The sequence below is a fragment of the Musca vetustissima genome, unplaced genomic scaffold (genome assembly GCF_032173495.1).
Source record: "Musca vetustissima isolate MV318-11 ecotype Yass unplaced genomic scaffold, APGP_CSIRO_Mvet_v1 utg8300, whole genome shotgun sequence".
NCBI classification, from domain to species: domain Eukaryota; kingdom Metazoa; phylum Arthropoda; class Insecta; order Diptera; family Muscidae; genus Musca; species Musca vetustissima.
Genome location: NW_026875093.1, coordinates 16,164 through 88,252, shown reverse-complemented (window position 1 = coordinate 88,252; position 72,089 = coordinate 16,164). Strand labels below are relative to the sequence as shown.

General features: G+C 35.0%; 2 protein-coding genes across 2 annotated transcripts; both read left to right on the top strand.

Annotated features, from left to right (window-relative positions):
* The first annotated feature begins 22,043 nt into the window (after nucleotides 1-22,043).
* Nucleotides 22,044-56,709, top strand: LOC133337616 (uncharacterized). The gene is made up of 8 exons (XM_061545828.1): nucleotides 22,044-23,724; nucleotides 28,090-28,307; nucleotides 28,397-28,549; nucleotides 33,320-33,449; nucleotides 49,480-49,677; nucleotides 55,336-55,813; nucleotides 56,015-56,180; nucleotides 56,239-56,709. The coding sequence occupies exons 1-8, from the start codon at nucleotides 22,044-22,046 to the stop codon at nucleotides 56,707-56,709; spliced, it is 3,495 nt and encodes a 1,164-aa protein (XP_061401812.1).
* A 4,640-nt stretch (nucleotides 56,710-61,349) lies between these two features.
* Nucleotides 61,350-65,517, top strand: LOC133337617 (U3 small nucleolar RNA-associated protein 6 homolog). Its single transcript, XM_061545829.1, has 3 exons — nucleotides 61,350-61,745; nucleotides 64,023-65,234; nucleotides 65,295-65,517. The coding sequence occupies exons 1-3, from the start codon at nucleotides 61,350-61,352 to the stop codon at nucleotides 65,511-65,513; spliced, it is 1,827 nt and encodes a 608-aa protein (XP_061401813.1). The 3' UTR covers nucleotides 65,514-65,517.
* Nucleotides 65,518-72,089: the final 6,572 nt, after the last annotated feature.

Below are 72,089 nucleotides of genomic sequence, written 5' to 3'. Positions count from 1 at the left end.
GCTGGACACCACGGTGATCCCAGCCAAGTCTACACAGGGGGGATTGCTGTAGTAGTAACGAAGGAAGCGCAGACCCTGTTGACCGACCGACTTTCAGTCTGGCTAAAACAGGTCCTATGTCGGCACCCGCCGACAAACTTCAGAGGCAATCTGCAACGGAGGCGATGTCCGACGATGGGGAATCTGTTGTGACCCCAGCAACGGACAGCGGCTCAAAGGTTGGGAAGGCCCGAAAAGTAGCTGATGCGAAGCTTTACAAACCTGCTGTTTCGTATCTCCGCAAATTCGTGGGGCGAGACGCGAATTTGATCGCGGAGAGGGAGGTACACCTCATCAAGGGTAAGATGGGATACGTAAGGAAGTTCGAAAGAATCTATCCGCACGCTTTCCATCGTGAACTCGAGATGGACAGGATCTCCTCCCGAATACTACTACTCGCACAAAAGTGATAGAATCGGCGAAGCCCACTGTCTCTGACAAAGGTGCTAAGTTGACCGACGGACTTCCAGTCTGGCTACAACAGGTCCTATGTCGGCACCCGCCGACAAACTTCAGAGGCAATCTGCAACGGAGGCGATGTCCGACGATGGGGAATCTGTTGTGACCCCAGCAACGGTCAGCCGCTCAATGGTTGGGAAGGCCCGAGAAGTAGCTGATGCGAAGCATTACAAACGTGCTGTTTCGTATCTCCGCAAATTCGTGGGATGAGACGCAAATTTGATCTCAGAGAGGGAGATACACCTCATCAAGGGTAAGATGGGATACGTAAGGAAGTTCGAAAGAATCTATCTGTACGCTCTCCATCGTGCACTCGAGATGGACAGGATCTCCCTCCCGAATGCTACTACTCGCGCAAAAGTGGTAGAATCGGCGAAGCCCACTGTCTCTGACAAAGGTGCTAAGCCGACTTCTGACATGAAGCCCAGCTCGAAGCCGAACCCTAGTAAGAATGCACAGGAAAAGACAATTGAGAACAACAACTAAGCAAAATGTCACCCATAAGCGTGATCGACGTGTGGAGGGTTCTGTCTCAAAGCCCGATTCTGCGCATAACGACAAAGATGAAGCTGAAGCTTTGGGTGGATCCACTCGTGGTCGAAATAGGAAGAAGGGAAAGTCAGTCAAAGAACCATCGTTTCCTGGGGGAGTAAATGTCGCCACACAGAGCAAATCTGTGAAGCGCATCCGGTCTTCAGAAGGTCCGTAACCCTAAACCAAGAATACGATGACTTCTCGTCTGACAGATCCTTCTACCTCATATGCGGCTGTCGCTGGACAACAAACAGCGAAGTAGCAGCTAAGTACAGAGAAGGAATCAGCCTCCTCTGGAAAGGCGAACTCCAAAGTTCGTAGCCAAAGACAGCGTAAGCCATATGACAATCATTGACAAATCTGATCCTAATGGCAGGATCATTGATAGTCATTGGTTGCTCTTTGAAGGAGCCCTTCGGTCGGCCATCGTCTGTGGGTCGGACCAAGGGGATCGTCAGTTTGGTAGTGCCTTCAAGCAGAAAGGTGCCAAAGTCATCAACTGTCTGAACAAGAAATCTAAGGATTTCCTTGTGAAAACCGTTGGCACGCTCTGAGAAGGAGCCAACCTTGCTAACCTTACAGCTCTCAAAAATATTTTATAAAAAAAATCACGTTTGTTTATGGTCTATTTTTTTTTAATCCACATTTTTTAATGGACCAGAAAATTTTTTTTTTTAAAAAAATCCACTCTTCTTGATAGTTAATTTTTTAAGGGTTATTGTGTATTGTTTTGTTGTTGTTTTTTGTGATTAAAGAAACGTCTTTTGAAAAAATATTTTTGGAAAATCGCCTATTTTTGATCACAAACTATGTTAAAAAAATAAGGAAGATCTTCACCGATTGGCCTTAACCTAGTTCATACGATAGCGAAACACTTACAGAAAACGTCCCAAAATTTGGAATCGATTGGGTCATTAGATTTTGAGTTATCGTGTCCGCCATTCGCAAAAACATTGTTTGGAAAAAAATCCACGCTTCTTGATAGTATTAAAGTATATTTTTTTTAATTCAAGCGTTTTGAAAGTCTCAAAAAAATTATTTTTTAAATTTACCCTTATTAATAGTCTAAAAAATACATATATTTTTTTAAAAATCCACGCTTATTGATAAGTGTCAAAAAATATTTTTTTTAAAAATCCATTCTTCTTCAAGTTTGCTTCTTAAATCTTTTGTTTTCAACCAATACATGAAATGGAATATTTTTCTTTGAAATATTTAAAATCGATTGAGAATTATAGCGTAGTATAATTCGCGTATGTTTCATAATTCGTTCGTTTTTTTACTTTTCAATTTTTTGGATATGGAGGAACATTCATAGGAATGTAGACGAAAAAAAAATGGTAAGCAAATCTACAGAAGATGGAGCTTGGAGCTAAAGAATGATAGCGACTTGGGAATCTTTGAATTCAGATAAAAGATTTTTTGTGGACATAAGACGACATTTAAAAAGTCTTTATTGGATAGATAATATTTAAAAGATATATTTATATAAATATCATAGAAATATGAAAGCATGTAATACAGAAACTAAAGACTTAAGAAACAAACTTGATTTCTGGAACCAATACATTTTTATACCCTCCACCATAGTATGGAGGGTTTATTAATTTTGTCATTCCGTTTGTAACTCACCGAAATATTCATTTCCGACCCTATAAAGTATATATATTCTTGATCAGGGTAAAATTCTAAGACGATCTAGCCATGTCCGTCCGTCTGTTGTAATCACGCTATCTTCCGAAGGAATTTAGATAGGGTGCTGAAATTTTGCATAGGGTTGTCTTTTGTCTGCAGGCAGGTCAAGTTCGAAAATGGGATATATCGGTCCACGTTTAGGCATAGCTCCCATATAAGGGTACCCCCAAAATTTTCGGAATTTTGGGGTTCTTGAGCGCGTTTTTCAACCGAATCGCTGAAATTTGGTACATTGGGTTCTTATTGGGTACTAAATGTCGCCACAAAAAATTATAAATATAGGTCCACTTTTTCTGGTAGCCCCTATATAACGGTACCTCCTAATTTTCAGTATTTTGGGGGTTTTGGTCGTATTTTCCCACCAAATTGGCTGTAATTTAATACTTTGAGTTCTAAATAGGTTCCAAATCACTCCACAAAAAATTATGAATATAGGTCCATTTTTTCTGGTAGCCCCCATATAAGGGTACCCCCAATTTTCGTAATTTTGGGGTTCTTTTTCAACCGAATTCGCTGAAATTTGGTATATTGGGTTCTTATTGGGTACCAAATATATCCACTAAAAATTATAAATATAAGTCCATTTTTTCTGGTAGCCACCATATAAGGGTACCCACAAATTTCGGTATTTTGGGGTTCTTGAGCGCGTTTTCCAACCGAATTCGCTGAAATTTGGTATATTGGGTTCTTATTAGGTACCAAATATCTCCACTAAAAATTATAAATATAAGTCAATTTTTTTCTGTTAGCCCCCATATAAAGGTACCCCCAAATTTCGGCATTTGGAGGTTCTTGAGCGCGTTTTTCAACCGAAATCACTGAAATTTGGTATTTTGTAGCCGTATATGGAAACAAATCTCCCTACCAAAAATTATTAATAGTCAACCCCTTTTAGGCGTAGTCGCCATATAACCCCATTTTTTATATTAATATAATTATCTGTTTTTTCCGCGTTTTGGATTTGGTTCTAACACTCTGTTGTAATCATTTCACCTGCGAAGGATATCGAGATAAAAAACTAGAACGTACGGTTCGATAATGAACTATATATGAACTATAACCCGTATTTAGACCCAGCCCATGTGTGGGAGGTACCAGAAGGAGTGGACCGATGTTCCCTATCTTCGAACTTGAACTAAGTTTGGAAGATGGCCAAAGTTTGGATGAAATCGAAATTTTCTGAAACAAATTTGATCCAAAGAAACATGGATCTAGAACCATTTTAACCGTGTCAAAGTGTATATGCCCTCATTATTCATAAAGCTGAGAGAATAATTGTCCATTTAAATTTCTGAAATTTGTTTTATAGTTTACATTGTGGTTTATATAACCGGTTTGTGGAAATGTCGATATAGGTCCACTTTTTGGTATTTTCCCTATATTTTTATTTCAAGTACCTGTCAGTATATCTATGGTGGAGGGTATCCAAAGTTCGGCCCGGCCAAACTTGACGCTTTTTCACTTGTTCATTTTATTTTTTATGTTCAAAAGACAAAATTCCACCCTTACTTTCTGTAATTAAAGTAGATTTTAACACAATTTAATCTGTTAATTAAAAATTAAGTTAAGTTTTCGTATGCATACATAACTTGGCGAATAACTACATCAATTACAAAATGAACATAAAATTACTACAATTATTATTGTTTCAACTTGTCAAACAAACTTCAAAATTAAGTAAACCAAAAAAAAATATACTCGTAATTACAATAAACTTTTGCTGTGAATAATGAAAATCTCACGAATAATTTAATGCCTATAAATTCTGAACATTAAATCAAACAACAACTTGACTTGATTCGTTCATTACCGAATCACCCCAAGCTAATTACAATAATCTACTTCTAAAAAGCAAATACACTCAAACTCAAAAAATAGTAAATAAATAAATAAGTTTGTTGATATTAATATTATTTGATTTTCAATGTCAAAAATTTTACAGAGACAGACTCCCAACAAAAAAACAATCTGGAATACTTGATTTTTTTTTAATTTTATTTATTATTGAAATAAAAATAAAATAATATATATTCGTCGTAATTTTCTCAATTAAGCAAATATAACTAAATCGTTAAATTTAATTAGCCCAAAAAAAAAATCTCTGATGCCAATGACCAATCGGGTTGCTTACAATGTTATGGTGAAATCATCTTGAAGTTTTAAATTAAAAAAAAAAACAGTAAGGAAAGTAGTAAAGTGGAACTGGGTCGACTATATGATACCCTCCACCACTTTGGGAATATTCTACATATGTATCAAGAACCCATTGATTATTTGGTTTACAAGCAACATTAATGGGTCGAAATTATACATGGAAGCTATGCTATATCTAAATCTGAACCGATTTCAAGGAAACTTGCCAGAGATTAATTTACGTTTTGCCAATCGGCCTAGCTATGGGTCTTCAGTACACCATTTACTTCAAATCGGACGAAATTATATATAGGAGCTATATGTAAATCTGAATCAATTTCAAGAAAACTTGATACACGAAAGGTTATAGTAACATCAGTACATTGTACAAAATTGTGTGCAGGTCGGTCAATCTTTGGTTCTTTAACCCTTTCAGTGTCAAAAAAATTTTTTGTCGGAATAAAAATCTAAAATTTTGTACTTAAAATTTTATGAAGGCACAGAGTTTAGAAAAAAAGCAATTCGTATTTTAACCCTCAGACAGTTTTGTCTGCCATCAAAGACATCAATTGTAACGGTACATAGGATAACCGAAAATTTGCAAAGGAAGAGAGTAATTTTAAATGTCGAATATATTCGACAGAAACACTGAAAGGGTTAATGCACAATTTACATTAAATCGGACGAAAATATATATTGGATCTATATTTAAATCTGAACCGATTTTCACGAAACTTGGCAGACATCATTCTGGACCCAATTCAGTACCCCATGCCAAATTTTGTGCAAATCGAAAGATATGGAGGGACTTTGGTGCCCCATTTACCTTAAATCGGACGAAAATACATATATGAGAGCTATATATAAATCTGAACCGATTTTTACGAAATTTAGCACACATCATTCTAGACTTAATTCAGTACGCTGTGCCAAATTTCGTGCAAATCGAAAGGTATTTAGGGACTTTGGTGCACCATTTACATTAAATCGGAAGAAAATATATATGGGAGCTATATCAAAATCTGAACCGATTTTCATGAAACTTGCCACACATCATTCTGCACCTAATTCAGTACTCTATGCCAAATTTGATGCAAATCGTATGATATATAGGGACTTTTGTGCACCATTTACATAAAATCGGACAAAACTATATATGGGAGCTATATCTAAATCTGAACCGATTTTTCCCAATTTCAATAGGGTTCGTCCTTAGGCCAAATAAGTGACTTGTGACAAATATCATCCAAATCGGATCATAAATGCGACCTGTACTTTGTTTACAATTTAATATCTATAGACGGACAGACAAGCATAAATCGACTCAGAAAGTGATTCTATGCATATTCTCAAAAGGAACCATGTGTCTATCTCGTTTCCTTTTGCCTGTTACAAACATATGCACAAAGACATAATACCCTGTACCGCAGTGTGGTGAAGGGTATAAAAAATAAATATCAAGACGTAAAAAACAAAAATGAATTCTATTTGGTTGAACGACACCAGATGAACAAATAATTGTTTAAAAAATTATGAATTTGTTTAAGCAGAATAATTATTTGCTTTGCATTTATGGATGAATTACTTGTGAAATTTATGCAAACAGGGTGGTTCATGTGAATAACTTGAACTTTACTTATGTAAAGAAAATTGTATTTAAATCTGAAATTTTTTTCAACTGAATTTAAGAAATATAAAGATTTGCAAATATTTGATCAAATAGGTTCTTTCATTTTTCAATCGACTTCATTTGGATTTTCGACAGTTTCGATTATTTTTCAACATTTTTGACTGACTTTTATAGTTCGATTACAAATCGTCTGAAACATATGTTATCGATGAGACACATTTGTGATCCCATTAACATACATATAAATAACCTCATTAGCCTTAAGGCTTGGTATATAAAAACAATATAAAATAAGTGTAATTTTTCTCATTAAGCAAATATAACTAAATCGTAAAAATAAATTACCCCACAAAAAAATAAATAAATAAAAATTACAAATCTCAGATGCCAATGACCACATTGTTTACAATGTTATAATTTTTTGCTTTAAAACTCGCAAAAATGCAAAAACCGTAAATATTAAGACGTAAACACAAAGTGTAAATTCTATTTGGTTGAACGAACGACACCAGCTGAACAAATAATAATTATTTTAAAAATTAGGAATAATTACGAATTTGCTTTGGTTATTTGGGGTAGCGTTGAATTGTTTGTGAACACAATTGTGGTTCATAATAATAACAACAAACGCAAATATTCCTTAAGGGGACCCCCCCCCCCATTCTCGGGGTCAAAATTTTTTTTGATTTAATTCGATTCTACACTAATTCAAGAATGTCTCTACAAAATTTCAAGTGAAAATCTCAAGAACTCTTGAAGATATAGCCGATTTATTGTGTCAGCATCAAGTGACGGCTAAAGGGCTTCTCAAACTTTAAACGCGTTTTTCTCTTTTGCGAATGGCGGGCACGATAACTCAAAAACTAATAATCCAATCGGTTTCAAATTTTGACACGTTTCTCTGGGAGTGTGTAGCTCTCGTATGAACTAGGATAAAGCCAATCGGTGAAGATCTTCCTTATTTTTTAACTTGGTTTTTTGTAAAAAATCGGCTATTTTCCAAAAATATTTTTTCAAAGGTCCGCCATTTTGTTAATTGTTGTGCGAAGTAAATAATCCTAGTTCATACGAGAGCCAGACATGTCCTCTTTCTAGCACCGTTGGAATTTTCGGATTCCGATGTTCCAGTGAGGAGTTATCATGCCCGCCATCGAAAATATGGACTTTACTTTGAACACAAAAAACAACAACAAAACAACAACAACAAATTTTGGTAAATTATTTTTCTTCCTTTTTAAATCTTCAAATATATATGTGCCAAGTTACAAACCTTAACAACCATTGGTATTCATTTACCAGCCCATTTAAAATCTTAAAAATAAAGAATCGAGAATGGGGGGGGTTCCCTTAAGGAGAAATTTAAATCAGATGTAATACAAATCGAGTTTGTTGCTTAAGTCTTTTGTTTTGACAACAACGCATTAAATTTTTTAATTGTTTGCGAAAATGTATTTGAACAGTGGCTCTGTACGTAAATATTTAGTTTGAAGAAGTTCAGTGTAACGCAAATCAAGTTTGCTTCTTAAGTCTTTTGTTTAATAAGTCAATGCCCAAAATTGTGTATTTTTGGTTTAAATTTGAAACTCCCTTTAAAATATTTAAAATCGATTGAAAGTAGTAACTAGTGTAATATAATTCGCGTTTGTTTCTTAAGTCTATTGTTTTGACTCTTCACATTATTGAAAATGAGAGAAAATCTCTAGGAATATAGAGGATATGCAATTCTACTGCAGATGAAACAATTTTTCCAGCTCTTGTAAAGAATTATGACTTCTGAATATGGGAAAAATTTACTTTTTTGGAAATAAGGCATTCAATATACTTAAGAAAATATTTTATTTTTTGAATCCACCTTGAGAATAAAACCATCAAAAGGAAATATTCTATAGACATACAAGGTCTTAGATTACTTTGTTAAAAAAAGAGACGACAAAATTTTATTTTTAAAATGGATAAAAAATTGATTATTTTTTATTTGTTCATTCATTTTTAAAAACATTTTTATCTCATTCTTACCGAAGAATGACTATTTAACGTCCGCCTTTATAAGATCCTTTTTATACATAACTAGCATATACCCGCTACTTCGTTAGCGAATGTGGGATATATGTAAACACGTATTAACATATTATTTTATTTTCACAGAAAACTGCATATCTCAGAAAAACTAAGCTATCCACACATTAATATCGACCATAACTTAAATTTAAGGTACCATTTAGTACCAAATTTCATGATTCGAGCTCTAAAGGTTTACCCAAATTCAAATTGTACCAAATTTAGTACACAGCAGTACCAATTTCCAAAACTCAATTTCATATCTCAATCGTTCACCTCACCAGTGATCCTAACTCCAAATTTCATGATTCTAGCTCTATTGGTTCACCTAAAATTCAAATTGTACCAAATTTAGGTCCATTTAGTACCCATAAGTATTATTTTCTTAAACTGAATCCTGACCCTAATCCTACATCCCTACAATGATCCTAACTCCAAACTTCATTGTTCGGGCTCTATCGGTTCACCCAAATCCAAATTGTACCAATTATAGTACGATTTAGTACTTTTTGTACACATAAGTAAAAATTTCCAAAACTACGTACATATCCCAAACCTACACCCCGACGGTAATGTTAATTTCAATTTTCAGCATCCCAGCTCGATTTGTACCTCCAAATCAAATTTGTAACAAATATAGTACCATATAGTACTTCTCGTACACATGAGTACACGCTTTCCAAACTCTCCTCATATAGACCCTACTTCTCAACGTTATTTTACATTTCAAATTTCAGTTTTTAGCTCACTCCATTCACATGCTACGAAATTGTACCAAATTTAGTACATTTTCGTACTTTTCGGATAGTTATAGTTCCAATTTTCAAAAACCCTTTAGTACATCTATCCAACAGTCAATCAACGACCACCAACCCAAATTTCAGAGTTCTAGCTCCACCGGTTCGCCAAATACAAATTGTATCACATTTAGTACTTTTAAGTACTTTTCGTACCGTTCTAGTACGAATGTTCAAAAACCCAGAGTTATCTGTCACCTTTGGACCAAGAGTGACCCTCACCCAAAATTTCAAGATTCTAGCTTCAGCCGTTTCGTCTGGGCGTTGATGAATCCTTAAATCAGTAATCGTTACTCTTTTATTAGTAGAGAATTAGTACTTTTTAGTACTTTTCGTACCGTTCTAGTACGAATTTCCAAAAACCCAGCCTTATCTGTCACATTTGGACCAAGAGTGACCCTCACCCAAAATTTCAAGATTCTAGCTTCAGCCGTTTCGTCAGGGCGTTGATGAATCGTTAAATCAGCCAGTCAATCAGTCAGTCAGTCAAACACTTTACTCTTTTATTAGTATAGATAGTCCCCTGAGTGGGCTCAGGACTATAGACTATTTCGTTAAGGTCATTAGATCTTTTGAAGTATTTATTTCCGAGGTCGATCTGTAAAAGACCTTACTTCTAAAAAATTATAAAATATGCCACAGGCGGGCTCCGCGAAACAACATAACGACTTTTTTATTTATTTATAAAAAAAATTCTTCGCCACGCAAAATTTTCTTCTACAGAATAAAAAGAACTTCTGAGGCTCCCATTATTTTTTATATAGAACCAGTAAGGAAAGTAGTAAAGTTGAACTGGGCCAATAAAACACTATATGAATATATATGGGACCTATATCTAAATCTGAACTGACTTTCACATCAATCAGGACCTAATGCAGTGCCCTATAGATAATGTCGTACAAATCAAAAGATGTATAGGGACTTTGGTGCACCATTTACATAAAATCGGCCAAACTATATATGGGAGCTATATCCAAATCTGAACCGATTTTCACGAAACTTAGCACACATCATTCTGGACCTAAATCAGTACGCTACGCCAAATTTCGTGCAAATCGGAAGATATATAGGGACTTTGATGCCTATATCGGACGAAAATATATATGGGAGCTATGTCTTAATCTGAATCGACTTTCATGAAACTTAGCACACATCAATCTGGACCTAATTCAGTACCCTATGCCAAATTTCATGCAAACCGAAAGATTTATGGGGACTTTGGTGGCCCATTTTCCTTAAATCGGACGAAAATATATATGTGAGCTATATCTAAATCTGACCCGATTTTCTCGAAACTTAGCACACATCATTCTAGAACTAACTCATTACGCTGTGCCAAATTTCGTGCTAATCGAAAGATTTAAATGAACTTTGGTGCACTATTTACATTAAATCGGACGAAAATATATATGGGAGCTATATTTAAATCTGAACCAATTTTCAGGAATCTTAACACACATCATTCTAATTCTTTTCGCTATGCCAAATTTCGTGCAAATCAAAAGATATATAGGGACTTTGGTGCACCATTTACCGTAAATCGGACGAAAATATATATGTGAGCTATATCTAAATCTGAACCGATTTTCACGAAACTTAGCACACATCAATCTGGGCCTAATTCAGTACCCTATGCCAAATTTCATGCAAATCGAAAGAATTATGGGGACTTTGGTGCACCATTTACATAAAATGGGACGAAAATATATATGTGAACTATACCTAAATCTGACCCGATTTTCTCGAAACATAGCACACATCATTCTGCACCTAAATCAGTACGCTATGCCAAATTTCGGAAGCTATATAGGGACTTTGGTGCCTATATCGGGCGAAAATATATATGAGAGCTATATCTAAATCTGAACCGATTTTAACCAACTTCAATAGGGCTCGGCCTTGGGCCAAATAAGTGACTTGTGCCAAATTTCATCCAAATCGGATCATAAATGCGACCTTTACTTTGTTTACAATTTAACATCTACAGACGGACGTACAGACAGACGGAGGGACGGACGGACATGCATAAATCGACTCAGAAATTAATTCTATGCATATTGTCAAAAGGAACCATGTGTCAATCTCGTTTCCTTTTGTCTGTTACAAACATATGCACAAAGACATAATACCCTGGTACCACAGTGTGGTGAAGGGTATAAGAACTTCTTAAGCTCCCATTATTTTTTATATAGAAAAATATTCACATTTTTTGTGTATTTTTAATAAAAATATTACAATTTAAAGAAGGTATATATAAAAAATTTAGTATTTATTGCTATGGTTTAAAAATATTCAATAAAATATTTTTTGTTTTACCAAAATAATTCAATATTGAATCAAAAACAAGTTAAACAAAATTGGTATAAAGTCAGTCAGTTAGCGCACATTGTTGTCCAACCAGCCTGTCTCACATCAGTCCGATAATAAGAAAAATTATTATTTACATACAAGTATTTCTGCTGTGATGACCATCTCTATATATCGAAGTGTGTGTGAGTGTTTCAGAAAATATTTTGTCTGCTGAGGAATATTTTTGTTTTAATTGCAAATTAATTTTGAGATTTATGTTTAGTTCTGGCTGCCATGCTGATAGGGGGGATTTCAGGTGATTAATTTTATGGCCAGATTAATTACAATAAAAAATTGAAGAGAGGGAGTGAGTGAGAGACATATATAACCGGAAATAAAAATAAATAAAATTGTAAATTATTCACTTGATTGTGATCATGACTATCATAGAGGGATTAATTTAATTTACGGTATTTAATTGTCATTTTAAGGTCTTCTCGGTTAACTTTCAGATCTATATCTGATAAAGAGATAACTGTCAGGGCTACAAAGGAAGAGTAAATGTTATTTTTTTAAATAAAATAGTGGATATTATTTCCTTTACCCAAGATATATCAACAAATGACAATCTAAGCAAAAGATATCGTTAAAAAAAAAAAAATTAATCACAATTTCGTTGATTAAAGTTGTTGTTGGAAAAAAATGTGTTTATAAACAAATTAAATATAAAATCCACAACAACAAAAATGACACATAAAGATCATTTAATGGAGATACAAAGGCTGTAAACCATTCGGCACTTAAATCCGCAACAACGGCATCAAACATCAGCATCCTCTTCATCGGCAAGCAAACAAACACCACACGATCAAACATCAGTACCAACACCAGCATCACCACCACCACCATCAGTAATAATAGCTGGCAACCTTGACCATTCAATTCTATATGAGCGGTATTTTTTTTAATTTTTTATTATTATTTTGTTTTTTTTTTTTCATATATTTGATACTATGAATTAATTTGAGCCAAGTAGATGGCTGAATAGATACTGATGATGCCGAGGCTGTGACTGCTGCTGGGCGACTGATGAGTCGTCTTCGTTCGTGCCGCCTTTTTTTTTGTTAATTTATGCAATGAAAAAAAATGTTGAATCTAATCAGATAGCTGTTGCCGGTTTTTGTTTGCTATGGCCAAACATCTTCTTCTCATCATCCAAAAAAAAAATAATAATAATAATAAACCACCAACAAACATTTCAAATAAATTTTCGAACAAATTGCAAGTGTTTTGTGCGATTATCTCAAAATTTGAAATAAAGGTCAAAATGTCGTCGTTGAATATCTAAATGAGTCTATGATTAATGTTTGAGAGTTTTCTAAAAAAAAGGCAGCTGCTTAGTTATTTGTAATTCTTTATATGGACAATAATTGCAGATATTTGATGACTCTTGACATAAGAATATCGATTTTTTTTTTCAAATTATTAAAAAAAATATACAAAAAATGTTGACAGTCTCAAAATATTTATAGGTTTCAATGAGGAGATTTTCAGAGAATTATTTTTAAAGACAACTTCAGAGAAGACCTTCCATATTCCGCCGGGAGGTCTATATTTTAAAGGTCCTGTCTAAATATTTTATTTGGAAAACCAGTAAGGAAAGTAGTAAAGTCGGACTGGGATATTGTACATATGTATCCTTACAATTGTGTGGCAATGTTCCCTCATGTCTTTCCGCAACCTATGATAAACTTAATTTCATTCGGCAGATTTAGAATCGTCTACGTACCATGGGACAAATTTTTGGAAAACGATTTATAGCAAAATTTATATACGCAATTCGTTGGTGCCCCATTTACATTAAATCGGACGAAAATATATATGGGAGCTATATCTAAATCTGAACCGATTTTCACAAAACTTAGCACACATCATTCTAGACTCAATTTAGTATGATGTGCCAAATTTCGTACAAATCGAAAGATATATAGGGACTTTGGTGCACCATTTACCTTAAATCGGACGACGATATATATGGGAGCTATATCTAAATCTGAAGCGATTTTCGCGAAACTTAACACACATCATTCTAGACTCAATTCAGTACGCTGTGCCAAATTTCGTGCAAATCGAAAGATATTTAGGGACTTTGGGGCACTATTTACCTTAAATCGGACGAAGATATATATGAGAGCTATATCTAAATCTGAACCGATTTTCGCGAAACTTAACACACATAGTTCTAGGCTTAATTCAGTATGATGTGCCAAATTTCATGCAAATCGAAAGATATTTAGGGACTTTGGTGCACCATTTACCTTAAATCGGACGAAAATATATATGGGAGCTATATCTCAATCTGACCCGATTTTCGTGAAACTTAACACACATCATTCTAGACTCAATTTAGTATGATGTGCCAAATTTCGTACAAATCGAAAGATATATAGGGACTTTGGTGCACCATTTACCTTAAATCGGACGACGATATATATGGGAGCTATATCTAAATCTGAAGCGATTTTCGCGAAACTTAGCATACAGCATTCTAGGCTTAATTCAGTACGCTGTGCCAAATTTCGTGCAAATCGAATGATATTTAGGGACTTTGGTACACCATTTACCTTAAATCGGACGATGATATATATGGGAGCTATATCTAAATCCGAACCGAATTCCACAAAACTTAGCACACATCATTCTAGACTCAATTCAGTACGCTGTGCCAAATTTCGTGCAAATCGAAAGATATTTAGGGACATTGGTGCACCATTTACCTTAAATCGGACGAAGATGTATATGGGAGCTATATCTAAATCTGAACCGATTTTCACAAAACTTAGCACGCATCATTCTAGGCTTTATTCAGTACGCTGTGCCAAATTTCGTGCAAGTCAAAAGATATTTAGGGACTTTGGTGTACCATTTACCTTAAATCGGACGAAAATATATATGGGAGCTATATCTAAATCTGAGCCGATTTTTCCCAATTTCCATAGGGTTCGTCCTTGGGCCAAATGAATGAGCTGTGCCAAATTTCACCCAATTCGAAAAATAAATGCGACCTGTACTTTGTTTACAACTTAACATGGACAGACAGACGAACGGACGGACGGATGGACGGACATGCATAAATCGACATAGGAAGTGAATATATGCATATTCTAAAAAGGAACAATGGGTCTATCTCCTTTCCTTTTGCCTGTTACAAACATATGCACAAAGACATAATACCCTGTACCGCAGTGTGGTGAAGGGTATAAAGATTTGTAGGTGGTTATTCTAGCTTGGCTGGAGCTTAATTTAAGTTTTTTATACCCTTTAGATGGTATTGTGTCTCTGTGTATATGTTTGTACCAGGCAAAAGGAAACGAGATAGACCCAATGTTCCTTTTGAGAATATGCATAGAATCACATTCCGACTGTCCCTATTAAATTGTAAACAAAGTGCAGATCGCATTTTATCCGAATGAGATAAAATTTAGCACAGATCACTTATTTGCCCCAAGAACGAACCCTATTGAAATTGGTGATAATCGGTTTAGATTTAGATATAGCTCTCATATATATATTTTCGTCCGATTTTTAGCAAAAGGGGGAACCAAGGAGTCAAATTTTGTCCGATTGCCACGAAATTTTGCACAACGTATTAAAGTTAGGATATCATAACGTGTGCCAAGTTTTATTTAAATCGGTTCAAACTTAGATATAGCTCCGATCGTCCGATTTTTAGAAAAAGGGGGAACCAAAGAGTCAAATTTTAGCCGATTGGCAAGAAATTTTGCCCAGCGTATTGAAATTAGTATAGCCTAACGTGTGCCAAGTTTTTTTGAAATCGGTTCAGATTATGATATAGCTCCCATATATATTTTCGTCCGATTTTAAATACATAGTGCACCAAATAGTCAAATTTTAGCCGATTGGCAAGAACTTTTGAATAAGGTACTGAATTTAGGATAGCCTAAAGTGTGCCAAGTTTTATTGAAATCTGTTCAGATTTCGATATAGCTCCCATATATATATATATATGTTCGTCCGATTTTGTAGCAAAAGGGGGAACCAAAGATATAAAGTGTGTCCGATTGGCACAACATTATGTGTAACGTACGGAAATGGGTCTACAATAATGTCTGGTAAGATTATATGTAATTGCTTCCGATTTAGATATAATTCACATATATATTTTCGACCGATTTTAGATTAATGGTGCATCAAGAAAAAGTGAACCGATATTTATAATTTTTAGTGCAGACATTTGGCACCCAATAAGAAGCCATTGTACCAAATATCAGCGAATTCACTGGAAAAGCGCGCCCAAGAACCCCAAAATATCGACAATTTGGGGGTACCCTTATATGGGTGCTATGCTTAAACGTAAACCGATATAGCTCATCATCGAACATGGTCTGTCTGCAGACAAAAGTCAACTCTATGCACCTCATAGGCGATCTATTTCAATTCGGTTAGAGGCTAGAGTGATTACAACAGGGAGATGGACATGCTTAAATGTGTCAAAGAATTTTACACTGATCAAGATTATATAAACGTTATAGGGTCGAAATAGATTATTTCGTTGAATTATAAACGGAAAATCAAACTTAATATGCCCTCCATACTATGGTGGAGGGTATCAAAAGGTACAAATATATCCGTTTAAGTCGGTTCAAATATGGACACAGAACACATATTTAATTAATTCCAACTTCATGTCAATGGTCCTTCAAATAATGCCAGGTCTGTTAGGATGCATCTCTTGAATATAGGCAAAGTGGTAAAGGGTATCATACATATAGTCGGCACCGTCCGACTTTACTACCTTCCTTATTGTTTTTTTTTAACCGGCATTTTAATGAGTTTGAGATGAAAATTAATCCGCACTGAGTGAGAGGAATTGTAGATTAGTTCCATTTCTTCTCCCGTCTTAGAATGTGTTGGTTTTAAACAAAAGACTTAAGAAACAAACTCGAAGTTATACTAAGAAGTGATGTTGAAGATAGCCTTTTGTACAGAAAACATTCAAGAGGTCCTCTGTATATATAAGACCTCAAGATAATTTAATGGTCCTTCAAAAAAAGCGAGGTCTGTTAGGATGCATCTCTTGAATATAGTAAAGTGTATCATATAGTCGACCCGTCCGACTTTACTACCTTTCTTATTATTTTTTTTTAATTGGCACGTTAAAGGTTTGGAGACGAAAAATCATCGGCAATGAAAGAGAGGAATGGTAAAGTAGTTCCATTTCATTGCTCCTCTTAGAATGTGTTGGTTTAAAACAAAAGACTTAAGAAACAAACACGAAATTATAATTAGAAGAGATTTGGAAGATAGCCTTTTGTGCAGAAAACATTCAAGAGGTCCTCTGTATATATAAGACCTCAAGATAATTTAATGGTCCTTCAAAAAATGCGAGGTCTGTTAGGATGCATCTCTTGAATATAGCCAAAATGGTAAAGCGTATCATATAGTCGGCCCCGTCTGACTTTACTACCTTCCTTACTGTTTATTTTTAATTGGCCTGTTAAAGGATAGAAGAAGAAAATTAATCGGCACTGAGAAAGAGAGAGAGAGAGCATTTCCATTTCACCTCCTCTCTTAGAATGTGTTGGGTTAAAACAAAAGACATAAGAAACAAACTCGGCACTGAGAAAGAGAGAGAGTAGTTCCATTTCACCCCCTCTCTTAGAATGTGTTGGTTTAAAACAAAAGACTTAAGAAACAAACTCGGCACAGAGAAAGAGAGAGAGAGAGCAGTTCCATTTCACCCCGTCTCTTAGAATGTGTTGGTTTAAAACAAAAGACTTAAGAAACAAACTCGGCACTGAGAAAGAGAGGCAGAGTAGTTCCAAGAGGTCCTCTGTATATATAAGACCCTAAAGACAACTTAAATGTTCTATATACAAAAAAAAATGAGGCTTTCGGGAGGTTTTGAAAAAAAATATGAGCTACAAAAGGTATTTTTACAGGAGATATCTTACATACACAAATCACTTTGATTTGATTTCTATAAAAATATACAAACTTATTTTTAGACATTTAGATATAAAATACAGTGGTTTCAATACCACAAACAAAATAATCGTTTAAAATAAAATCAATCAATACTGTCATCATGGTTTGTTTATCTGCCGGTCTGTCTGTCTGTCAACACCAAAAAAAAACGAACAATTAAATCCACAAAACTCATAAACTCCACAACTATACGATGCCAACAAAACTCAATTGTGATTAATAGTTTTTTTGATTTAAAAATAAAGATTTTTTCAATGGATATTTGTGTTTTGTTCGCACGCCAAAAAAAAAGTTAACCGACCGTCATCATTATCTATATTATCGATAAATCGAATGGCTGTTTACAGCGATCATTAATCAACATGGAATTATAAAGCTGTTGATTTGAAGTGACACAATTTTTGTTGCTGGCAAAAAAAAAGATTAAAGAAAAGAAACAACAAAATAATAATGCTTAAATATGTGACACTGTCCGGGGTGCAAAAAATAAAATATGATGATAATAATAGCAAGAAAAATAAGTATAATGATCATCTATTGATCCAAATTACTAATGAAAATGTTTTGAATCAATTTAACTACTTTAAATAAATTGAAAAATTAAAAAAAAATAAAATAAATAAATAAAAAATAATATATATATATATATATAATTGAAGAGAGCCAACTTGGTTGAAACAAATTAAAGTTTGTTTCTTAAGTCTTTTGATATCCACTTCCAGCAGTCACAGCTTGTAAATGTTACATCCAAGCAATTATGTGAAAACACTTGTTTTTATTTGGTAGAAGTTCCTGATAAGATTGGCTGTGAACGTGGAAATGATTTGTAAACTTGCAAGAGAATTCAGTTTTGTTTCCGTTTCATTTTGTGATTTCCTTTTGAGTTATTTTCCAAATGCATAAAAATGAACAAAAATTAATCCATTTGTAATAATTCGTCTAATTATAGGCGTAGATTTGTTAAAAATATTTTCTTAAGTCTAATTTGATGTATGGAGTCTTCAAAATTTTTTTTTCAAAACATGGAGTTTTAAAATTTCTTTTCCAAGGCGTGGATTTAAAAATATTTTTGAAGACGTGAATATTTTTAAGAATATTTTTTCAGGGCATTTATTTTTTTAAAATATTTATTCAGGGCGTTAATTTTTTTTAAAACAATTTTTTCAGGGCGTTAATTTTTTTAACTATTTTTTCAGGGCGTTTATTTTTATACCCTACACAACTATGTTGTCAGGGTATTATAGCTTTGTGCAGCCCCAAAAGTTTGTAACGCCGCGAAATATTGGTCCTAGACCCAAATTTAAGTATACCGATCGTCATATCTCGACTAGCTGAGTCGATCTAAACATGTGTGTCCGTCCGTCCGTCCGTCTGTCCATTATAATTTGTAAACACGATACAGGCCACAGTTATGGACCAATCTTCACGAAATTTTGCATGTAGAATGGGTTCTGGCCAATGAAGACCCCTATTGTGTTTGGAAAAGATCGGGTAATATTTAGGGGTTGAAATGGACCAAAAACTTTATTTTTGTCCGTTTTTCTGGTCGCTCCAGAGGCCTTAATTATGACCCAAACACCGGGTATTTTTGCATGGAGAAGGGGATTGGGCCAAAGAATAAGCATGCCTGTTTTGATAAAAATCGGTCAATATTTAGCGGGTCAAATGAACCCTGACTTTTGTGTGAAAAATTACCAAATTTGTTATTGTATGGCGTATATATTTACTCCTGAAGTACTTAGACCCGAGAAGTTGATAGTGTATCGAAGAGGAGTGGTTGACCATTAAATTGATACCAATTATATTGTCATATGTATTCGGATGTGGGAGGTACAGGTGCTTACGTGGGAGGTACAGGTGCTTATGTGGAAGGTACAGGTGCTTACGTGTTTATTCCATTACCACACTATAGGGCGGAAATATAGCGCTGATCGCTTTGTAATTTTCCATGAGATTCCCGTTATGGTCAACGACAACGCCTATAATTTTCGGTGATGATCAGATAATAATTTTGGGATAAAGTGGACCGAAAACTTATTTTTTTGTGTTTTTGTTTTCGAGTCGATCTACAATTGAAAATACCACATCACAACATAACCCACGGTAAAGAGAATCTGGACAAGTAAAGTCTACTGAATATTAGAAATATTTATTGACATCTAGTCAGTCAAGAGGCTGCAAATATCGCGAAATATTGCCCAAGCTCAGAATATACATCCACAGAATGTTAGATTTTCGTGGAAGTTGTGTAGGGTATCATATGGCCGGCCCCGCCCGACTATACTGCTCCGCTCACTGGTTTAAAAATATTTTTTTTCAGTTTTATTTTGATATTTTTTTATAACACTTGTTTCCAGGCAACTTTAGGGGGGAATTTTTAAAACCATTTTAACAAGTCTAGCTTTAGATTTTTTAAAAATATTTCGAAGTCAAATTTTTAGGCAAGAATATTTTGAAAATATTATTTTTCATTGAATTTTTTGGCAATAATTTTTAAATATATTTTTTTTTCAAATCTAATATATTTTGTTCATATCATATTTTAGATGCGGATTTAAACAAAAATCGAGTCTAATTTTAGGAATGGGTTTTTTCCAAATTAAGGTCAAATTTGAAGCATGGATTTTTAGAAATAGTTCTTCAAATCTAAATCCAGTCTAATTTTTTGCAAATGATTTTTGAAATATATTTTCTTCAAGTCTAATATTTTGCGTGGTTTTTATAATTATATTCAAGACGAATTTTAAAAATATTTTTTCAAATCTTAATTTTTGTAGCGAAAGTTTTAAAAATATTTTTTCTAGTCGATTTTCAGGCGTGAATTTTTTAATTCGAATTTTTCAAGACTAATTTTAGGCGTGGACTTTAAAAAAAATATTTTTTTAAATATTAGGTGTAGATTTTTTTAAAATATTTTTTAAGTCTAATTGTGGGCGTAGATTTTTTAAAGATAGTTTTTTAAGTCTAATTGTGGGCGTAGATTTTTAAAAAATATTTTTTTAAGTCCAATGGTGGGCGTAGATTTTTTAAAAATATTTTTTTAAGATCCTCCGTCAAGCGTAGATTTTTTAAAAATATTTTTTTAAGTCTAATTGTGGGCGTAGATTTTTTAAAAATATTTTTTCATTTCTCATTTTACGTGTGGATTTAATATTTTTTCAAGTGACATTTTAGACGTGAATTTTTTGAATATATTTTTTTCATGTCTAATTTAAAAAAAAAAATTAATTAAATTTAATTAAGCTTGGATTTACTAAATTTTTTGTTTTGATGTCTAACTTTAGGCGTGAATTGTATAAAAATATTTTTTAAGTAGAATTTTAGGCTTGATTTTTTTTAAATATTTTTTTAAAGACTTATTTAAATTAACAAATATATATTTGCTCAAAACGGATTTCGATTTTCTGTACTCGACATTTTATTTAACACAATCATACAAATATTTGGATCATAAAAACTAATTACCCACTTATTCGGCATAATTTCCAATTAAAAGTGATTTTAAATGTTAAATGGGTTTATATTTACCTGTAAAGAAATCAAAGAACATGAGATTAGTAAGGTTAGGTTTTAGTCCTCGTAATTAGTCTTACGAAGTAATTTAATTAAATGGTTTACACGCAACATAGGTAGTAAAATTAATTTTTATGGCCGCACAAAGTTAAACCCTAATTTTTAGGTCAAGTGATTAGGACTGGTAAAATTTCTGAGAAATAAGTGATTTTTCGCAGAGCGAGAGAGAGAGAGAGAGTGATAGCGAGAGGCACATCAGAGAGTATCTTTATTCTATAGGCGTACACAGGACGTTAAAAAACCATGGGAATGAAATATTGTCTCAGAGAGAAAGAGAGAGTGAGAGAATGTGGCTAGAAATGGAGGGTAGAGGAAATAGAGTGTATATTCACATTTGATTCAGGGCTGGTAAATTCCTCTCACGCTAAATCCTTGCATCTCGTATACATTGATAAGCCATTGAATTGAAAATATTTGTTATAAAATTTTAAAGAAATTAGAGCTAGAGCAGAGAGAGAAAGAGAGATGGATATAAAAGAGAATTGGAAATAAAAGAGAGTTTTAATAACACAAATTCTTTAGATGACATTTATATTCTCTGAGAGAGACTTTATATTAATTCTATGCATCGTTAAACTAGAAACATGAGCAAATCTCAGAGAAAGAGAGAGAGAGAAATACAAACGCGAGAAGAGATAAAAACAATTTTAATCAAAAATTTGTCTTTTCTTTTCTTTACAGTTATTGAACACCAGCCGATCGAAAAACATGTCCAAGGAGTGTTAAAAAATCATTAAAAAAATATCAAAAAGACTATAAACCAAGGAAATCACACAAAAACAACAACAACAGTATTACCAGTATCAAAAAATTCCCTTCCGATCACCATGAAGTTCAAAGTAAAAATATTATTATTAACGATATTAGTGGGTTGCACCATCACCGCCGTATATGGCGATAATGAAGATCCCACCTTGGAGACAAGTGCAGACAATATTAGTGCCGCCTCCAATGACCCAACCACATCCAATGAAGAAATCTATGAACCCGAACTGATACAACAACAGGTTGAAGAGGCTCAACGTATACTCCACGATTTAGATATGGAAATGGAAACAGAGACAGAAATCTCGATGAAGACGGTGCGTAATATTTCCGATAATCAATTGAATTCGGGTTATGCATCTTCTTCGTCATCGTCGTCCTCCACCTCCTCTGAGGATATTCCCATATCCAAACAAAAGGATGACGATTATGTGAATGATTCACAATTGTCTAAAGAAGATAAGCAGGATGAAGATCAGGATCTACTACATGTAAATAAATCTCGTATGGGTCGTCTACTACCCAATCCAACATCTGGGACCAACTCACCAGCACCTCCCACCCACATTCCAGACTATATACGCCAAATGAAACCCAGTGATGAAGATGAAGACAATAATTCTCAAGAAGCTGCAAATCTCTCCCTTGCCGATTATACCGATGACACCATCAGTAACAACAACAGCGAACCTCAACATCTAAGAAGTTCGGGCCAACAACCCAGCATCGATTATGATGAGCCAACGCCACAGGCCAAAGAAAATGAGGACATTGTCCCCCTGGCGATGCGTTACTATGACGGAGAAACCAATCAAGAGGTGACAGCAGCTGCTTTGCATGACAACAACAATAATAACAATACCAACAATGACAGCAACGATGACGATGATGACTATCACGAAAGTGCTGGTGAAACCAATCGCCTAAACAATGAACCCATACCCATGCCCCAGGTCCAACCACAACAACAATGGCCAGTGCCACAACAAAGATCATTTGCATTACCCACAAATAATGAGGCCTCAGTACCACCACCACCACCACCATCCTCTGCACAGAATAGTTCGGAAGAATATTATGATGAGGAAGTGTCATCCCGTGAAGATGAATTGATGGTAACCACAACGGCTGCCGGAGCAGCAGCCATAACGCCCACCAGTCAAACAAATAGCGAACCTCGTCCAACAATGGTAATACTTGCTGCCGGTTTCCCCCTGGCCTATCAACCGACCACAAGTGCTCCAGTACCACAACGCTCCAATAACCAAACACCACCACCAGCACTAATGACACCCGCATCACCAACTTTTGGGCCAACAACACCACCATATCCACTAATTGCCTCTGCCATGGCGGCTGCAGCAGCTGCTGCCTTACCCACCACCGGTGACAAAAAAGGCAAACAAATACCCATTGTAGCCACGACAACAACAAAAACAACGGCGACTACAACGACGTCGACAACAACATCAAAAACCCTTCCCCCACCGCCTCCTCCCCCCATTGTACCCGCCATACCGACCACCATTAAGACCATTAATGCGGTAGCCGGCACCAGTCGACGTCACTTGTTGCCACACGAACAATTGCGTAACTACATCGAAGATGCCTACATTCGGATGCCACTTGCGGTTATTGTCGATCCATCGTCGGAATCATTGGAAAAGACGAAGGCCTTGTGGAATGAGGCATTGCGTGCAAATTTAAATATCAAAATTATTTTGGTTACATTGAATGAATCGGGTAAGTTTTTTTGGAAGGAAACGAAAAAAACAACAACAACAACAAAATGTGGATATATTAACGATGATAAATGTTAGTTGGGGATATTAGGGTGGTCCGAGATCAACAGGAAAAAATTAAAAGTTATTTTTTTTTTTTAACAAAAATCATTAAAAACTGGATTGACAAGAAGTAAAGGCAACTTGAAGTTGGATCAGATCGAACTTATTATAACCTCAACCATGAGGTGGACACACAAAAATCGGAAAAAAATCGATCGGAACGGGACTTTCATATGGGGGCTATCCAATGTTAAACTTTTGCTGGGTTAAGATTTGAGGTCGGTTATATGATTTTCACCTAGAAATTTTGGGACAATTCTAAAAAAATACCGAAATTCGGAAGGTACCAATATTAACAATTTTTGGTAGATAGATTTGCTATAATGAGATGAGTATCCATAGTACAAAATTACAGACGATTCCGAAATGTGAGTCGACGATGCTTCCGACAGATATATACTACCAGCTTATGACTGACATTTTTCCCGACTTATGTATGTTATTTTGGGTAGTTTGGGAGGCCTAAGGAATCACTGTCCAAAGGTCGAGGTGCACAATTTCGTACTTATAATAGTTGACCATATGTGGGGGGTACCTGCAGAAGTCGCCCAATAGACCCTATATTTATATTGCATTTACAAATTTCCAAAATTTTGATCATTTGAGGTGGAAGTACCAGAAGGACTAGATCTGTGTCTCCTAAAAATATATTAATAAGGAGTGGATTGACAGGTCCCAAATTACGACTAGATATAGGTTTGATTAAATTATTACGATATGCAATTAGTGAATCCAAGCGGATACTTCATTCGCTTCAGATAAAATTTACATGTTTTTAAAATGTGAGTAGGTGCCAGAAGTGGTTGGGGAGGCAGCAGAAGGGATGGGTCCCAAAACAAAATATTACTATGTGCACATTATTATAGATCAAATCGGACACTCCACTGAATCATTTGATGGACGGAAGGTAGCAGAAGGAATGTAACGAAAGGTGACATCTTCGGACTTGTTCTATGTCTGGTAAAAATAAAGATTAGATCCAATCGAACACTTCATTCGCTTGCCACTGGATCAAACAATTTTCAAAAATAAGGTTTATATTCGAAGGAGTGGATCGATGGGCCAATACTTAAGTATTCACAAAGTTTTTTTTTTTTTTAAATTATGTTGTGCAAGCAATGAATCGAATCGAATACTCCATTTGCTTCATGTGAAATTAACATGTCTTTTTTAAATGTGGGGCCATATCAGAAGTGGTTTGCGGGGCATTAGAAGGAGTGGATCTAATCGAATTTAAACATTTTCAAAATGTTTACACTTTTAGGGGAGACCGATGAAACCCATATTTGGAAGTGATTTAGTTTTAGAAAAAATTATAACAATCTGTAAAGTTTGAATCAAATCGGATACTCCATGCGCTTCATAGTGGATTTTCACCCTTTGTGGGGAAGGTACTAGTAGTGGGTCGATTGTTAAAATTTTGGCTCAAATTCGATAGTTTTTTTATAAAATGATGCTAACGAATAACATTATAAAACTAATTTCCAGTAAATTTTGGACCATTTTGTTGGGGAGGTACTAGTTGGAGTAGACCTTATTTTTCATCTTCGAACATGATTTAAGTTTGGAAGAAATATTACGAATGTTTAGATTAAATCGATTAATCCCTTCGAAAGTTATTGTGCGCACCAGAAGCCAGCCAGGCAGACAGACGAGACGACTCCTAATTGTCTGCAACGGAAAATTTGGGGATGATGTCCTTATGTTTTCGATTCGGTTGGATAGTGTTATACAATAAAATCTAAATATTTGAGTATTTCGGAAAAAAAGTTTACAAGCGTTTTTTATTAACCAAAAATCCGAAATGCCAAATTACATCCACTTCGGTAGGAAAAATGTGACTGAAACCTTCAAAATACCGGTAATGGGGTGGTGATATGGTGTCCATACCAAAACACGAACCTATTTCGAAAATGATCTGCAAATATGGTTTTCCCCCAATAAAAAAATCAGAATGTTAAATTATTTGCACTTCATTAAAAAATGCGTCTAATATGGGAGTAAATTTTCTGAAAATATATTTTTTAACACCCCTTGAACCTGGGGTGTCTAATACATTTTCTTTGTTGAGAAAATGCGACTAAAAACTTCAAAATATCGGTAATGAGACTCCATTGTTCTAAGAAAAATATGGAGCTATATCGGCTATATTAGGTTTATAGGTGTATGCCTACAGGAATCGGAAATATCGCGTTTCCGTCTGTTGGAAAAATATGAGTAAAACCTTCAAAATACCAAAAATGGTGCGTCACCTCTAATATGCGGATATGTCAAAATTTAGGCATATATTGACCCTTAAAAAATATCGAACAAATTTAAAATGGGGTGGGTATTTTATAGTGGTGCAATGTGAAAACCAATTTTCTGCAAAGATGTTTTCACACTCCAAGAACCCAGAATTACATCCACTTTGTTGGGGGAATGCGACTAAAGACTTCTAAATATCGAAAATGAGAATCAGTCATTTTATGGAGGTCATGCCAAAATATGGTACTATAATGATTATATTGGAAATAGATGTATGTCAGCATCCAAAAACCTGAAATGTGGCTAAAACCTTTTATGTCACACTCCAAGAATCCGAAAATTACAGCCACTTCGACTGGAAAATAGGAGCTACACCGATATATGTGTGAAATTCTCAAGGCTCTATCTAATCCGATTTGCGAGATCTAGCCTGTTCAAAAATATAGGTTGGTCGTGTTTTGGCGGGAACTTCGATTTTTACTTATATTTTTAAACTTTGAGCATGGGCATTTCTTAGGAGCTATTGAACATAATCAATGATCTTAAAAAGCTCAAGAAATAGGGTCATCATGGATGTTTGGACATTAGATTGAAATCAAAATCCAATCTGCTCAATGGACGTCCGAAGAGGCAAAACCGAAGAAATACCTCATGTTCGAAAGTTTTGCTATTTTTTTCCTCGACCGGTCGGTCATAAAGAATACTCCCCTGAAGTTATACGCCCTTTGTGAAGAGCAATTCGACCGAAAAGTACAGAATTATGGAAAAATGAATCATGGATTTTGCACCATTGGGCAACAAATGGTTAATAAGGAGATCATATCAAAATATGATCCTCTAATAAACCGAAAAGTACAGGTTCGGTTGAAAAATTTAGCTAAGAGGTTTATAATTCCGAAACTGGTGCTGAGTCATCATATTTACTATTCCTGACGCAAGGACGACACAAATAGTTTTCGTTGAAAATCAAATAAATTTTAGGAGATCAATTGGACCGTATTCGCTAATCGCTCTATTGATTACGATCCGGGAACACTGGGAAGGGGATTTGGTCAACATTTAGCATTCAAATCGTTTTATAAGGTGGATATTTAAAAATACAATGACTATATATGTTGACAACATGTGAAATAGGGTCTGCAGTCCTATAAATTTATATCAATTGTCTTAAAGGATAATGGTTGGATATGGGATTCAGAGTTATATTATTTGAGGGTTATATATATGGGGGTTATATATATGGGGTAGCAGTAGCGAATGTTTGACTTGATCGGAATTTAACACTGCTAAAATTTAATTCCAGTGGTAGTTGTGTAGGATATTACAAGGTCGGAACCTTCCGAATATACAGCTTTGCATACTGTTTTCTACATAATTACATTTTCATCTGACCACCCTAATATATGAATATTTCGCAAAATAAACATTACCACAATACTGAGAGTAGCAACATCATTAAATGTAATGTTTATAGTCAATTGAAACATACGTTTTTATTAAGGAAAAACATCAGCAATGGGAAATATTTTAATGAATAAAAACATTAAGTGATACTCTTCTGTACTCAACTCTCAATAATTTATTACACTCTTAAAAATCTTGTATATTGCAAAAAATCAGTGAAAAAATAGGAACAGATAACATGAATAGTAGCTATGCTCAAACACATTCACTGTGATACATTTCTCTTGTAATGTTGGGGTTTCTATATAATTGTCTCAACACGACTGGCCTAATTTTTTCATATTTTGGTGTTTTATCTAATGTCCTTTAATATCAAAAATAAATTTAGCGCCAAAAACATATGTCAAAGACGGAATCTTAGAGGAACAGCTGTTAAGAAATTGCCACATTAGGGATATTTAGGTCAGTACACCGATAACAATCGTTTACACTACGTTTTTACTGCCAGCACTGGTTGAGATTCAATTTTCTTTTAAGAGAAAATCGACCTACTCTATTCCCTCCCGAACATCTGTCTTTAATTTATTTTCATTTCTCTCTCCCACTCTTTCAGATATCCCAGCGGCATTTAATTTCAACAACTCCCGACAATTTCTCACCGGTTTGAATAGCATCAAAGAGCATGAGGGTGGTGATGCCTTCCGTGGCATATCCCACGCTGCCGAATTGGTACCCTACGACAGTGCCGTATTCATATCGACAGCAACATTGGCCAATCATACGGATCAAGTGCATGATGCAGCCATAACATTGTTGAAAAAGAGAATAAGGGTTTGTAGACACAAACTTTTTTTATTTTTTTTTTAGAAATCGAAAAATAATACTAATTATTTTAATAATTTATTTTTTATAACATTCAGCTCTATCTCATTTGGTTCGGTGAACGTTCGCTAAGCGAAAATGAAACCCAAGAAACGGTTGGAGGTATTTTGGGTGAGGTAGCCATACGTTCAGGCGGTGAAGTCTTGCACATTGTGGGCAATGAAAATTCCATGGAATTGGAGGGTAGTACGGTAAGTTAAGGCGAAATGTGTGTTATGTGTTTAGTTTGTAAGCAAATCAAAAAATATTGAAAATATTTATATTTAATCTTTAAAAGCTTATATGTAAATATATCTATATATTGTTAATTAGATTAAGTACAGATTTAATGATTAAATATTATATTAAAATAAATTGGAAAAATTTATATAATAGCCTAAAAAGTTATGCACTTTTTAATAAAAACATGACAACAAACATTTTATGAATTTGTGTGTACAGTCCTAATTATTTAAAGCGGTGTACACACTATCGTTTTTGAATGGCAACTCTTTTATCGATTACTGACTAGGGTTAAGTAAATCGACTTTCGTCTAAACGACTTTTTGTATTGAAAAGTCTAAAAGTCGAAATCGTAAAGTCGACTTTCGATTTTTAACATAAATAATTGGTTTTTATCACAACGCTCAAATTGCCCAATAATTGCACTTTCCGGAACTTTACATTATCTGTTAACAATAATTCATATAAAAAATTAAATTTTTAGACGATTTTGCAGAAGTCAGTAAATGTTGATAATCGATTTTGAACAGTTTTGACAAAAATCGAAAGATCGAAAAGTCGACTTTTTAGACAATGGCAAAAATCGGAAAGTCTAAAAATCGACTTTTTGGTCTGAGGAAAAATCCAAAAATCGTATCCATATTACTGACTGTCCAATAACAACGAATATTTTTCTGGTTGCCTAATAAATGACGAACACTATCAAACAAGCAACATTTGGACAAGAGTGTCATAGAAAAGAGATAATGTGTACACCGCTTAAAGATACAGCCAAATTGAATTCTCTCAAATTATTGCATATTTTCGATTCTTGTCTGTGAGAATAATTTTAGGGCAATTTTAGGGTAGGGCATTATAACTAAGTTTGTGTGACCTCAAGAGTTTGTAAAGCAACAAAATAGTGGCACGGAACCCACCTCTCAACACATCTCGACTAGCAGGAAACGATCTAGCTAAGTGTGTTCGGTCATACGCCTGTCTGTCCATTATAATTTATATTTAATGAGCAGACGACAAAGGTGAAACCTAAAATATTTGGTAATGGTTCGTTAATATTATGAGGGAAAAAATGGGCCAACGACTTTTTTGTCCCGTTTTCTACCTAATTATGACTCAAACATCAGGAAATTTTACATTCGGAAGTGGATTATGGCCATTAAACAATGTATACCATGTGATTAACAATGCCTTTTGGGTTTCAAATGATATGGATATAAGATTAATCGGTTGATTATAACCGGTACAAAAATCGGGGTTATTATCTGAAAATCCGGTTAAATATTTAGCTATGCGTGTCTGTCTATCCGAATCCGATAATTCATCATAATTTGCAATTTATTCGAAATGTATTAGAGCTCGTTGAAATATGATTTTCTAATCAATTATCGGATAAAAGTGGAAAAGGACAATTAAAACATACGAATATCGATTTATTGACTTCGGAACCTATCTAAAATCTGTTGAGCAACATTTTTACCAACGATTTTGAGGTCAAAAATCTCTTCTTGTGGTAGTTAGTTTGCGGTTTATGAAAATAAGGACAGCATATGTGCATAAGGACTGGATATTTTTAAAGGATTTGATTGAAGACATGTCATCTCAAAAATAACCTGCAATAGCCTAAACAAAGATATAAAGGTTGTTCTTCGTAAATTTGGATTTTACCAGCATACCTATATCGAATTTGTCCTTCTGAGATCTTAATATATTCGGCTTGAATCTCGATTTTGTCGCATAGTGTAAATAAACATAACATATTTTACAGAAAAAAGGTGACAATAGCAAACAATTCACAATAGTGATTATCATGGCTAGTCGTTATAATATCAACAAACATACTCTCTTTTTGGACCATAGGTATTTTGTACAATTTCGGTTTTTTCAACCAACTTGGATCTTATTTGATTTTTTCGTATTCCCATTTGAATCTTCTTAAACAAATTGTTAATATTGGTCTACTTTTTACTGTAAAATGCCGGTATATTGAAAATTTTGGGCAAATAATTCAACCAAAGTGGTGTAATCTAGTATTATGGATTTTTATTGTAGAAAAAATCTCCCTAAGAACAATTATCAATATTGGTACTCGATTTAAACTCCCATCATTCACAATAGGCTATTAATAATGCCACCCAGGTAGAGAACAAGATCTGGCTTTGCTCAAGTTTAATGATCAAATTTGGACGTTATTTAGCCTCTAAAGATATGAAATCAATTCATAATAATTTATTATGCCAGCAAACTTAAGAAACAGCTGATCTTCCGAGTGCATAGGGTAGCGTTGCCATTGGGCTGAAATTGTTTTTCATCATTAAGAAATTCCCAAATGTGTATTAGGTAAAATTATTTCGATTATATTTAAATCACAATAACAAACAATTCAAAATATGTTTATATTGAGAAAATATTAGTGATCGAAATGGAGTATTTCATCATTTCATTCACAATAGTTACTTTTGAATAAGGGCTATTAAAAAGGTCCCTCAGAAAGAATAAACCAGCAGTTTTTAAAATCAAAAATATAAACGACATTTATATTCTCTTAATGTGAACCCCATTCACAATAATAGATTTGGGCAGCAAAATTGAGAAGCAACTCATTTGATCAGGAAGTCATTTAGATCATGTGAAGTAAATTCACTATAATGGATTTGCATAGCAAACTTCAGAAGCAGTTGATTTGATCAGCTGATTTTCCTGGTGACCTTATTAATACGAATTGTATTATTTCAATTATTTTTCAATAAAGTAACACAAGAAGAATCAAGGCCTAATAATGTCATCCAGGGAGACCAGCTGCAGATCAGCTGCTTCTGAAGTTTCTTATCAAAATTCATTATTGTGAATTGACTTTCATTATGAAAACGTAAACAAAGTCAATTTTTTTACCATTTACTATTAGAAAAAGCACCTGATTTTCGCTTGCTGGGTGACCTTATTAATAGATCTTGAATAAAATATTTCACCATTATATTCACAATAGTTATTTTTGAATAAGTGTTAGTAATAAGGTGACTCAGGAAGAATAAATCTGCAATTATTTTAATATTAAAAATGTGAACGTCAGTTAGATTTTCATATTGTGAAGTCAATTCACAATAGTGAATTTGGACAGCAAACCTCAGAAGCAGATGATTTGATCTGCTGAATTGCTTTTGAATGTACAAAAACAACTAGATTTATCTCATGGCCTTTTCAATAAGGTAACCAAGGATGGGTTTCCAAAAGAGACATTTGTTAAACTGTGAAAATGGATCGACTTGATAATTTTCCTGAACTTTGTTGAAACTACAAATTACTGTTGGTATGTTATTGTGAATGGACAAAACAATTAATAATGCGAATTTATTTAAATAGATCAGAACTAAATTTCATTCACAATAATAAAATCTAACAATATTTTTTTTTTCTGTTGAATGACGATCAGCTGTTCCGCAAATTTACTGTCAAAATACATTATTGTGAATTGACGTGATAATAGGTTTAAGCAAAAGTCCAGTAAAAGTGAGTGAATTGAGAGAGAAAATTTGAGTATTTCTTAATTCTTACTAGAAAAATTTATCCAGTAATGATTTTCCAGTATGATCAGCTGATATTTTATCAGATGTTCAATTCTTTAGAAATAACTTGATTTTGTATCATTTAACATTAAAATGGTACAAGAAAATGCAAGTACAAATAGAAATAAATAATACAAATAACAGATTTTCTCTTACTATTATTTTTTTCTAATAAAAATTACACACGAACATACCATATACAGAAAATACGTGGTGAAAATCTAAGGGCTATTAATATTGTCATCTAGGCAGACCCACTGTTTCTCAAGTTGGCTCTCAAAATCCAATATTGTGAATTGATTTCCATTATGAAAACGTAAACAATGTGCATACTTTTTACATTCGACTTGAGAAAAAACAGCTGACTTTCGTTTGATACACAAAGATCAGCTGTTTTCTAAATGTAATGTCAAAATTAATTATTGGGAATTGAAATATGTTAGACTTGTTAAATACAAATGGATAATAAATGCTACCCCCTCTAATACATCAATTTGTATATTCTAAATACTCCTCTATCGCACTCTATATTTTTTTCTATGGTAATATTATTGCTCTAAGCTATCATACCGTACAACAAAGTAATTTAATCTGACGCAAAAAAAATAAAATTGAAAGTAAAAACTATTTATTATGATGCTGACGCTCAGCATTAGTGCAAAACAGTTATGGATAGAGAGAAACCCTTCTTCTTCTCCTCCTCGTGCTCACCCGAATAATGATGGCAACAATGAATCGGCATCTTCAGCAGTAGCTAACCTACCTAGTGGCGCACATTTGAAAACTTGGTTCCACTTGGAGTTGAGAAGCAGAAAAAAACGCATAGCAAAAACACACATGTCTTCTAAAGTGAATGGCTGGTGGATGGATGGATGGTGGCACAAAGTATTGATATCAAATATGCAATATTATTATTATTTTGTTTCACGCATAAAAATTTCTTAAAGGAGATTTTGAAATTGCTTAGATTACAAAATGAATGGTTGTTGGGACAGATACAATGGAACATTTTTTTAGAGAGGTTGTTTTTAAAGGGATTTATATTAATGGGAATTTCAAATGAAAGTTAAGGAATGTCAGCTAAGATTTCAGTTTTAAATTTATACATTATTTATATACCTATTTAATAAATATTATTTAAATATTAAACTAATAATAATAATCTTGCTCTGTTTTCAGCTCACAATTGTAGCGGATGCCTTGCGTGGTTCCCAGGAGCTGGATGTACCCGTTGATACCACACTATCCAGTTTACATGTGAAAATTGACAAACTGATGCGAAGGGCGGTATTGGAAACGCCCAATGGCGGTTAGTTATGGAACAAACAATTTTTATATACATAAATTTCACACACATACAAACACACACACACCCCTGCTCTCTTTTTTTAATTTATTTTAATTGTTTTATAATAACAAAACAAAAAATCCATTTATATATGTTTAATATGCACAAACAAACACACACACAAATTATATTTAATTATTTGTATTTTTGTCCTTTCTCTCTCTATGTCATCTGTCTCTTCTTCTATTTTGTATGTTTAATTTTATTTTTTTTATATTAAAAACAAACAAAAAACAATTATGTTTACTAACAGCTATAAGGTAGTTAAGATAATATTCACCTTAATATTATTAAGGTTTGTTTAACACATAATGAGCTTTAATTATTGAAAGAATAATCGAATAATTTCAATAAAAAATATATATACATATTCATAAATAATATTTAAAATATACAACGAAGTATGATAATCTTTTTGGAAGGAGAAAATTTTCGAATACTCATGAGAAATTTTTCAATGAAAAGTAAAACACATTGGCATGGGATTAAATTTCAATTTTGTAGGGTATTTTTTGTTAAAATGTGTCTAGAGATGTATACTATTGTGAATGAACAAGTATTTCTTAATTGATATAACAGAATACCCAAAAAAAAACACATAAAGGTTTATTATTAAGGTCACCCAAGGAGAACAGCTGTAAATCAGATATAGTAATAAGATCAAAACTTTGCCTTTTTTCGTTTTCATAATGGGAGTTAATTCACAATAAGGGATTTTGACAGCAAACTTTAAAAACAGCTGATATCAAGTTGACATTCCTTGATGACCTTCTCAAGTATTATTGTGAATAGACTTCCCATTATGAAGACAAAAATAACGTCCAAATTTTGGACATTTAACATGAGAAATTTCAAATGTTTTCCGAGTTCAATTGCTACCTGGATGATAGACTTTGGAAAATACATATATAGTTAAACAATTGTGAATGGCCAATAATCCCTGAGTACACAAAATATTAATAAAATTAACAGTGTTCATATATGAGCAATATTTCCTGTCAAAGGGCTTTCAGAAAGGCAGTCAGTTGTCAATCTATTGTGAATTAACAATTTAAAAAAAAATATTGGTGTAATCTGTTGTACAGTGTTCTTTTTATGAATAATATTTCACCGTAAAACGTTTTTAAAAAGACAGCCATCTATTGTAAATTAAGAATAGTTTCATATTTCCGAACACATTTCCCTTTTAGAATACAACCATGGCCTGTAAATAAGATCACCCAGGAAGATCAGCTGTTTCTCCAGATTGCTGTCAAAATACAATGTTTATTTACACCATAGCCTATTTATAAGGTGGAACAGGAAAACCAAATGACAAATTTCTATTTTGAATCCATTTTCGATCTATTTAAAATGTCGAATAGGAAGACCAAATGATATCACCCATTGTGACATTTTTAATTGGTTTGAATGTAGGTCTATTAATAAGGTCATCCTAGAACACCAGCTGGATATCAGCTGCCTCTGAAGTTTGCTGTCAAAATCGAGTATTGTGAATTGACTTTCATTATGAAAACGTAGACAAATTTCAACATTGACTTGAGCTGACTTTCGATTTCAGAAAATAACATATATACTCTCAAGATCTATAAATAAGGTCACCCAGCTAGTGAAAGCCAGCTGGGAAGTCAATTTACAATAATGGATTTTGCAGAAAATAACGTATATACTCTCAAGATCTATAAATAAGTTCACCCAGCTAGTGAAAGCCACCTGGGAAGTCATAATGGATGTCAATTTACAATAATGGATTTTGACAGAAAACTTAAGAAGCAGTTGATCTCCCTGGATAGCCTAATTAATAGGACATGAGTTGAATGTTACAAAGATGGACGTTTTTTATGTTTTCATATTACCAAGTAAAGTCACAATAGTATATTTTGACAGTAAATTTTGTGAAACAACTGATCTGCATTCAAAATAAAATAATGTTACATGTTATTATTGTAAATGGAAGTTAACACAGATATTTATATTGAATTTTTTATATTTTATTTTATTAATAAATAATTTGCTGTATCAATTTGTCCATTCACAATAGTAAAACAGTATTAATTTCAACGAAGTTCAGGAAAATGGTTAAGTCATTCAACCTTCACAGTATAACAAAATATTAACAGCTGATCATTCCTAAGATTTATTAATGTCAGCCAGCTAGCAAGAGTCAGCTGTTTTTTCTCAAGTCAAATGTAAAAAATGTGGAATTAGTTTACGTTTTCATAATGGAGGTCAATTTACAATAATGCATTTTGACTGGTCTCCCTGTATGTTCTATAAGCCTTGCCAAACTTTGGTATTGTAGGCTTTAAAGAAGAACAGCTGATCGCACTTCGAACTGTCAGAATTAATTCTATTTTGAATTATTCGTATGAAATTGGTTGCTGGAGGGAAGTTTTTTTCATGTAAAAAATGTGAAATTTATTTACGTTTTCATAATGGAAGTCAATTCACAATAATGCATTTTGACTGGTCTCCCTGTATGTCCTATATGCCATGTATACTTTGGTATTGTAGGCTTTAAAGAAGAACAGCTGATTGCACTTTGAAATGTCAGAATTCATTCTGTTTTGAATGAATCATATGAAATTGGTTGCTGGACGGATAATTTTAAAAACAATTGTGATTACTTTTAGTTTCTAGTAGGCATGAGTCTTCTTTAAAATGGTTTTGCCTACCAAAAGTAAATATTGGAAATAGAATTAATTTAATATACCGGCTTAGAATAATTTTGAAACCCCAACTTTTTTCTAAACATTTGGTGGGGGAAGATGTAAATATTTGTTTTTATTTCTCAGCCAGTTGTAATTTTTAATACCCCAAATTACCATTCACAATAATGTATTTTGACAGCAAACATAAGAAACAGCTGATCTTACTGGGTGACCTTATCAATAACATTTGTTTAAAGTATAAAATTGTGTTCTTTCAAATACTATGGGGTTTTTGTAAGTCCCTCGAGTTCATTCGTTTCAAATCTTATAGAAACATGTAATAAATATTTAAACATTATACTAATACCTATCAAATATGCAAGATCGCTAATGCGTTCAATACTTTAAATAAAAAATTAAATTAATTGTCACAAAAATATATATTAACCAATAAATCTAATGGCTTATAACTAATATCTCCCAGTGAACCATGCTTTAAAGGGAAATTTCCCCATATTTTCTCTTTCCAAACCTAGTGTAAATATTATTATTACTTTAATATATCCTCTATTTTCCATAACCCCAAGTAATTTTATAACATTATAAGCAAACAAATATTTAACATTGTCCAGTGTGTATTTTTCTGTTAAAAACAAAAAACGTAATCCTAGTGTTTATTTAGTACAAACTTATTAATATATACGTTCATTTCTATATATATGTATTTGTGTAATTTTTAAAACAAAAAACAAAATATTTTAATTTAAGTTATATATACGTATTATATACCCTGTAATATTGTTGCAACAAAAATGAAATCGAAAAAAATAAATATAAAAATAATTATTATAAGTTTAACCCTTTTGTGTTTTGTGTGTCAATTGTTATTGTCCTGTCTTGTCCTTTGTCTCTGCGTCCAAAATGAAATTTAGTTTTTTGTTGTACAGCACCACCTGCTACTTATGTTTTATAAATGCACCTAGTACACCCAAGAGCAAACATTGTAACCCTGCAGCTTGAGTAAGTATTTATTTTATATAATAATGATTTTTTATAATTCACAATAACTTTAATTTAAAATGAGCACAATATTTTGAAAATTCTAATTAATATAACAAAATGTATATACGTGTTATAGACAGACAGAAATATTCATTCAGTGACAATGACATTTTAAATGCGGGTTTTATTAAAATATGTGTAAGGTAAACATTGTCTAAAACCTTTATTTAAATCAATTCACAATAGGTTATCTAACATACAGAGCGTTTGTTTCCAATCAGCTGATGCCACATGAAAATATTTTTTGAGTAATTTTTCCCAGTTAGAATTCGTAGATACGCAGTAAAATCTACTTTATACATCGACTTACATCTTACACAAATTAAATCCAATCATTATCGCCATTATCGGAATCTCGGAATCCTGTACTTAATCGATATCTTCATCAAATGCAACACTGTTTTTGTACCAAAAAAAAATACATCACACTTTTCCTAAAAGCACTGAAAATGGCAACGCTTTATCAAACTTCATAAAAATTAAAAATAGTTGTCTAACAAAAAATGACAGCAACTTAAAATTGTTAAAACAATATAAAATGAATATTTAACGACCTAAAAAACATACATGCAAAATTTATTAATAAAGTCATCCAGGTAGAACAGCTGGGCATATGCTGCTTCTCAAGTTTTCTGTCAAAATCCATTATTGTGAATTGATTTCCATTGTGTAAACAAAGTTGTTAGACCTAAAAAACAGCTGACTTTCGCTATTAAAAGATTTTGAGTGTGTCCGTTCCAAATCAGCTGATTCTACTTGTGTAATCGTTGTAACTTTAAATACAGCACTGATTTTGTACCAAAATATGCACCACCTTACTAAAAGTACCAAAATGTTAACAATCTATGTGGGAACATTCCAGGTCTATTAATAAGTTCATCCAGGGAGACCAGATGCATATTATCTGCCTCTCAAGATTGCTGTCAAAATCCTTTATTGTGAATGGACTTGCATTATGAAAACGTCCAAATTGTTGACATTAGATTTGAGAAAAAACAGCTGTCTTTCGCTAGCTGGGTGACATTATTAATAGATCTTGGGTACAATAAAACTCAAACTTGATGGCTAACAAAAAATGACAGCAGCTAAGAAATTTAGAAATTGTTAATATAAACCCTATTCAGACCCTGCTTAATTAATTGTGAGATCTGTCAATTTTGAAGAGAAGCTAGTATAAACATGTGCATGGGTCTGTTAAAGAATTTTTATTGGTTTAGTATTAGTTTCTCTTGTCCCTTAGAATATATAAAATAAAAATAATAAAGTTGGAACAAATCTACCATTTGGCTCCCGATTCAATATTTCACAAATACATCTTTAAAGAGCCCATGTTTAAATGCACTTTTACCCCTTTGGAGATTGATTCCTATTAGAATTATGGTAATACTGACCACCTACTTTAAATTAGAAATGTGTATGTTAACGTAAATAAATATCAGCTGACTGACTATATATAATTTTAATACTAGTCTAAACAGTTATAATGTAGTACCACGATTTCGAAATGGAGTCAATTTGGAAGGTATAGTTTAAAGGCGACATAAGGGAACCCCCCACCCCCACCCAATCTCGATTTTAATTTTTCAAGATTTTCAATGGGCTGGTAAATCAATACCAATGCTTGAAGATTTAAAAAGGAAGAAAAATAATTTACAAAAAATTTTTGTTGTTGTTTTTTGTGATCAAAGAAAAGTCCTTATTTTTGATGACGGGCATGATAACTCCTCACTGGAACATCGGAATCCGAAAATTCCAACGGTGTTAGAAAGAGTACATGCCTGGCTCTCGTGTGAACTAGGATTATTGACTTCGCTCTAAAATTAACAAAATGGCGGACCTTTGAAAAAATATTTTTGGAAAATCGCCGATTTTTTACCAAAAGCCAAGTTAAAAAATAAGGAAGATCTTCACCGATTGGATTTATCCTAGTTCATACGATAGCTATACACTCACAGATAATCGTGAAAAAATTTGAAATCGATTGGGTTATTAGTTTTTTAGTTATCGTGCCCGCCATTCGCGAAAAAATGTTTAGAGAAAAACGCGTTTAAAGTTTGAGAAGCCCTTCAGCCGTCACTTAATGCTGACACAATAAATCGGCTATATCTTCAAGAGTTCTTGAGATTTTTACTTGAAATTTTGTAGAGACATTCTTAAATTAGTTTAGATTGGAATTAAGTCAACAAAAATTTTGACCCCGAGAATGGGGGGTCCCTTTAATAGACTTTTGGGTAAACGAAAAATATTCAGTAATTTTTTTTTATAAATTCTTGGGTCACCGAAAATATCCAAGATCTATTAATAAAATCTCTCGACAAACTAAAATCTGCCGTTTTTTCTCCAGTCTAACTTCAAAACTTTGGACTTTGTTTACGTTTTCATAAAGAAAATTATTCACAATAATGTATTTTAACGGCAAACTTGTGAGGCAGCTGTTATTCAGCTGATCTCTCTGGATGACCTTATCAATAGGCCGTGAAGTAAACAAAGTCCAATGAATAGGTAGTCCATTTAGCGCAGCTGATGTCTCGATTAACTGTCGAAGTGGGTAATTTCTACTTGAATTCGATGTGCAGTGTTGCCAACCATTTGCAATATTATAGGGAAAAATTTGACAGATAATCGACACAAAAACAAAGGTTTTTGTTTTGATACATCACCTTATTATTGCATCATGAAAAAGTCCAAATTTTTGACATTAGACTTGAGAAAAAACAGCTGACGTTTGCTTGTTGTGTGACCATATTAATAGATCTTGGATTTAAATATGCTTATTCCAAGATCAATTAAAAAGGTCACCCAGCTAACGAAAGTCAGATGTTTTTCTCAAATCTAATGTCAAACATTTGAACATTGTTTACATTTTCATAATGGAAGTCAATTCACAATAATATGTGTTGACAGCTAACTTAAAAAGCAACTGATATCCAGCCTGTCTTACTGGATGACCTTATTTATAGACCTTGACTTGTTCCATACCTATCATTCACAATAATATTGTTGTGTATTAGAGCACGATCAGCTGATTGTTCTCCCAAAATTCAATAATTCATAAATCAATGATCCGTTAGCTGTCATTTTTATATTTTTTAACTTAATTATTCATCAAAAGTATTTTATTGTAATTTTATTGAATTTGACTACCGATTATTGATTCATATTTTTATTATTATTTTCTATTAATAACCCATCAATTATAAAATTCGTATCTAAGAAGTTACCATATAGCATAAACACATATGGGGGCAAATCCCATTGACCTTTGTTTCGTAGTGTCGTCGACGTCGTTTATTTTACAATCACATAAAAAAGTATTAGTCACTATGTCTAGTATTTAAACCGGCAAAAAATAAATAAAAGAACTTACGGAGTTTTCAACAAATTGGACTTTGTAAACCATATACGTCATCAATTGTGAAATGATTGAATGAAGTTTGTAATAGTAAACATTGAATTGAATTAGAAAACCTCAATTAAAAGGGGTATAAATAATAAAAAAAAAACTTCACATTGAAGATATCAATCGGAAGGATTTGGAGTATTATAAAATATTAATCAAGATCTCTTTATAGTGTCACCCAGCAATCGAAAGTCAACTGTTTTTTTCTCTCAAGTCTAATGTCAAAATTTTCGAGGTTGTTTACATTTTCATAATGAAAATCAATTCACAAAAATGTATTTTGACAGCAAACTTGAGAGGCAGCTGATATCCAGCTGGTCTCCCTGGATAACCTTATTAACAGGCCTTGATATTAATATTAAATTAATCCAGGATCTATTAATGAGGTCACCTGCTAGAAAAAAGTCAGCTATTTTTTCTCGAGCCTAATGTCAAATATTTTGATTTTGTTTACGTTTTCATAATGGAAGTCAATTCACAATAATGAGTTTTGACAGCAAACTTGAGAGGCAGCTGATATCCAGCCGGTCTCCCTGGATGACCTCATTAATGGGCCTTGCTATTAATATTAAATTATTCGATCCAAATAATGACTTTTTAACAGATTATATCTATAGTGTAGTAATTATGGGTTACGTTAGTCGAGTCCAAACTACATGTTAATAATAAAAAAATTGTATATAATCTATTTGTTGTAGTTTGAATAAATTGCGTTATTTAAACTATTAAAAATAATATGACATCATTGATATTATTCTGTAGACACATATGCCCGTATTAAATCTCAATCTTTGTATTATACAAAGTCCAACCGGAATTGAAATAGGTTTTTTTTATCGCCACCAGACAATAAACACCATTGTGAGTAATACTTTGCAAAAAAAGCGTGACTTTTTATGTCTGCAGACAGCTTTGATAAGAATTTTATTTTACTGTTTTCTTTTTATAAATAAATGTGAAAGAAATTAATTTTCTATCACTGATGTGAAAATATTTTCAACAAAGTAATCAATTTCGTCATCAATAACACAGTGATTCAGTCAGTCCAGTAATGGTCACAGCTGTTTTTTCGTAAACAAAAAAATCTCTACACAAGTCGTCGAATGTTCTCACACGTTCTCAATGCATGAGAGCATTAGATGGATGCAGGGTTGCCAAGGCGGAAATTGAAATAAGCAACAAATTTGTTACTTTTTTGGAGAAAATACTATTTTTGTGATCCCGTACGTATAAAAAAAACGAAAAATATTAAAATCACTCTCAGAATACAAAATATTCACGACATTTTTAAACATTCTGTGAATTTTCTTCGAAAAATTGCCAAGTTTCATAAAATCTAGTAGAATCGTCTAGTAGTTTTATTGGCATAGGAACGGTAATAAAATCGGTAAAATCTAGCATGTTCTAGAAAACCAAGCTAAACATAATAAGGTCAACCAGCTAGCGAAAAATCAGCTTTCAAGTCTATTGTAAAAAAATGACTGTTTACGTTTTCATAATGGAAGTCAATTCACAATAATGTTTTTTGACAGCAAACTTGAGAAGCTTAACGTAAAACGTAAAAGCTATAGGTATTCATAAACAAATACCTCAGAATCATATGCAGAATATTCTGGACCATAAATAACGTAGAGCTGTGGAACCTAACGAACCAGGAATCCATACCAAAACAGATTAAACGTAGAAAATGGAGATGTATGGTCAACCTTAAGAAAAAATGCTCATAACATAACCTGAATGGGCCTTGTATGGAATACTTCAGGATTGTGAAATTGAAGTGGACCAAGCATTATCTGTAGGCCTATTCTGTAACTTTTAACAACTATCGAAATTGTTTAAATCGAGGGCTATTAAGAAGGACATCCAAGAATACCAGCTGGATATCAGCTGCTTCTCAAGTTTGCTGTCAAAAGATATTATTGTGAATTGACTTCCATTATGGAAACGTAAGCAAAGTCCAATTTTTTGACATTTGACTTGAGAAAAAAAAAACTGACTTCGCTTGTGGGTGACCTAAGTTAAAATTTCATTGGTTAATGTAACAATAACAAGGCCATGGCATAACTATACACGGTAGTCTTTTTTGAAAAATTGATAATGGCAACCCTTCTATGGAATATGGAATTCATATATCAATTTCAAATAAAATGAAAAATAAATTCCATAAAATGTTACGCATGGCGATTGGCTAATTTTCAACAAATTAAAAAAAAAAAATATTTTTTCTAAAGCTTCACATTGTTCGGAAGATTTAACTAAGAATGTTGCAATTAATTTTTATAGGTTTTATAGGCAGGGAACTTAAAAATATAAATAAAATAAATTTTGAAAGCTGAATGTTGTCAAAAGCAAATTTATGAAAAAATTGGAAACATATGACTGCATGAGACTACTTTGTATAGTAATACCATGTAACAACAAAAAACTATTGAAATTTATGTAAAATAAAAATATCGATAGTTGTTAAAAAATTACGGAAAGGGCCCACGGACGTCAAACAATGATCCAGGAACTAAGACAAAAAACCGTATATGGGAAGATTAAAAATAACGGCAGCTAAGGGAATAAGATGACAATACTTTGTTAAGGCCCATGCTTCCAAGAGCAGTAACAGGAAACAAAATCTGATCTGGAAATTTTTAAAAGAATATTTCTTTAAATATGATCAGACTTAGAAAGAAAATTAGAAATCGTACACAAAAGTGTTCAAAGTGAATGAGACCGGTCTATTCTGAACCTTCATATCAAAGAAAAAGTTAGCGGCTGGATTAAATAAATATAGATCCGCAAGGGACTGCAAACAAAATCAACAATTGATATGGAATTTGAAAAATATAGCTTGGGTAACTACCATGTTAATTAAAAATTGCTTCATGTAGCACTTTAATCATTTTTCTCAAATGGCGTTCTCCTTGGTAGACGTTGTAGAGCTAAACGAAGTAAGGTCAAATGGGGGTGAGTCAGCCGATAATGAAGTGATTTCCGAGAGCTAGACTTCTCAATTTCGATGACTTAGCTCAGCGCATATCTGCCGTAACGGTAAAGAAGACATTAGAAGGAGATTCGACTAGGGTATCGTATAGCTTCGGTTTGGGGAAAGAGTAGAGCTTTTTCTGGAGACATTTTCTCTGGATTACCAGACATCATTACTCCTTCGGACAGTATCTGTCGGACTAGAAGTAGAAAATTGCAGCATATTTGTTTCTATAGGAAAAACTTACCCAACAAGATAAGATTTTCTTCCTACAGGAAACAATAAATTTTGAAAATGACTTTTTCTTTATAGAAAACTTTAAAAAAATAAATATCGGCATGAAAAATATTTTCAAAAACCGGTGATTCCGATGTTCCAGCGAGGAGCTTTATGCCCGCCATCAAAAATAAGGAGTTTTCTTTAATCACCAAAAACCACAACAAAACCATAACATACAAATTTTCCAAATTATTTTTCTTCTTTTAATTCTTATATATATTATATATATATATATATGTATAAGTTACAAACCTTAACATGCATTGGTATTCGTTCACCAACCCAATGAAAATCATGAAAATTTAAAATCGAGAAGGGGGGAGGTCCCCTTAAGCCGAGGAAATCCTTTTCTTATAAAAAAGGAAATTTTTTGGTACTTTTTTACAGTAAAATGATTTTTTTCAATAGACAAATTGGCTTAACTCTAGTTTAGTAAAAACGATCAGATTTTTCTGAAAATTTTTCCAGAGGTAGGTATTTTTACCCTAATTATGGGGATATCTTTTTTTCTTGGGGGACGTACCCGGTTACCCGGTTATTTGACCCGGAAGTTCGGGTACGGGTACCCGGTTATATCCGGTTCTACGGATCCGGTTAATATAATATGGGTATCATTTTAAAGGTTATAAAAATACCTTTCCATTGAGTGGTAATATGATGGACCCAAGTTCGACATTTAGGGAGTTTTTCAAAAAAATCGGGGACCAAAACCCAGTTTTTTGACTATATCCCCAAAATGGTTTAAGATAACCCCATCATATTACCACTCAATGGAAAGGTATTTTTATAACCTTTAAAATGATACCAATATTATATTAACCGGATCCGTAGAACCGGATATAACCGGGTACCCGTACCCGAACTTCCGGGTCAAATAACCGGGTAACCGGGTACGTCCCCCAAGAAAAAAAGATATCCCCATAATTAGGGTAAAAATACCTACCTCTGGAAAAAATTTCAGAAAAATTTGATCGTTTTTACTAAACTAGAGTTGTTCCGGAGAATGTTTAAAATTAATTTTTGGTAACAAATATAATTTTTATATGAATTATTTGGTAAAGCAATGCCGTAAAATCTCAATAATCCGCATTCTTCGGTACTCCGGATTGCCGTTCATAACTCATTGCGCATTCAAGAATTCGAATTGTATGTCTCTATTTACCAAAATCGTAGGATAGCACGAAATTACAGTTCGAATTATGACCTAATTTAATGAAAATTGTACCTATTATATATTTAAAGTTCATATTTTCGCAATCGAAACTATTATTTTTATTAAAAACATAAAGCTATTTTAATTGTTACTTAAAAAATTAAACCAATTAAAAAAACTTGTGAATCTGGAGAATTTAGTAATCCGGATTGGGAACTACACTTACTGTGTAATGCAACAAGTAGCACATTTTGTGAATTAATTTCGAACGTTCTTGCAACAAGCCACAACAAAATTACTTATACCATGGCAACCCTATGCCATCTGAAACCTATGACAACAAAATCGTATGTTTTCTCTTCTTATATCTTCCTTTGGTAATATGTAGCAAAAATGAAATCACATAAAAGAAAAAAAAAACATAGCAACAACTAACACAAATCAAATCCTTGAGTCACAGGCAAAGAAAATCACACATTGTCAAAAAAATATATAAATATTTATTTTACCTTTTATTTACAAGATTTGCTCCTCAATATTGATGTTCTTTTTTAATATTTATTTTCACAATATTAAACAAAAAATTTAACACAACAAGAAAAAGAAACGTATTTCACACTATAATTATTATATGTATGTATCGTTGTATTTGTTACGTTTGGTTGATAATTAAAACAAAACACAATTAGTAACTTTTATTTATTTTCAGTTTACAATAATTAACACATTTCAACAGTTTATTTCGTTGTTAAAAATATTCGATATTCACATTTGTTTCTTTTTTCACCGTTTAATACATTTCACTTTCTCTGCAATAAGAATTCTTATTGGAATATACTGAGAGCGTAGAGATTCCCTTGTCTAATATCACAACGACGACGACGATTTTATTTATTTTTTTTTCTTATTTGACGTTTTGTTTTTGCCATGAATTTCGCATTTTTTGCCTAGAAATTTTTTGTTGTTGTTTATTTTGCGGTTTGTTATTGACGAATAATGGGATTGTTGCTGTTGTAAACAAATGTCGTTGATAAACCGAAAGGGGAATTAGTGAATCATTCACAATAGTGGGAATACTATTCACAGCTGTGTGATGTGGGGGTAGTTAATTGGTTGTTTATATGAATCAATCACAATAGAGGTAAATAATATAAAGAATGAGGGAGAAAATTATAGAATTGCCAGATTGTTGAAAATTATTGGGGTATAAATTAAAGGTGGAATCAAAGGGTAATAATTAAACCGGAGTTTATATTATCGTTCTCATATACAATTATAGATTAGTAATCAGAAAGGCAGTGAGAGAACGGGAATTGGGATATGTTGACTATTATTGGACACAATAAATTCTTGCAATTTATTACCGCAGCGTTTACATTAGGTGTTTTTTAAAGTGAAATAAATTCGTTCTTCTTTATAACTGATGATCTAGCCGACTTGACTAAGACCATGATGCAATAATAAGGTGATGTATCAAAACAAAAACCTTTGTTTTTGTCTCAATTGTCTGTCAAATTTTTTCATATAATATTTCAAATGGTTGGCAACACTGCACATCGAATTCAAGTAGAAATTACCCACTTTGACAGTTAATCAAGACATCAGCTGCGCTAAATGGACTACCTATTCATTGTGCCATGACTAAGACCTTTCAATAAGATCAGCAAGGAGGAGTTACTTTCTTTACTTTAATGTCGAAAATTTGTAATTTTGAAACGATACTATTGAAAACAATTGCATCTCTGTAGATATGAGCCACTGGAAAAACTTAAAATCGATAGGATATGGGGTTGGGGTCAAAACAAAAACCTACATAGTAAATTATCTCACCGAAGGTTTTTATCCTCAGAGAAAACAAAATACCAAACTACAGACACTTATGTTGTCTTCGGCTGGGACCATCCAAACACTCCCATATAAGTACTTCCAACCATCAAATACCCGAAATGCCAAATTACTTCAATTGGAAAATTAACTCACGATTATTGAAAGACCTCAAAAAACATTGATCTATATTGAAAATTCTCTGCGAAGAAGTCACATCGGTTGAAAATGCACCTTGAGCCATTAAAATAACAAGGATGGGACAGTATATTTTTATGAAGGCTATGACAAAACGTGTACTCACAGGGTTGCACGTGCCAAATGTTTAAGGTCGACAAAATGTCCGAAGAACATGAGTTTCTGACAAAATGGCGAGCCTGTTAGCCGTATCCTTTTATGCATAACCAAATCACATTATCGATAGTCTCACGAAATCTATATTTGAGGTCTTGGGTCAATTCTAGGCCGTTGGCGTAGATATTACTATTCTCCCAAGGGAAGAATTACAAACGTGTTAAATCATAAGATCTCGGTGGACAATTGCGCCGTTAGCAATTAGAGTCGGGCAATTTCGTTCCTAAACCAGTTCTATCTTTTTCGGAACGTTCCACAAAACATATTCTGCCAATAAATTGAAGAAGCACTGAACGGCTAGGACAAATAGAATAGTAATGCTATAGAAACGGCCCAGTATCGATCATTACGTTAGTGAAATAGTTATTTTGAACTAGTTCGCCAAAACGGAAGCACAAACAAGATTACAGAAGCAGATCATTTTCATGTAATTGTTTGCATTTTAGAATATTGGCAGCTCTATATCTTCGAACGCATCATGAATTATGCCATTAAATTCTGATTTGACGCTCGACCTTGGACGAAAACCACATATATTTCAAATGGCGTCCAATAGAAAAAGTCGAACTTTATTAAAACAAAACTTATCGGTGGTCAATTGTGATCGCCTTTTTAAAGATAACACGGTTCGGAAAATGTTCACGTAAAAGAGCTAAAATTACTTTTTTAGTGTGGCGTAGCACATTTTGGCGGAAAGCCCATTTGCTACAACAGCATCCCGAATTCCATATTTGGGGTCTAAAATCTATACTGAGCTGAAGACATTTTAAGTCATGTGGCGCCCAACGGAAGGAGTCGTAAGGTGTTAAATAACAGGATCTCGATAGCCGATCACCTCGAACGATAACGCGGTTCGGATATATATCGATAGCATTACCAACTAATGACCCAACCTCATTTTCGAAAAATTACGATTCAACCAGACCGCCGATTAATCCGGCCCAAACTGTCACACGTCGTGTGTGGAGAGACACTTGGATTTTCCAAGCGGCCGATGCCACAATTTTACTTGTCGTATTGGGCCGACTTTCCAATACCAAAGAAAAACGAGAAATGGACAAATTGGGTTTTTTCAACACATTTTGGACTCCCTGAGCTTCACATTGCCACTTTCGTTGCGTCCTTGAAAGGTTGAAGACTTCAGACTATTATTTCCAACTTAATCGTTATCAATTTATTCCTATACTAATCTGCCGACCTCAAGTGTAAGTTTCATGCTTCCGTGTTCTAGTTTTCGCGATTTTGTGCTCTTCTTTTTGTTTTTTCACTTTCAGTCCGACTGTAAAAGCTTCCGCTAAGAGCTCAACTATATAGACTTCCCAAGCTTCACCTCGTCTATCAATACATCTTTAACTACAATTTGTCTCTCAATACGTACTGGACTTTAGAATATCCGTCAAGAATCTCTATGATTCTCACTGTAACTCCCGGCATGATCGACAAACATGTGGGTTTAAATTCAAGGGTTACTAATTCCGCCATTTATCTCTATGTTATTTGATGACTCAAATTCTAGTATTAGGCAGCCCACTATGAACTCGATGACGTCCCCACCCGTCCCCGCAGAAGGTATTCCATGATTTTATTATTTTCCCAGACTTACTACTCTAATCGATCAGTTCATAGCGGAGCTCATCTCTGTACCGTCTCCCGGCAACCTTCGCGAGATTGGTGGTTCCTTACCAATAGTTGATTCGTTTTGGTATTCCCGATCATTCCAATTCAGCACTTCCCTTTTTGACTCCGGTTGTAAAGACTCCTGGATTGAGATCATTATACAAAAACCCTGTCTTTCACGACATACCGAATTTATCGAACCACATCTTCAGATCAGTCATCTTTGTGCATTCAAAGTGATTTAGGTCCCATCATCCTTTATTCAGGGTTCTATAACGGCTTAGAATTTTCAGAGATGACACAGGTTTCTAAAATTCAACTGTATAATAATAAAAACTTTGTCCGCTATAGAGATATGAGGTAATGCCAAATAACACCTCTTGTAGGAAACCCCTTTATTTAATTTATGACGTCAACGTTGGTAGTTTCTTTGAATTCAATTCACAATAATCGATTTTGACAGTAAACTTGAGAAACAGCTGATTGGCCTGGGTGACATTATTAATATGCCTTTGTTGACAGATATTTGGCATAACTAATTGTTATAATTTTTAAACAACGTTTACATGGATTATTTTTCTCTTATTTTCTTTATAAGTCAACCTTGAATCAATCATTTATTATTTTTCACTTTAACATTTCTTCTTTTTCATTTATTTTTTTCTCTCTCCATTTAGATATAAATTTAAAGAAATTGGTAAAATTGAAAATCCCCTTTATGATAACACCCGAAGATGATAATCGTTTGGATGCCTTTGTACCGTTGACGAAATTACGCAAAGCTTCGGTATATAAATTGAAAATAATACCGGAAAATTTGACCGATGAATATACCGTATTTATACGCGGTGAACGTAAAGCCGACACGTTTTTGGGTAAGTATTAACAATGCACAGCTACTGGCTGGCTGCTGGCGCTTTGAACAATTTTCATATACTGATTAAGCAAAAATATGAAGACTATACAATATTCGAAATATTTCCAATAAACCGAAATACAAACAACAAAACCTATAGAATATTCACTGATAGCTGAATGTAGAAATTTTCAGATGATAACACAATTCACCTTTTGAAAAAGACATCGGGAGCTACATAATATAGATCAGTTTGTTACGACAAACAAACAAATGATTTAAATAAAATCTGTTTTAATGGATTTTTTATTTCAAATCTCTTTGAAATAATAAAATTATTTTGTTTGAAAGGGTTTTGGCTTCGTATTGAACAACTGTTTGATAAGTTTGATTAGTTAACAGAATAGGAAAACGATAGATAAGAATCCGCCGCTATATGGGTCAGTTAGAATTATTTTAAAAATAAATACAAAAAACAGGAAAATATACAACTACGTCATAAATAAGAGATTAGGATTTGATTTGTTTGATTATAAATCCGACTGTAAGCATAATGGCTAAGTATAAGGTGGGGTTATTGCTTAATAACAAATATTAAGTGTGGATTTTTAGAGATTCTTTTTTAAAGACCATGTTATGTCCAGGTCACCAAGGTAGCAATCGAAATCGGAAAACAGCTGTTTTTTTCTCAAGTCTAATGTCAAAAATTTCGACTTTGTTTACGTTTTCATAATGGAAGTCAATTAACAATAATGCATTTTGACAGCAAACTTGAGAGGTATCGATATCCAGCTGGTCTCCCTGGGTGACCTTACTTATAGGCCATGGTTATGTCTTTACTTTAGTAGACAAACGATAACTCTTTATTAGATCTTAAAATGAACTACATATGTACAAACTATGAATATAAGAAACAGTAATGGATAATGATGCATAAACAATAGATAATATTTTACAGTGTTGCCATGTTCAAATGTATTAATAGTGATGCCAATACAGGATTGTGACGACACTACAGACCATTAAAGCTACAGTACACCGCGGATATAAGAACATCTTAAATAAGAAAAACACGGACATAAGAAAATGTTTCCGCCATATAAGAAAACTGTTTATTATATCAAATACATGCATATAAGAAAAATCCGCTTATAAGAACAAAATTTATCGATTATTTTGATGTTCTTATATCCGTGGTCTACTGTATAATAAGGATTATTAAATGTTTATGTCTACGATAAACCATTAAAATATATTCTTAAAAATCCCAGCTTCAAACTACGACTGTCCCTGAAAAATATAAAGAATATCTTGGGCGTCACATACATGACCACATAACGAAATATATCTCCATAAGAGGTCTACAAAGCTCCATTTATGAAAGGGCATCTTCATATGCACAATTTAATTTATCGTTCGCGCTTGAGGCTATGAATGTCCCTGATAGTGTCCCTTAAGTATAATAACGCCTGCTACATTTATAAATGTCTCCGCACTAAATTTCAGCAAGGTGAGGCTGCCTAGAGCTTTAGATGGCTTAAGTGCTTCAGATGATTCATCTATGATCTTCAAATCGTCTATCAAGACATCCTAAACATCCTCGGGAATCCATGTCGCCCTAGGGAAACATGTGGGGAGAAGAGAAAGCATAGATTTATGTGGTATATACAAATTATCGGTCGGGGGCCTGTATTTACGTAAAACAGTTGGTAATTTGTGGGGTTTATCAGTCTAAGCTACGCTTTTTAATCATTAATCATAACAGAATCATTATTGCCGTCTTACCCCGATGGAGGTTTATTTGGAGGGTTCGATCAATCCCGATCTTTTCGGGATTCGGTTATCTTATTCTCGGCTCCCTCACTTTTGTTGCTTGTTGTTTCTCCCTCGCTACATCCCGATCCGCGTCTTCCCAATCTTGAAGTAGACAGACTTGTCATTGAAGACGCAGCATAAGGAGAGTCTCTTTTTCGTTCTCCTCCCTGTTGAAAACATCCATTATTGCTGTCCCACTCCGATTGAGTTCTATCTGGATATATTCTTGGGAGTCGGTTATCCTTTTCTTGGCTCTATCTAGAGTTGGGTAGTTCCGGAACGAACTAGTTCATTCGAACTATTCCGAGAAAGGAACGATCGGAACTAGTTCCAACTCTTGAATTAATATAGATGCGTTTTCTTATCTCGTTCCTTTTTGGTCTCGTTCCTTTATTCCCATATTCTTCATTCCTTCGTTTTTCAAATACTGTCACATTATTAACAATATATAAAAATACGCTCATCAATTTCAATTTTCAATCATCTATTACAAACCAAACCGGAACTATGTGAGCGAAAAAAAAAACAAAAAGAACGACGAAAAAGAGAGATTCAAAGAAACTATGGGGAGCAAAGAAACTACATCAAGAAACTAGTTCCTTTTAAAAAAAGAACGAGAAAGACGGATCCGCTACGTGAACTAGATTGCCCAACTCTATCTCCCTTACTTTTGTAGCTGGGTGTTTCTCCCTTTGTGTAACTTCCTCTTGTCCAATCCATACCTTCCCAATCTTGAAGTAGACGCTACTTCTGGATCCGTGCCTTCCCAATCTTGATGTAGATAGATAGACTTGCCATTGAAGACCCACCATAAGGAGAGTGACTATTTCGTTTTCCTCCCTGTTAAAAACATCAATTAATGCTGCCTCACTTCGATGAAGTTTTATCTGGAAAGTCTCTATCAATTACCCCCTCCAGTAAACGATATACTTGGGAGTCTGTTATCTTCTCCTCGGCTCCCTCACTTTTGTTGCTTGGTATTTCTCCCTCGCTACATTGTGTGATTTCCTTCCCTCCAACCCGCGCCTTCCCAATGTTGAAGTAGACGGCAGTAGACACGTAGTACCCTTACCCGTAGTCTTGGTAAGACATGCCATTGAAGACCTGTCCAAGCCCACCACAAGTAGTGTCCCTGTTTCCTTCTCATCCCTGTGAAAAATTTCCCACTTCCTCACCAGCAGTATATTGTTCTGCAGACCAAAGACTTCGAACATGAGTTCTGTCGTGAACTCGCTGTCCCAACCTCTGACGAAGACCATTGCCTTTTGTAGTTGAGGAATGTCTCTTTTCCTCATCAGCTTATAGAGACGAAATTTAGTACTAATTTCCTTAGGATTTCTATGCTATTTGATGACTCAAATTCTTGTATTTGATAGTCCCTTTTGAATTGGATGAGGTGACCCCTGGCAGCAGTGTAACATGAGTCCCGTTTGGTATTCACGTTCATTACAAAATACTCAGATTCAGTGCCTGTCTTCTTGATATTAGAGCCATCTTCGCTGCCCTCAGTCAATTGATCCTTTAATGTTGGGTGGGCGCTGCTTTCCCTTTTTATCAGCCGACGGGAAGCTGTTTTTCTTTCTTGCGGGATCGGTACTCGGCTGCTCTTTCGAAAACCTAACCATCTTTGCCGCTTCGGAGGATGTGGAGGGAAGGTAAGGATTATCCTTCTGAGGATTCCACTTCTTACCAATGGTTGCTACTCTCTTCCTAATTCTTAAAGTCCGGTTATTTCTTTTAGGATTCCCGGGTTAGCTCACTTTTCTCTTTTTAGCAGCTTTTTTTCTTTCTGTCGGGCTTGACATTCGCCTGCTCTACCGGAGACTTAAACCTCTTTGCCGCTTCCGAGGAAGTGGAGGAAAAGTAAAGATTATCCGTCTGAGCATTCGTTTGCTGTTCCATTTTGTTCCTCCGATTCAATTTGACCAGTTTTTCCAAATCTGCGCCCCAGATAACTGTTTCTTTCTTGTTGTGAGATTAACGACATCCTTACTCATATTATCGGTCTCTTCACTCCTCCGGCATTCTAAAATAGTAATGATCCTCATATTCAGACTTGGAATTTGATTTTGAAGGCCGCCTGTCTCCGAAAGTTGATTCGAGATTGTTCTTCCCCTTTTTTGCCTGTGGGCAACATTGGACTACAAAGGTTTAAACGTGAATGGTAATAGTCAGACCAGCTAGAAATCTGAACATCAGATCATCTATCAAAACATTACGACCTTCAACTCGTCTCTCAATACAGCCTGAACGTTATTCTCGTCTTTATGAGTCCCGTAAAAAATGTTTTTAGTTTTTAAAAACGACGCGGCTAATCTGTTGATCTAGGGCGGAAATCCCATGGCTCCGGGGTATAGTCTCTTAAGATTTAGTGCACTTCGCTTCCCACATTCACTATCGAAACATTACACCCAGAATGCTCGACAAACTATCGCTTACAATAACTAGCACAAATCTTCATGCTAGTCCTTTAAAGTGACTTAGGTGTCATCATCCATTTTTCAGGGTTCTAGAACGACTTAACCATTGCCCACACTCCAACAGATTAAACATTTTGCCACAGATTAAAATGTCCGGCTTTTATCGGAGAGTTTAGATTGTTGAAGTTCATCATGCTCTGCAGGAAAAAAGCTTGAGCTTCGAGAATTCGGATATACCAAGCGGATATAATGATTTCGGGGTTTCTTCTCTACTACCCGATCCTCAGAAGGGATGATGTTCCTATTGTTAGGGAAAGTGAGTTGTTCAGATGTGATGAGCCCAAGTCCGAACGATTGTAGATCTGTCATTTTTGAATAATATGGGGAATATGAGGACCAAAGAATCGAATATAGAACCGTGTTTTTGTGTTCCGAGGATCTATAGCAGACGTAACATGGCAAACCGTCATTGCATTGGGGTCATAGACCACCCGACTTTATAATTTCTAAACGCCGTATTTTTATTAATCATGAGAAAACCAATTGGGAAGTGCTCAGAGATTTCACAAATCCTTGTTTCAGAAAACTGGAGAAGCAGGAGTTAGGCCAGGAAAATGTAGCGTTAATTGCTTCAGAATAGAATGCGGCTTCCGGCTTTGTTTCTCCCAAAACATTGGGCTCACTTGGTAGACCGTCGATCTCTGAAGGGAAACATAGATGTATTTTCGTCGTCGGAAAGCGATTGCTACTGAACTCTGAAGTGATAGTTACTGAACTCTATGAACTATTGCTAGGGAAATGACAGCCTTTAATCGGCAGCATGAACATGTGGATCACTTTCACTAATGTCTAGAGTTTTATGTCACTCGAGTATAGTTCAAACGATTAGGTCTGTATTGAACATAGTGGTGCAATAAGAATGCTAGTGTCTCAGTTTCACTTATGAAACGATACGTCGCCAAGAGAATTTTGTAACCATCACAACGCTGTAAACTACAATTTTCATTGAACTGGGTTTCATTCTCCGCCATAATCTTTCGTTTCATGACGTATACTACCTTGTAGAATTTACTTCGGAGTCCGTTGCAATTGAATATCTAAAAGTATGCAGGAGTTGCATTGTTAGCAAGCTTCTGATCAGATGCTGTTGAGGATAATTGTTCTTTCTATTTGAGCAGAAGATACTCATTACCTACAAATGATTAGGACCTCTGGCTTGTAGTTAAAAAATTTTGTTCAAAAGGTTTTCATCGCAAAGAATTTTATTGTGGAGTTATAAGGACATCTTGAATAAAACTTAGATCCAAATACTAACATTTTTCGAAGAATATTGTTAAGGACTAGTCCAGCTATATATGAAGGCATTACTAAATTATTTTATTTACTAGGTCCACAAGAGCATTGTTACGAAGTTTTGTTTTTAATTTCCCTTTTTGTTCCAGACGATGTCATCAAACACTTTGAAACCTATCTCTACGAAGGTCACACTCTCTATCCGGCCCGTTTGCGTAATAGTAAAATACAAAGTATTACATCGGGTCTGACAATTGCTAAAGTTCCGACACATGGCAGTTTACGTTTTCCCGATGATAAGGAAATGAAAAATGAACCCAAGACCCAAGTTGAAACGTTTTCATCGACAGAAATTCATCATAACACCCAAGCTGAAATATTGCCCGTAAATGCTAGCAGTACTGCTAGCATTCCGGCACAAAATGCAGTGTTAAATCCTCGAACTACGAATGTGTTGCAGAGAACAAATACGAAAATTGAAATGGGTATTCATTCACAAGTTTTGATATCGGCCGGAATGATGGGTCAGCTATATTTTGAAGTAACCAATACGGGGTGTGATAGTATCCTCTATAATATTCAGGTGGTGGATGAAAAGCGTTATCTGATGCGATTGGCACCACAGAGGTAAGAAGGATAGAAAGAATTAAATATAATTTCTGAATGGGATACAAATTATCAAGGAGATTGCTTCTTGGAAGATTGCTTGACTCTCTATCTGAGAGTCTAAACATTTCTAGATTGATCATTAAGAGTTCCAAAAGTTATCCAACTCCTAAGTCTGTATTTTTTTATTTTAATAACTTTTATGTTTTTAATACCTTGCAGCCTTTTCCTAAGTCCAGGTCAAATGGCCACCGTCACAGTAACCGTGTTGGCACCCCAAGGTACTGAGGCAGGTACTGTGGATCACATAACATTTTCGACAACTGGGGTGGGACAAACCACATCCTTATCATTGAATCTTAAAGTTGTCACCGCATCGGATATACAGGTGTGTCATAATCCCATAAAATTGAAGAAACTTACTAAATATCCCGTTCCCACTTTAGGACAACTCTGCACCCGAGCTCTCTTGGACCTTTGGCAGCCGCTGTGATGGTATCTCCACGTCGGATGCCACCGAATGTAGCGAACGTTTTTGGAGTTTATATGTAACGGCGCGGGATTGGCAAACGGGTGTTATGCGATTGCAGTCAACCCCTACTGGAGGTCTAATGTACACCAACTCCTATGTGATTGGCAGCAATGAACCGTTGAAGGCTACCTATATAGCAAGTTGTTGTGAACCCAAAGTTAGCCTTGTGGCTTATGATGTTGTCGGTAATCAAAAATCCTATAGCATTGATGTACGAGATTTGGTCTTGAATGAAGCTTCGATTGCGGCAATCACCTTGGGTGTCATTCTGCTACTGATTTTATTAATATTGATCATTTGGGCTATTGTGTGGTGTTGTCGTCGCCGTAAGATTGTTTTGGATATGCCCACCTATCGTTCACATTCTACACGTAGTATGGAATAGAAGAGTGGAGCTTAATGAGAAGGATGTTTGAAGTTTTAACATCACAATTTACAACAATTCCCTTGCGATTAGTTTATGTTTTATGTCCATGTATTGAAAATAAGTGCCAAATTTGTAATAAGTTTTTTAAATAAATAATTAGAAAGGTAGTACTTTTCTGGAAAGATATCCGCATGGTACCTTCTAATATTACAGAATCGATACCTCAACTATTACCTGAAGTAATCACAAGATGAAATATTGCTAATCGAGAAGAAGTAAGTATTATTGATCAAGTTGATCAACAAACGATCAACGATGTGCAACAAAACTTTCGGCTAGAAAACTACTCTGTATATTTAAGATCCATACGCCTGTATTGGAACTTGTGCAATCATTCTTCCTTCACGGCATCCGAAGGAAACTTTGGGGTTTAATTATGTGAATTCAGATGAATAGAGTTCCCACCGAACCGAATGAGTGAGTTGTGGCAACGATTAAGTCGCTCACAGGAAGAAAGTATGATTGGACTTTTATCTTGTTTAACGGCTTTTAATGACATATCCAAAGAGGATATTATTTTAATCGGTGATTCATAGAGCATCCTGTTAGGGACAGACCGAAGAGAAGAGTATTGTGCAATTTACGTTGGAAGATGTTGCAAATGCCATCAGAAACACAAAGTCATCCAATGCACTTGGTCCTGATAGAATCTCTATGGTGATGTTGAAGCAGATGGACGAGCGAAGAGTAGAATACCCAACCAAAACCCTGAATGTGACATCCTAATGGTAAATTTGCTAGCGAAGGTAAATCTTATAGACCTATCTAACCCATGTTAGCAGTAATTAAGACTCTTGAGGCATTGCTACTCCCTAGCATATGTAAGGTGGGTGATATCTGTCTAACATATACCTTTCTGGAATTACTCTCCAAACGATGACGATCATGACGTATGGAACAAAAATTGATTATATTTACGATAGATTGAACAAATATATTCCATTACAAAGTCAACGGTCACACTGTTTACCGCATGGACAGCGGAGATGGAACAATCTCTGAATGTGTACGTCGATGGGTTCACAATTCCGACCACTAATTACTACAAGGATCGAGGGGTCACAATGGATAACCTGTACAAGTCAGCGTCAGCGTTTGCCACAGCTATTTACGATAAGGTCAAGAGGAGAAGCAAGGTTCTGATATCGGCTTGCAGGCAACTATTGTGGAGCGAATAAAGAAACCTTGCTGCTCCAGTGTGGTCCTTCCAGAATACCGCCCCGATTGCAACAGGAATAGATGAAGGGGCTTCGTGTGCGTCAACACAAGAAGGTGCTGTCGATGCTGGGGAGTTATTAAATCACCAAACCACCGCCTTATGGCGTTTCCACGACAGAGGGTTCTACGATTTTAAACGAGCGTCAAATCGTAGAACCTCTGTACATTGTGTTAAAACAGTGGAGTGTCTAAAATCTGCTACCTTGTTGACCTCTTATAAAGCAATAAGCCGGTCAGTGGTAAGCTATGCGGCGCCAGCATGTTTCGCGAATGTTAGTGATACGTAGTGGAAGGATATCCAGATCTGCCAGAATTCTGCCCTGGCAAACTGCAACAGTGTGTCTCATCATGACTCCTGTGGACCATCTTCAGGAGGAGACGAAGATCTTACCCGTCCATCGTCGATGCAGTACTTGCTTGCGCGCTATCGTCGGAAACATCCCTGCCATAGTCAGGAAAGATCTACAGAGAGAGGTCCAAAGGTACAAGCGTGAACCCCTTGATCAAGAAGCCTATCAAGCAGCTCTGAATGGTATTCACACGGTCGATGCAGTACTTGCTTGGGTGCTATCGTCGGGAACATCCCTGACATAGTCTTATGGACAGGACTCCCCCGTCCAGGCACGTCAGGATAGATCTTCATGATCTAGAGAGACGTCCAAAGGTACAAGCGTGAACCCCCTAGATCAAGAAGCCTGTCAAACAGGTATGAATGGTATTCACACGGACGCATTCGCTCAGGCAGTAGAGCAATATCGCGTGAATACCACAATTGGAGACCACCCCCCAACCATCGCAGCAGAGTAGAAGCAGCTGCCAAGGCAAACACGAGTAGTCTTAGCTCAACTAAGATCAAGATGGTGCCACCGCCTCAATTCATGTTAGGCAAGAATTGACGGCTCAATACCTAACACATGTCCTGCATATGGACTAGGAACACATGACACGTTGTACCTCTTGAACTGCCCAGCTAAACCGACTCTATAGCCGGATTCAACCCGTTCATGTTGCAACATTCTTAAATTTGGAGGTAGAGGAAGCAAAACCAGACGATGAATGACAAACTACATGTATTCTGTTGCTACAACAACAACAAAAACCTCATGAATAGGCATGAATGCCAGAAAGGATCTTCATTATCAACAGGGCCAAGATCTATTAAATAGGGCAACCAGCTAGCGCAAGTCAGCTGTTTTTCTCAAGTCTATTGTCAAAAATTGGGACGTTGTTTACGTTTTGGAAGTCAATTCACAATAATGAATTTTGACAGAAAACTTGGGTAGCAGCTGTTCTCTCTGGATGACTAGGCTTTGCCTATTAAGAAGGATTGAATCAAGGCCCATTAATAAGGTCATCCAAGGAGACCAGCTGGATATTAGCTGCATCTCCAGTTTGCTGTCAAAATCCATTTTTGTGAATTGACTTCCATTATGAAAACGTAAACAAAGTACAATTGTTGACATTGGACTTCAGAAAAACAGCTGAATTCCGCTAGACATTAAAGCTGTTGTGAGAATGCAGGGTGAATACAATTCCCTGAAAAAACCCCGTCACCAATAGTTTCAAAAAAGCAACAGGAACCCCTACAAATCAGAGTGTTTTTTACATATTTAAATTATCGGTGGCATGGTTGTCTCAATTCATATTGGGAAATGTTTTCAGTTATACGAAACATAATTTACGCTGTATTCAATCGAGCAGAAAATAGAAGTAAAATTAATTTTTAGCACAATTTTTACCATTTTGTGGGGGATGTACAATGTTTCGACGAAATCGGTTGCTCCCTTCGAGGGTTATCGTGTGCACCAGCCGACCGGACGGACAGACGGACGGACTCCGATCGATTCCAAATTGTCTGAAACGGATTTGTTCCCAAGAAACATGCTGTCTAATACCAATATTTCGATTAATGTGTATATACCCCCATTAGGCAAGAGGCTTAGGGTATAAAAAAACTTTAATAAAGCAAAACAATTTTGTGTATTACTATCATGTGTAAACTCATTCTTGATATACTGTACATTCAACAAAAATCATTAGGGGAGAAACCTGTTAAGCTAGATTTAAATCCTTTTGGTATGTGTACTATGTAGGATCTTAGGAGCACCTATATACAATTATAGTATTAATAATAAGTACATTTATAATTAGTATTGTGGTCAAATTTCTATTTTACAATCCAATTATTATTTAATTGAATAAAACTGCATGTTTCAGCTGATTCCCATAATAACTATTGTGAATGATTTTGTGTCACAACATAAACCTCTTTACTTCACATTGATAAACAACCGATGAGATTGGCATCTCTAACGCTGACACCAATTGTCACCTTAAACACATAAATGAGGGACCCTGTATTTCTTCAACTTGACTATTGCGCCAATGACAGTTTCTTCTTTCTTTTTTCTGATAAGATTAGAGGAAAAAGGAAAACATCAAATGGTCATGTACAAATTCAAACTTAAACTCCCAAAAATGTTCAGCTATCAACAGGTTGACAGCGTATACATCACGTAGAGTGAAAAAAAAAACAATAACAAAAACGACAAAACAAATGACAGAAAAGTGACAACAATAAATTGGGAACACCATAATTCCTTCACTTACCTCTTCCTAATAATGCTGAGGGTGTGACCGATGGCGGCGGTGGTGGTGCATGGACAATTGGTGGAGCAGCCGGCAATAATTGGGGCTTATTGGGGAAGTCATCAAACGTTAGACCTGTAACAGAAGCACTTAACAGAGGATTTTTAATTGGTGTTGCGCCCGGGCGCTGTTGTGGTTTCGATGAAGAGGAATCACTCATTTTTTTTCAAAATTTTCTGATTTTTATTTACACGAAAAAACAACACTCTGTGGAGAATCTATGGAGGATTCAACAAAGCATAAATGCTTATTGGGTACGAAAACACACACGCACGTACAAACACACAATAAATGCAATTCAATCAAAGCCAATGGGCACAATTTGCTAGGAGCGAAATAGAGAGAATTACGGAATTCCAACACGCCGTTTTTCGATTTCCAGATTGCGCTACTGATAAAACAAATTTTTTTTTGTTACCCGTTGAGATGAGGAAAAAAACTTTACACATCAGCAAAATCAAAAGAAAAACAAAACACTAAAGGAATGTCAAGTGTGAAACAGCTGTTTAGAGATTAAATAGAGATGCCAGATGTACGTTAACAACACAAAAGCCGACAAATGTCAGGCTATTGTGAATGGTTACCATTTGATAACAGAAGAGAGCGCGAGAGAAGGAAACGGCATTAACAAAAAAAACGTGCTAGCTGGTTTTATTTGTATACAAACCCTCATCGTTGCGGATTGAATTGAAAAAAAAATTAATAATTATTAATAAAAATTCCCACAAAACATGGCTGAAGTCCTTAAAGAAATCCAAGAAAGGGATTTACCCGAGTATGAAGCCATCAAATCGAGTGGCATTTGCACGGAGGAGGAACTACGAAAACTCATGGTTGAACGTGAACGCTTTGAAGTGAAATTGATTCAAAGTAAAAAGAATATCATCAATTATATTGAATATATACAATTTGAAAAGAATACCCATAAATGGGTAACGGAGAAGGAGACCCAGCTGCATTGCTCCCTGCCAGATGTCAAGAGATCGATAATTCAGCGCATTATTAAACTCTATCGCAATGGTACACAACAATTCCCCCAAGAGGAACGTATATGGAAAAGTTTCATACAATTTAGTAAAAAATCCAATGCGGGACAGGTGTCCGGTATCTATGAGAAAATGTTGGGGGTAAGTAGAAATATTTTGACATGATACAAAAAATTAATAAGTGGGGAAATTGTAAAGATTACTTTTCTTTCCTAGAAATGTGGATTATTAAAAGTTGTCTGGCCATAAATGTGGTCCATATAAAGAGGTTATAATATCTACAAAAAAACCTATAGAACAGCTGTAAGAGGGTATTAAATCGAAAAGCACCTGTAGCAGTTCCTCTATCTAAAAAAAATGGAAATGTTTTCAATATGAACTATGAAAACTGCTAGGGTTGTACCGATTCCCAAATCTTCAACGGTTCAAAATGCTAACGATTTGAGGCCTATTTCGATTTTGCCTTTTCTTTCGAAGATTTATGAGCATTTAATCCAGGACCAGATACTTTGAAGACCAGGAATTTTCTTTTTGGTAATAAGCATGCTTTTCGTAAGGGTCACATGGGGGAGAGTCTCAGAAGAAATTACCGAGTGCTTATGGTCCCTGAGCTGACGAGGCCTCCAAATAACTATCTCAAAGGTTTGGGTCACTACCTCTCAAAGTGACCACCTACCACTGGGGTGTCATGCGACCTCGTGCCCATTAGTGTTCTATGGTTTCCAGTCAGGGTCCCGACTGTATTAGAACGGAGCCTTGTTGATACCTGGGCGCATCAACAGGTTTATTCAGGCTTAGCTGCCAAGTCCTTGCCATGGTAGCCTCTTACCATGGCAAGGACTTGACCATGGTTGCCCTCAATCCCTCACAAACAGCACATTCTATGGAGCCGAATTTAAATAACCCCGAAACTCGAAGCGGATACTGGTACTGATGATGGATCACCAGTACCAATAACTGCAAGGCAAGTCGATGCCAAGGAGATCCCTGCCAAGAAGATATACCGGTTAACTACTTTAAACGATTCATCGGACGGGACAGCGACTCCATCACGGGAAAGGAGTTCCTTCTTATCAAGAGGAACCTCAAATTCATCCGGAAATTCTCCAGGAATTAACCGAATGATATTGCGAGGGAATTCTTGACTGTCGATCCGTCGTATTGTCAAAACCGATATCCACGGGAAAGGAGTTCCTTTTGATCAAGAGGAACCTCAAATTCATCCGAAAATTCTCCAGGAATTATCCGAATGATAATGCGAGGGACTTCTTGACTGCCAATGACATTGTCGTATCTCTCTGGCAGATCTCAATATATTGAATGTAATGGCACATATATTGAATAGCTGGCACATATCGTCTTGTCTCCTTTTTTGTGCACGGGATACAGGTTGCTGAGGTTCCAATTATTGAGCATGCATTCCTCTAGACAAATTGTACTAAACAGTTGGTAAATTCACCTGATCATCATCAGACCACCGGTCTAGAATAGTTCGGATGGCTAACCATCAGCACAAGCTGTTTTATTATTCTTCTACCGACTAATTGCTATTCTGACCTCATATTGGCTATGTGGTATACAACCTACACCGGCCCCTCTACTTGGTTTTGGCGTTTCCTCTTCACCGCCACTATTTGATACCAGAAGCTTTGCAAAATGCTCCTTCCTGATCCTCAACACGCTGGCGATATCTGGTTTCCTTCTTCATCCCTACAGGAGGATGTGCCTGCGCCAAAGCCATCGGTTTGATAGAATTTCCGCAATTCAGTCTGACTCCTGTACATCTAGGTTTACTCACGTTTTTCTGGATCTTTCTTCTATCTTTGGAAAATACGTATCTTCCTCTCTCCCGATACGCTGCGTTTTTCACCTCAGTAGCATTACGACACTCCTGATCGTACCATGGCTCTCTTGATGGTGGTTTTTGGTACCCAAATGTTGTTTTTGCTGCAGTTTGTAGAGAGTGGGCAATTCTTTGTCATTGTGCTTCTATATTATTATCGGGGCAAGGAGTGCTTTCATCAAGCAGGTGGGTAAGTTGAGCGGGGTAGGCTTCTGATGTCTGTTGTGTTTGCAGCTTCTCGACGTCGAGTGTCCGTGTTGTGTTAGATCGCACCTTTGCTGCTACATTAAAATGAATGCGAACCTAGACTGCTACAAAGTAATGGTCCGAATCGCTATTTGCTCCCCGGATCGATCGAACGTCTAAAACACTGGATGAAAGCCTTCCGTCAATTTATTATTCATAATCCTTGGAAAAATATATTTTTCTTCAAATATTCATAAAAAATAGCTCTAATGGGTCTGAAAAATATTCACTACGAAATGTACACTTAAGGGCTTGATAATCTCTCTCAAAAATATTTAAAAAAATCCACACTTCTCAGAATTGATAATAATTTTAATTTTTCTTTCCAGTATCATGGCGACAAGGACACAGTATGGTGTGATTATGGTCTGTGGGCATATGAATTTACGCAACAGCTGAAACAGGTCACTGAAATATTCTTTAGAGCCCTGAAACGTCATCCCTCCTCCGAAGTTATCAATTTGGCATTTTTCGATATATTGATAAAAGAAACGGCCCGCATCACAGATGTTAGTAATGCTATTGATCTTATGGAGAGGCAATTGGGTTTGGAAAGAGCTGTTCTGCTATATCGTAATACAAAAACAAAAATAAAGAATGTCAGTTACTACCTCAAACTGCTGGAAAGATGTGAAGAACCCACCTACATTAATTGTACTGTACTGCTACAAAAGGAAATCATTGAAGATATTATGAAGAACTTTTTCGCCGAACCAATGGTTTGGGATTTTTTGGCACAGCGTGAATTGCGTGGTTATAATATGATTGATTTACAAGAAGTGACTTCGAAGCAGGTTGCTGAATTGCAGGAACAACAAATGCAAACAGATGGTAATATGCCACAGGAGACTATTTGGAAACCGCATAGCCTTAAGTTACGTATTGAGTTGTGTTTTAAGGTTTATGAAAAAGCAGTGGCGGCTCTGCCCACCGAAGAGATGTGGTCATATTTTATTAATGCCATGCTCGATTTAAATCAAGATGTTAAGTCCGAGGGTGATGTTAAACGCTACTGTTTGGCCAAGGCCTTCAATATGGGTCACAAGTCACAGCTCATGAGTGTGGTCCACTATCAGGCTTTGGTGGAAATGTTACTAAAATCTCCAAATGGCCAGACGCAAATTGAAACGATATTACAAGAAGCTTTGGAATATAAAAAGGCAGAAGCCCATAAAATCTATGAGTTGTGGATGCAGGTTTATAGTAAAACTTCCAATGAATCGAAATTCTATGAAATCTTTTGTCGAGCCAACAAAGAATTGGGTGTAACCCGCTGTATACAGCTATGGCATTTGGCCATTAAATTCTACGAGGCCTACAGCGAAGAACATGGCAAAAAGTTGTTGGTCATACTGCAGGAGGCTGCCAAACAAATTCATCCCGAATTTGCAACATTCCGTTCATATTATTTGGAATACACCATGCGTAATGAAACGTTGAAGAGGACGCGGGAGCTATACGATGAAATGTGTCAAATGCCACCGCCATGTTTGGAGCTGCATAAGAAAATGGCTGAAATTGAACTGCAGGCTAAGACGAAGGTAAGGCTATATAAAATATTAATTTTTTTCTTTTTTGTTAACATTTTTTTTTTCTTCTAGAACTCCAACATTTCCCGCCTACGTTTGTGTTATGAAAATGCCGTGCACTACTTTGGCAAAACCAACACCGATGTTTGGTTAGATCTGCTGAAATTTGAACGTGACATGGGCGATTTTAAACTAATGTCAGTTATCTATGATAGAGCAAAGTCTACATTGGACCCGGAATTGGTTGATTCATTTATTGCCGAATATTCATTGTTGAAAGTTTTAAAATGACATTGCAGATTTTTTATGTTTTAATTTTTTATAATATAACTAGTTTACTTTAGTTAGTATTTAGTTAATGTAAATAAATGTTTGTGTCTGAAAAAAAATACAAGAAAAAATTAAAAGTTTGTTGTAAACAACAATGCCTGATTGCCGAACCTACCACAAAGTGGGCACTGAAAAAAAAAATGGGTCGGGACTTATATTTGGGAGCTATGTCATGGTAAATTACTGTTAGGGGGTTGGAAATTTTGGCTAATTTAAAAACACATCGATGGGAAACGCAGCGAAGTGGATGTTAACTTCTTCTCTAAGAACCCGAAATACCAAATCACAGCACCTTTTATTGAAAAGTACGGTCAAAACCTTAAATACAGCGAAAATGGAGCCGATGCATTGTATGGGGGCCAAATAAAAAACATAACCCAATATTACAATGTTTTTTGCAACGACACTTTTAACTCTACAAGTGGGTAGAGGGATGCACACTCAGGTCCAGCTTGCTACCTTCCCAAAGAGGATCAATGTTGTAAGTGTGCTCCTAAGGAAGTCCGAGGACTATACAATTAACAACTCTGAACCCGAAGTCCGAGAACTATACAATTAACAACTCTGGCCGAAACGATGGTTTCGATGATCAACTTCGTCGTTGAGGAAGAGTTCTTTAATGTATCTCTCGGTTAACAACCAGTTATTTTCGCTGATAAATTCGTCAAGGTCGGCTCGATCCATGATCTTCACTCGCGGATCTCCCGGTTAATGTTTCTGCAATAACGTTTTGAACTCTGCAAGTGGGTGGTAGGATGCACACTCAGGACGGAAACTCGTGGACCACAACGACTGTCAGCTTGCTACCTTCCCAAGGAGGATTAATGTTTTTAATTGTGATCTTAAGGAAGTCCGAGGACTATACAAATGACAACTCTGACCCTTTTGTATAAGGCGATCTGGCCGAATCGAAGATTTCGACAATCAACTTCGTCGTTGAGGAAGAGTTCCATAGTGTATCTTTCGGCTAACAACCATTTATCTTCCATGATTTCCACTCGGAGATCTCCCGAAACTCCTGGTTAATCAGCAGGGTCGCTAGGCGCCGTTGTCGGTTTTTGGGGTTCTTGCATTGAGACGGCGGGTTGGCTTTCACCTCATCCTTACAGCTCTTGGCAGGGATTCACTATTGACGCGTACGAAGCAGTTTTGACGTACTCACTATATTTTCGTCATCATTCGGATAGTTGCGAAAGAACTTCTAAATTTGGGACTCTTCTCAATCTGAAGGAATTCCTTGACGGTATAGAGACTGCCCGCATAGAGTCCCTGTCCTGATCGTCGAGAGTGATGGAATTGAAGAAACAGAAGAGTAGGTCGATACATTGACATTGGTCGTCATCGTTTTAGGAGGCTGATTGACCTTTAGAATTCTAAACTGAGGCTGCCAAGGCAACCACACGAACATTAGCCGAAACATTTCCTAACATTTTTATATTTTGATGAAGAAGGGTGTTTTAAAATTGATGTCAGCGAAGGCAGCTAAGCCTGAGTCCTAGTGTAAAGACAGCTCCTTTCGAATGCAGTCGAAAGGAGCTTACTTAGCTGGCTTGTGGCTGAACATTCCTTCCATAACCCGAGCAGGCGCGTAGGTCTTGTGCGCAGCTCGTCCAATTTGAAAGACCATGTTCCGAGACGTTGTCTTCCACTTCATCTTTCCATCGATTTCGTGGATCTATCAGTTAGTTCGCTTTTATATGCCTTTTGAGCTGGGGCATCCTCATTCATTTTCACATGACCTAGCCAAGGTAGTCGCTGCAGCTCGATCCGTCTGACTATGCTGATGTCCGAGAATAGATGGTACAACTCATAGTTCACTCGACGTCTATATTCACCGTCGACGCAGATCGGCCCATAGATCTTTCGGAGAATTTATCTCTCAAACACTCTAAGAGCAGCCTCATCTGCTTGCGAGGCACCCATGCTGATATTAGTATCAGCGTTTTTAGGGTGTGAGTTTGTACTAGCGGGAGGTTGCCTTGTTTCTGAATTCCTTACATAGACAACACTATTCCAACACTAATCTTTACAGAATTTCAAAACTAATGACACTACTTTTATTTCTTGGTGGTACCAAGATATATAAAATCTTTGACTACCTCGAAGCTGTAGTTCTCATGTTCCACAGTTGGTCCGAGTCTACTGGGCTAAGCAGAATGCTCGCGTTGAGCCATCCGTCGCGTTATATATTATCGAAAGTACAACAACCACAAGGAAACGTTAACACAAACACATATTGTTCCCTTGTGGTTGTTGTATTTTCGATAACATATAACGCGACGGATGGCTCAACGCGAGCATTCTGCTTTGCCCTTAAGATAGATCTTATCGCCATTTACTGCCAGACCCTCTTCGGCAGACTCCTTGTCAATTTGTTCATAGGTGGCTTTTACCACTCTCAATGTTCGACCCATTATGTCGATGTCATCGGCGTATACGAGTAACATGTGTTGTTTGCTGTACAGAGTGCCATTTCTGTTTACTTTTGCCTCTCGTATGACATTTTCCAGCAGGATGTTAAAAAGATCGCAGGACAAACTGTCACCTTGTCTGAATCCGCGTTCGGTATTAAGGGGCTCCGATTGATCCTTTCCGACTTTAATTGAGAATCTTGTGCCAATTAAAGTTATCCTGCATAGCCGTATTAATTTTGCAGGAATGCCAAAAACAGACATGACTTTAAACACTTCTGAATTGCAAATGAATAATACTCAGCTCATCTTCCCGGTCGTATAGATTATCTGTCCACCGGAAGAATTCATTTAAAATTTAAACAGGTTCCGTATGATTAACTTGGTTATTTTCTAAAATTATTGACATACGTAACGTCTCTTGTCGTGTTACTAAGGATACGTTAACCATACGTTACAGCAAATACGGATTTCGTATAAAAAATTAATAGAGACAAAAATAATTTCTTTATATAATTATTTTAATGTTTTTTTTTTTTAATATTGTATTGTAGTATATAGTATATAGATTTATTAATTTATTATTACCTAGAAATTTATTACACATGTACTTCTTCGCTCTCGTAATCCACCATTACGTCTGACTACTTCTCTCCATTCCAACAACATATCAGCTGTTTCACAAAATCTCAATAAAATTTGCTGAAAATTTAAGGACTGTTCTACGCTCAGAATTACTTCCGTGAAAACCCGCAAAAATTCAATTCAAATCTCAAACGAAATGCAAAAAATCAACCCGAAGCAAGATCTTCAATCGCTATGTCGTGCCTGCAGCAAGGAATTACGAAAACAATATTACAAAAACAACATACACAATATGGATTTTCAAATACGTCAATGGTTGGAAGATGCATCCATAAAGAATCCTTTGGCTGAAGATACGTATCCTAGCTGTGTTTGCAATTCATGTTGTGGAAAATTGAGGAAATTTTTAGAATTTTACCAAATGTGCCAAAATTCTTTGAAAATATTCGAGGACATAATGGAAACAAAATCAAAGATAGGGGATATCACAAATCTGTCGCCAAAGGAAACCACGGAAGAAGCGACTATTGAATCAAATGCTATTAAACATGAATGGTTGGAATTTGATTTTGTGGCATTACCCAAGTCATCAGGCAATGCAGATGATAAATCCAAAATAGAAGAAGGAGGTGGCAACGGGGAGGTAAGATTAATACTTATATTTAAAATCAATTTTATGTGATTGTTTGGAAGGATGTGGCTTAGAAATTCTAAATTTATATATTACATATATAAATATATCTAGTCCACAAAATTCCTACCATTTTTTTAATTGTAACTTTATTGAAGTCGACCTTTATGGCTTCAAATTGCATTTTTGGAAATAAATTAATATTATGTTTTCTTTTGTAGTTCCTGAAGTCTGCTAAGAAGGAGAACGACTCAGTAGATTTCTTAGATATACCTTCGCATGAGGATGACGATAATGATCATAATAACCCTAACGAAACATTAGGAGATTCTGATTGCAGTGGAGAAATGCATGAAGAAGAAGACGAAATCTGTAACTCAACGGATATTTCTGAAAACGAAGAAACTACCCCCAATAAACAGAAACCTATAAAAAAATCAAAAGGACACCCACCAAAAAGAAAACAACTACGAAAGCAAAAAATGAAATCTGACGAACCCACCCATCATGTCTGTGAAGAATGTGGCAAAGTCTATAGATCTCTGATAAAACTAACCGAACATCAATATACTCACAAACCGCTCGACGAATATCCCTACCATTGTGATGAACCCAATTGTGGTAAGGCTTTTCGTACTAGCTGCGGTTTTCAGGATCATAAATTACGACATGCTGGAATCAAAAATTTCCATTGCCATTTGTGTGATATGAAGAAGACGAGTAAGAAGGAATTGGCCATTCACATAAATTATCACACCAAAGAGAAAAAATATATTTGTTCGAAATGTTCAATGGTATTTTATAGTGCCAATGATTTACGTACCCATGATAAGGTGGTACATTTGAAAATACGTCGTTTTACCTGTAGCTATTGTAATCATCAATTTGCCAAGAAATATGCTCTAAGGAATCATGAAATGCGTCATACGGGAGAGAGACCATATGTTTGTAAGGAATGTGGTAAGGGTTTCATACAACTTGTTTCGCTGAGGAGTCACATGAAATCGCATAACGGTGGGGGTGTTGAGGGTGAGTGTAAAAAACAGGAGTATGCAGTAAAAGAAAATGAATAAATGTCAAGGATAATAAGGAAGGCATTCATGTTTCGGAATAAAAGAAACTCTTTCCAAAATGAATGGTTTTTTTTGCGGAGGAAGTCTAGAACTAAAAATGAATGGATATGAAGATTATTGAGAATGTCATTCTAAGTTTTTAAAAAGGATTTTCTCCATTGGAAATTAATTCCCCCATTTCTGGTGATAATTAAAAATCTAAAATAAAAAAGATTTAAAATACTCATTTTATGTAAATATGGGTTTTGAAATAAACCCGACTGATCACAGTGTGAAACTAAATGTTTGCTGGCGTCTATGAAATTAAAATTGAGGCTTCGCCCTTGCTTATCTATTCATAAATGCTGGGTTCTGTAAATATGTATATTGAAATAAATGTTTTTTTAAATAAAAATAAATGTTATATGAAGAACAAGTTGTTCCCCCAATCATGTGCGACAGGTAAGATTTTCGACACATTTGGTAATTTGTATTAACCAATAGTCGTAATTATTGTAACAATGCTTGCCAGCCTAGAATTTATATTGTTTTCTCATCGTTTTTTTATATCGGAGAGGCCAAATTTTTCAAAGAGGGGAACAAATAATACAACTGGACAATATCACAAGAGAATAGTATCGAAAATGTTCAAAACAAGTAAAACAGCAGATAAAAGCAAGAAAAAAGCAGACGAAAATGATTTACTGGTGGAAGCTCTAAAAGATGAAAGAACCGTAGCTGAGTTACTTCAACCTTGCAGGTATATGAAGTTACCCAAAAAATTACAACATAAAATATTAATAAATAATAATATATGTAGACCACAGCAACATTCTATGATATAACAAATCTTTAGAATATCGCAACCACTGTATCTAATACTTGAAGAAAGCCAGCAGATGCACTGCCATATGGGAACCATTGAGCAAAATGAAAATAAATAAAAGACCTATGGTATTCCATACAATTTTTTAATTTTTGATGACCTTATGATTCATTATACATAACATGTATAGACCCTATAGAACTTCTATAGAAGAACTTCTATATAACTTATTTTGGATTTCTACAGAAGTTTTTGCAACTTACAATAACCTCTTTGTGGGGAAATGAGGCTAAAACTTTCAAATAAATTGAGGCCGACTGTCAAAACCAAACATTCTAGGTGTATTAAAAATCTATCTTAAATATATCAATTCTAAAATGAATTGCGAACATAAGAACAAGTTAAAATCTGAAATTGTTTGATTGATACTTTACGAGAAATCTATCAGTACAGCCATCTGTCTTTTTTTGGCATGGATTTTTTCCCCCAACCTAATATTTTACTCAAAAAGAGGTCAAAGAGAAACCTAGATAAGGTATTATTTTAAATACCAGAGCAATTTCGTCTAAATAGAAACAGAAGACCAAGTGTTCTATAAAATACCAGAAAACCTTCAAACCCAATTCTTGTAAATGTGTGCTATTGATGACCTTAATGATATGGAAAAGATTGAAGAATTTCGTAATTAATACAATGTTCATTGAAGTATCGGGAAATCAATCTCAAGTTTTCTCCATTTATACCCTTCACCACTCTGTGGTACAGGGTATTATGTCTTTGTGCATATGTTTGTAACAGGCAAAAAGAAACGAGATAGACACATGCTTCCTTTAGAGAATATGTATAGAATCAATTTCCGATTTATGCATGTCCGTCCGTCTGTCTGTCGATGTTAAATTGTAAACAAAGTACAGGTGGCATTTATAATCCGAATTGGATGAAATTTGGCACTACTGAACCCTACTGAAATTGGGAAAAATCGGTTCAGATTTAGATATAGCTCCCATCATATATATTTTCGTCCGATTTGAT

Coding starts and splice junctions, on each gene's coding strand:
- LOC133337616 (XM_061545828.1), top strand. CDS start 22,044: ATGAAGTTCAAAGTAAAAATATTATTATTAACGATATTAGTGGGTTGC. Junction 28,550..33,319: donor TGGAATTGGAGGGTAGTACG/GTAAGTTAAGGC, acceptor CTCTGTTTTCAG/CTCACAATTGTAGCGGATGC. Junction 49,678..55,335: donor TAAAGCCGACACGTTTTTGG/GTAAGTATTAAC, acceptor TTTTTGTTCCAG/ACGATGTCATCAAACACTTT.
- LOC133337617 (XM_061545829.1), top strand. CDS start 61,350: ATGGCTGAAGTCCTTAAAGAAATCCAAGAAAGGGATTTACCCGAGTAT. Junction 61,746..64,022: donor TCTATGAGAAAATGTTGGGG/GTAAGTAGAAAT, acceptor TTTTCTTTCCAG/TATCATGGCGACAAGGACAC. Junction 65,235..65,294: donor AACTGCAGGCTAAGACGAAG/GTAAGGCTATAT, acceptor TTTTTCTTCTAG/AACTCCAACATTTCCCGCCT.